The sequence below is a fragment of the Triticum aestivum genome, chromosome 4A (genome assembly GCF_018294505.1).
Source record: "Triticum aestivum cultivar Chinese Spring chromosome 4A, IWGSC CS RefSeq v2.1, whole genome shotgun sequence".
NCBI lineage: Eukaryota > Viridiplantae > Streptophyta > Magnoliopsida > Poales > Poaceae > Triticum > Triticum aestivum.
This window is the reverse complement of record NC_057803.1, coordinates 531,225,165-531,297,253: the sequence shown is the minus strand read 5'-3', so window position 1 is coordinate 531,297,253 and position 72,089 is coordinate 531,225,165. Positions and strand designations below refer to the sequence as shown.

The 72,089-nt window shown below is 44.8% G+C and overlaps 1 protein-coding gene, 1 long non-coding RNA gene and 1 pseudogene across 3 annotated transcripts; 1 reads left to right on the top strand and 2 right to left on the bottom strand.

Moving 5' to 3' along the window:
* Positions 1 to 28,704: 28,704 nt before the first annotated feature.
* On the top strand, positions 28,705 to 33,451 carry LOC123086735 (uncharacterized). Of its 2 annotated transcripts, none has more exons than XR_006441114.1 (5): positions 28,705 to 29,010; positions 29,105 to 29,308; positions 30,487 to 30,646; positions 30,742 to 31,918; positions 32,067 to 33,451. It is a non-coding gene; the product is annotated as an uncharacterized lncRNA (long non-coding RNA). The 2 variants fall into 2 exon arrangements; XR_006441113.1 differs by having other exon boundaries at positions 28,706 to 29,010; positions 32,132 to 33,448.
* A 1,631-nt stretch (positions 33,452 to 35,082) lies between these two features.
* On the bottom strand, positions 35,083 to 37,732 carry LOC123082211 (disease resistance protein RPM1-like; annotated as a pseudogene).
* A 297-nt stretch (positions 37,733 to 38,029) lies between these two features.
* On the bottom strand, positions 38,030 to 46,865 carry LOC123083878 (putative receptor-like protein kinase At4g00960). Its single transcript, XM_044505760.1, has 10 exons — positions 46,686 to 46,865; positions 46,446 to 46,602; positions 44,415 to 44,599; positions 44,074 to 44,329; positions 43,727 to 43,949; positions 43,497 to 43,617; positions 40,019 to 40,366; positions 39,833 to 39,898; positions 38,168 to 38,219; positions 38,030 to 38,064 (listed from the first exon to the last, which is right to left on the bottom strand). Exons 3-10 carry the CDS (start codon positions 44,574 to 44,576, stop codon positions 38,030 to 38,032), a joined length of 1,263 nt encoding a protein of 420 aa, XP_044361695.1. The 5' UTR covers positions 44,577 to 44,599; positions 46,446 to 46,602; positions 46,686 to 46,865.
* Positions 46,866 to 72,089: the final 25,224 nt, after the last annotated feature.

Below are 72,089 nucleotides of genomic sequence, written 5' to 3'. Positions count from 1 at the left end.
AGTATCGGAGTTGGACCAGAAGAGTCCGGGGCTGCCCACGAGGGTGGGGGGCGCGCCCACCCCCTGGGCACGCCCCCCTGCCCCGTGGACAGACCGGAGGTCCACCGACGTACTTCTTCCTCCTATATATACCCATATACCCTAAAAACTTCGGGGAGCAGAATAGATCGGGAGTTCCGCCGCCAGAAGCCTCCGCAGCCACCGAAAACCAATCTAGACCCGTTCCGGCACCCTGTAGGAGGGGGAATCCCTCTCCGGTGGCCATCTTCATCATCCTGACGCTCTCCATGACGAGGAGGGAGTAGTTCTCCCTCGGGGCTGAGGGTATGTACCACTAGCTATGTGTTTGATCTCTCTCTCTCTCTCTCTCTCTCTCTCTCTCTCGTGTTCTTGAGGTGATACGATCTTGATGTATCGCGAAATTTGCTATTATAGTTGGATCTTATGATGTTTCTCCCCCTCTACTCTCTTGTGATGAATTGAGTTTTCCCTTTGAAGTTATCTTATAGGATTGAGTCTTTAAGGATTTGAGAACACTTGATGTATGTGTTGCACGTGCTTATCTGTGGTGACAATGGGATATCATGTGATCCACTTGATGTATGTTTTGGTGATCAACTTGCGGGTTCCGCCCATGAACCTATGCATAGGGGTTGGCACACGTTTTCGTCTTGACTCTCCGGTAGAAACTTTGGGGCACTCTTTGAAGCAATTTGTGTTGGTTTGAATAGATGAATCTGAGATTGTGTGATGCATAACGTATAATCATACCCATGGATACTTGAGGTGATGTTGGAGTATCTAGGTGACATTAGGGTTTTGGTTGATTTGTGTCCTAAGGTGTTATTCTAGTACGAACTCTTGAATAGCTCGATCCGAAAGAATAACTTTGAGGTGGTTATGTACCCTACCATAATCTCTTTGTTTGTTCTATGCTATTAGTGACTTTGGAGTGACTCTTTGTTGCATGTTGAGGGATAGTTATGTGATCCAATTATGTTATTATTGTTGAGAGAACTTGCACTAGTGAAAGTATGAACCCTAGGCCTTGTTTCCTAGCATTGCAATACCGTTTGTGCTCACTTTTATCATTAGTTACCTTGATGTTTTTATATTTTCAGATTACAAAAACCTTTATCTACCATCCAGAAACTACTTGTATCACCATCTCTTCGCTGAACTAGTGCACCTATACAATTTACCATTGTATTGGGTGTGTTGGGGACACAAGAGACTCTTTGTTATTTGATTGCAGGGTTGCTTGAGAGACACCATCTTCATCCTACACCTCCTATGGATTGATAAACCTTAGGTCATCCACTTGAGGGAAATTTGCTACTGTCCTACAAACCTCTGCACTTGGAGGCCCAACAACGTATATAAGAAGAAGGTTGTGTAGTAGACATTAAGCTCTTTTCTGGCGCCGTTGCCGGGGAGGTTAGCGCTTGAAGGTATATCTTTAGATCTTGCAATCAAATCTTTTTGTTTCTTGTTTTAGCACTAGTTTAGTTTACAAAAGAAAACTACAAAAAAATGGAGCTGAGTTTGCCTCATACGCTTCATCTTTTTAATATCTTTTGTAAGTATGATGGAAAGGAAAATTGTGCCAAAGTATTAGAAGAAGAATGCATTAAAATGTTTGGAACTAAATATTTGAATGATGAGCATGATTGCAATGTTGTTAGTATGAATTCCTTGAATATCCATGATGCTAATGATATGCAAAGCCACAAGCTTGGGGAAGCTATGTTTGATGAAGATCATATTATTTTGTCCCCCAAGTTTTGACGAGCAAATTTATTATGATGAAAGCATGCCTCCTATTTATGATGATTATATTGATGAAAGTGGATTTGGAGAGGTCATGACTTTATTTTGTGATGAATCTACTATTCCGAAAGAGGTTCCAATTGATTATGAGAACAAAGTTGCTATCTATGATGGTTATTGTGATGACTTGTAAGCTATAAAGAATAATGATATCCATGAAACTTGTCATCATGATTTTAGTTTTAAATTGGATTATGCCTCACATGATAATTATTTTGTTGAGTTTGCTCCCACTATTATTCATGAGAAGAATTTTTCTTGTGTGGAGAGTAATAAAATTTCTATGCTTGTAGATCATGAAAATAATGCTTTAGGTGCTGGTTATATTGTTGAATTCATTCATGATGCTACTGAAAATTATTATGAGGGAGGAATATATACTTGTAGGAATTGGAATAATATCAAGTTTCCTCTCTATGTGCTTAAAGTTTTGAAGTTATGCTTGTTTTGTTGGAAATATGCCCTAGAGGCAATAATAAATTAGTTATTATTATATTTCCTTGTTCATGATAATCATTTATTATCCATGCTAGAATTGTATTGATAGGAAACTCAGATACATGTGTGGATACATAGACAACACCATGTCCCTAGTAAGCCTCTAGTTGACTAGCTCGTTGATCAATAGATGGTTACGGTTTCCTGACCATGGACATTGGATGTCATTGATAACGGGATCACATCATTAGGAGAATGATGTGATGGACAAAGACCCAATCCTAAGCCTAGCACAAGATCATGTAGTTCGTATGCTAAAGCTTTTCTAATGTCAAGTATCATTTCCTTAGACCATGAGATTGTGCAACTCCCGGATACCGTAGGAATACTTTGGGTGTGCCAAACATCACAACGTAACTGGGTGGCTATAAAGGTACACTACAGGTATCTCCGAAAGTGTCTGTTGGGTTGGCACGAATCGAGACTGGGATTTGTCACTTCGTGTAAACGGAGAGGTATCTCTGGGCCCACTCGGTAGGACATCATCATAATGTGCACAATGTGATCAAGGAGTTTATCACGGGATGATGTGTTACGGAACGAGTAAAGAGACTCGCCGGTAACGAGATTGAACAAGGTATCGAATACCGACAATCGAATCTCGGGCAAGTACAATACCGCTAGACAAAGGGAATTGTATACGGGATTGATTGAATCCTCAACATCGTGGTTCATCCGATGAGATCATCGTGGAACATGTGGGAGCCAATATGGGTATCCAGATCCCGCTGTTGGTTATTGACCGGAGAACGTCTCGGTCATGTCTGCATGTCTCCCGAACCCGTAGGGTCTACACACTTAAGGTTCGGTGATGCTAGGGTTATAGAGATATTAGTATGCGGTAACCTGAAAGTTGTTCGGAGTCCCGGATGAGATCCCGGACATCACGAGGAGTTCCGGAATGATCCAGAGATAAAGAATTATATATAGGAAGTGCTATTTCGGCCATCGGGACAAGTTTCGGGGTCACCTGTATTGTACCGGGACCACCGGAAGGGTCCCGGGGGTCCACCTGCCCCGGGGGGGCACATGGGCTGTAGGGATGTGCGCCTTGGCCTGTATGGGCCAAGGGCACCAGCCCCAAGAGGCCCATGCGCCAAGAGATGAGGAAAGGAAGAGTCCTAAAAGGGGAAGGCACCTCCTAGGTGCCTTGGGGAGGATGGACTCCTCCCTGGCCGCACCCTTCCTTGGAGGAAGGGCCAAGGCTGCGCCCCCCCCCTCTCCCTTGGCCCTATATATAGTGAGGGAAGGGAGGGCAGCCGCACCTAAGCCCTGGCGCCTCCCTCTCCCTCCCATGACACATCTCCCTCCTCCCGCAGCGCTTGGCGAAGCCCTGTTGGAATCCCGCTACTTCCACCACCACGCCGTCGTGGTGCTGGATCTCCATCAACCTCTCCTCCCCCCTTGCTGGATCAAGAAGGAGAAGACGTCGCTGCTCTGTACGTGTGTTGAACACGGAGGTGCCGTCCGTTCGGCGCTAGGATCATCGGTGATTTGGATCACGACGAGTACGACTCCATCAACCCCGTTCTCTTGAACGTTTCCGTGCGCGATCTACAAGGGTATGTAGATCCACTCCTCCCTCGTTGCTAGATGACTCCATAGATAGATCTTGGTGACACGTAGGAAAATTTTGAATTTATGCTACGTTCCCCAACAGTGGCATCATGAGCTAGGTCTATGCGTAGTTTCTATGCACGAGTAGAACACAAAGTAGTTGTGGGCATTGATTTTGTTCAATATGCTTACCGTTACTAGTCCAATCTTGATTCGGTGGCATTGTGGGATGAAGCGGCCCGGACCGACCTTACACGTACTCTTACGTGAGACTGGTTCCACCGACTGACATGCACTAGTTGCATAAGGTGGCTAGCGGGTGTCTGTCTCTCCCACTTTAGTCGGATCGGATTCGATGAAAAGGGTCCTTATGAAGGGTAAATAGCAATTGGCATATCACGTTGTGGTTTTTGCGTAGGTAAGAAACGTTCTTGCTAGAAACCCATAGCAGCCACGTAAAACATGCAAACAACAATTAGAGGACGTCTAACTTGTTTTTGCAGGGTATGCTATGTGATGTGATATGGCCAAAAGGATGTGATGAATGATATATGTGATGTATGAGATTGATCATGTTCTTGTAATAGGAATCACGACTTGCATGTCGATGAGTATGACAACCGGCAGGAGCCATAGGAGTTGTCTTAATTTATTTATGACCTGCGTGTCAACATAAACGTCATGTAATTACTTTACTTTATTGCTAACCGTTAGCTGTAGTAGTAGAAGTAATAGTTGACGAGACAACTTCATCAAGACACGATGATAGAGATCATGATGATGGAGATCATGGTGTCATGCCGGTGACGATGATGATCATGGAGCCCCGAAGATGGAGATCAAGAGGAGCAAAGTGATGATGGCCATATCATGTCACTATTTGATTGCATGTGATGTTTATCATGTTTATGCATCTTGTTTACTTAGAACGACGATAGTAAATAAGATGATCCCTCATAATAATTTCAAGAAAGTGTTCCCCCTAACTGTGCACCATTGCGACAGTTCGTTGTTTCGAAGCACCACGTGATGATCGGGTGTTAGATTCTAACGTTCACATACAACGGGTGTAAGACAGATTTACACACGCGAAACACTTAGGTTGACTTGACGAGCCTAGCATGTATAGACATGGCCTCGGAACACAAGAGACCAAAAGGTCGAGCATGAGTCGTATGGTAGATACGATCAACATGAAGATGTTCACCGATGATGACTAGTCCGTCTCACGTGATGATCGGACACGGCCTAGTTGACTCGGATCATATAATCACTTAGATGACTAGAGGGATGTCTATCTGAGTGGGAGTTCACAAGATGAACTTAATTATCCTGAACATAGTCAAAAGGTCTTCGCAAATTATGTCGTAGCTCGCGCTTCAGTTCTACTGTTTAGATATGTTCCTAGAGAAAATTTAGTTGAAAGTTGATAGTAGTAATTATGCGGACTAGGTCCGTAAACTGAGGTTTGTCCTCATTGCTTCATAGAAGGCTTATGTCCTTAATGCACCGCTCAGTGTGCTGAACCTCGAACGTCGTCTGTGGATGTTGCGAACATCTGACATACACGTTTTGATGACTACATGATAGTTCAGTGCGTAATGCTAAATGGTTTAGAATTGAGGCACCAAAGACATTTTTGAAACATCGTAGAACATATGAGATGTTCCAAGGACTGAAATTGGGATTTCAGGCTCGTGCCCACGTCAAGAGGTATAAGACCTCCGACGACTTTCTTAGCCTGCAAAGTAAGGAAGAAAAGCTCAGTTGTTGAGCTTGTGCTCAGATTGTCTGAGTACAACAATCATTTGAATCGAGTGGGAGTTGATCTTCCAGATGAGATAGTGATGTTTCTCCGAAGTCATTACCACCAAGCTGCTAGAGCTTCGTGATGAACTATAATATATCAGGGACATATATGATGATCCTTGAGATATTCGCGATGTTTGACACCACAAAAGTAGAAATCAAGAAGGAGCATCAATTGTTGATGGTTGGTGAAACCACTAGTTTCAAGAAGGGCAAGGGCAAGAAGGGATACTTCATGAAACGACAAATCAGCTGCTGCTCTAGTGAAGAAACCCAAGGTTGAACCCAAACCCGAGACTAAGTTCTTCTGTAATAAGGGGAACAGCCACTGGAGCAGAATTACCCTAGATACTTGGTAGATGAGAAGGCTGGCAAGGTCGATAGAAGTATATTGGATATACATTGTGTTAATGTGTACTTTACTAGTACTCCTAGTAGCACCAGGGTATTAGATACCGGTTCGGTTGCTAAGTGTTAGTAACTCAAAATAAAAGCTACGGAATAAACAGAGACTAGATAAAGGTGAGATGACGATATGTGTTGGAAGTATTTCCAAGGTTGATCCCCTATACTTGTGCGTTATCAAGACTATTTTCTGGCGCCGTTGCCGGGGAGCATAGCTCTATTATTTGAGTCACTAGGGATTTATATCTGCTGGTCACTATGAGGAACTTGAAAGATGAGAAAACCAAGATTTATCCCTCAACTACGAGGGGAGGTAAGGAACTGCCATCTAGCTCTGCACTTGATTCTCCTTCTATTTTGATAAGCTTGTGACACCTAAACCTGCTTCTGCTATTAATTCTGAAATGTCGCATGTTGTTGATGATGCCACTTCTGCTATGCATGATATTTATGATGAAACTACTTCTATGCTCGATAATACTATGCCACTAGGTGAATTTCTTGATGAACAACTTTCTAGGGCTAGAGAGAAAGAAATTATTGAAACTGATAATATTGATGAAAGTGATGATGAAGATTCTCCCCCTAGATATGAACTGCCTGTTGTGCCTGAGGGTTATGTTATGGATGAAGAAACTGCTAGAGATTTTCTTGCTTGCAATGGTAGATATGATCTTAAGAAATTATTAGCTAAGCTGAAAGAAAAGTCTTTGAATGCTAGAATGAAATATGACCCTGCATTTGCTACTTCACCTATCTGTATTACTGATAAGGATTATGATTTCTCTGTCGATCATGAGATAATTACTTTGGTTGAATCTGATCCTTTTTATGGCTATGAATCTGAAACTGTTGTGGCACATCTTACTAAATTAAATGATATAACCACCCTATCACTAATGATGAGAAAACTCGCTACTACTATATCCTTAAGCTATTTCCATTCTCATTAAAGGGTGATGCTAAAACATGGTTTAATTCTCTTGATCCTGGTTGTGTGCGTAGTCCCCAGGATATGATTTATTACTTCTTTGCTAAATATTTCCCCGCTCATAACAAAACAAGCTGCTTTAAGGGAAATATATAATTTTGTGCAAATTGAAGAAGAGAGTCTCCCACAAGCTTGGGGGAGGCTTCTCCAATTACTTAATACTTTGCCTGATCATCCTCTCAAGAATAATGAAATACTTGATATGTTTTATAATGGACTAACCGATGCTTCCAGAGACCACCTAGATAGTTGTGCTGGTTGTGTTTTCAGGGAAAGAACTGTTGATCAAGCTGAATTGCTATTGAATAATATGTTGACTGATGAAAATAATTGGACACTTCCTGAACCAACTCCTAAGCCAACTCCGAAGAAAAGGGGTATTCTCTTTCCCAGTCCTGAAGATATACAAGAGGCAAATAAATCTATGAAAGAAAAAGGTATTAAATCTGAAGATATTAAGAATTACCACCTATTGAAGAAATACATGGTCTTGATAACCCGACACAAATAGTAAAGGTAAATTCTCTCTATAGATATGAGACATCTGAAATACCGTCTACTAAGTTTGCTAGCCAATGCTTGGATGAGTTTGATAATTTTATTGTTAAACAAGAAAACTTTAATGCTTATGTTGGTAGACAATTGAAACGCAATGCTTATATGATTGAACACTTGAGTGATTATATGTCTAGAGTTAAGGGTGAACTTAAACTTATTAGTAAACATGCTTCTATGGTTACCACTCAAGTAGAACAAGTGCTTAAGGCTCAAAATGATTTGCTTAATGAATTGAATAATCAGAAAAATGATAATGTTGTTAGAGTTATGACTAGAGGGGGTAAAATGACTCAGGAACCTTTGTATACTGAGGGCCACCCCAAGAGAATTGAGCAACATTCTCAGAGAACTAATGTTGATGCACCTAGTCCTTCTAAGAAGAAGAAAACGAAAAATGATAGGACTTTGCATGCTTCTAGTGAACCTGTTGTTGACACACCTGAGAATCTCAATGATATTTCTATTTCTGATGCTAAAACACAATCTGGTGATGAACATGAACCTAGTGATAATGTTAATGATGATGTTCATGTTGATGCTCAACCTAGCAATGACAATGATGTAGAGATTGAACCTGTTGTTGATCTTGATAACCCACAATCAAAGAATCAACGTTATGATAAGAGAGACTTTGTTGTTAGAAAGCACGATAAAGAAAGAGAACCATGGGTTCATAAGCCCATGCCTTTTCCTCCGAAACCATTTAAGAAAAAGGATGATGAGGATTTTGAGCGCTTTGCTGAAATGATTAGACCTATCTTTTTGCGTATGCGTTTGACTGATATGCTTAAAATGAATCCTTATGCTAAGTACATGAAAAAAATTGTTGCAAATAAAATAAAGATACAAAAAGCTGAAATTTCCACCATGCTTGCTAATTATACTTTTAAAAGTGGAATACCTAAGAAACTAGGAGATCCAGGAGTACCAACTATACCGTGCTCCATTAGAAGAAACTATGTTAAAACTGCTTTATGTGATCTTGGAGCCAGTGTTAGTGTTATGCCTCTCTCATTATATCGTAGACTTGATTTGAATAAGTTGACACCTACTAAAATATCTTTGCAAATGGCCGATAAATCAACTGAAATACCTGTCGGTATTTGCGAGGATGTGCCTGTTGTGGTTGCAAATGTTACTATCTTAACGGACTTTGTTATTCTTGATATTCCCGAGGACGATAGTATGTCGATTATCCTTGGTAGACCCTTTTTGAATACTGAGGGGCTGTTATTGATTGCAACAAAGGCAATGTCACTTTTCATGTTAATGGTAATGAGCATACGGTACACTTTCCGAGGAAACAACCTCAAGTCCACAGTATCGATTCTATTGGAAAAACTCCAACGATTACTATTGGAGGTTTTGAATTTCCTCTTCCTACTGTCAAGAAGAAATATGACATTCTTATTGTTGGGGACATGCATATCCCTATTGAGGTAACCTAGTGCTATTCGAAAATTCTCCGGTTTCATGCGATTTGGAATGAGTTTGTTAACAAGACTTGATCAACCTTGTTAGTGGATTCCTTTTGATGAGCATGAGATGGATGAAGTTAGAAAGCAAAACTCTCTGTACCTCCTTTTACTTTCTGTTATTTAGATTAAATAAAGAAAAAATAATATTTTTCTATTTGTTTTCCGAATTATCCATGCAATAAAAAAATACCCCGAAAATAAAAGTTATCCAAATGCCCTGAAATTGAAATATCATTTTCTCTAGAATATTTAAGAATATCTGGCACTAAGAACACATCAGGGAGAGCCACTTATACGTCTTTGTCATATCTATAATTTTTGATTGTTCCATGCCAATATTCTACATCTTTCATATACTTTTGGCAACTTTTTATACAATTTTTGGGACTAACATATTGATCCAGTGCCCAGTGCAAGTTCCTGTTTGTTGCATGTTTTTTGTTTCATAGAAAATCCATATCAAACGGAGTCCAAATGGGATAAAAACTGATGGAGATTGTTTTGGAATATATGTGATTTTTGAGAAGAAGAATCAACGTGAGACGATGCCCGAGGGGGCCACGAGGCAGGGGGGCGCCCTGGGCCCTCGTGGCCACCCCGTAAGGCGGTTGGTGCCCTTCTTTCGCCGCAATAAAGCCAATGTCCGGATAAAAATTGTTTCCAAAATTCAGCCCAATCGGAGTTACGGATCTCCGGGAATTTAAGAAATGGTGAAAGGGCAGAATCAGGAACGCAGAAACAGAGAGGGATAGAGAGACAGATCCAATCTCGGAGGGGCTCTTGCCCCTCTGCCGCCATGGAGGCCATGGACCAGAGGGGAAACCATTCTCCCATCTAGGGAGAAGGTCAAGGAAGAGGAAGAAGAAGGGGGGCTCTTTCCCCCTCTCTCCCAGTGGCGCCGAAACACCGCCGGGGCCATCATCGTGTGACGGCGATCTACACCAACACCTTCGTCATCTTCACCAACGTCTTCATCACCTTCCCCCATCTATCTACAACAGTCCACTCTCCCGCAACCCGCTATACCCTCTACTTGAACATGGCGCTTTATGCTTCATATTATTATCCAATGATGTGTTGCCATCCTATGATGTCTGAGTAGATTTTCGTTGTCCTATCGGTGATTGGTAAATTGCTATGATTGGTTTAATTTGCTTGTGGTTATGTTGTTGTCTTTTGGTGCCCATCATATGAGCACGCGCGTGGATCACACCATAGGGTTAGTTGTATGTTGATAGGACTATGTATTAGAGGGCAAGAGTGACAGAAGCTTCATCCTAGCATAGAAATTGATGCATACGGGATTGAAGGGGGACCAATATATCTTAATTCTATGGTTGGGTTTTACCTTAATGAATGTTAGTAGTTGCGGATGCTTGCTAATAATTCCAATCATAAGTGCATAGAATTCCAAGTCAGGAATGACATGCTAGCAGTGGCCTGTCCCACATAAAACTTGCTATCGGTTTAGTAAAGTAGTCAATTGCTTAGGGACAATTTCGCAACTCCTACCACCACTTTTCCACACTCGCTATACTAACTTTATTGCTTCTTTACCTAAGACAGCCCCTAGTTTTTATTTGCATGCTCTGTATATTCTTGCAAACCTATGCCGTTAGACCTACATAGTACTTCTAGTTTTATACTTGTTCTAGGTAAAGCGAACGTTAAGCGTGCGTAGAGTTGTATTGGTGGTCGATAGAACTTGAGGGAATATTTGTTCTACCTTTAGCTCCTCGTTGGGTTCGACACTCTTACTTATCGAAAGAGGCTACAATTGACCCCCTACACTTGTGGGTTATCAAGACCTTTTTCTGGCGCCGTTGCCGGGGAGTTATAGCATAGGGTGAATATTCTCGTGTGTGCTTGTTTGCTTTATCACTAAGTAATTTTTATTTGTTGTTCTAATTTGTTCTCTATCTTTAGTTATGGATATGGAACACGAAATACCAAAAAATTAGGTTTCTTGCTACTCATGGAGATGGGGAACCTCCTAAAACCCTCGATGCTTGTTATGTGAAAGATATTATGTACTACTTTGATAATCATGATAAAACCCCATTCAACTTTGTAATGGGAGACACATTGGATCAACGTGAATACTTTAGGGATTATCGCTTGACTCAAAAAGGGAAACTATTATGGGATCAAATTTATATGTTGTATTGGTATGCTAGGCAACTATGCTTGAGATATGATTATACTTGTTGCTCTAGGAATAAGGCTCCACACCTTCCCTTTTCATGCAAATTTAATGATGATAAAACCTTGGCTTCTTATGCTAATGGTATATATGATTACTATGATGTGGAACAAATAGAAGAATTCGTTGCTTTTATGGGTGCTTATGAAATTGAATCTTTGTTTAAAGAGTTTGAAGATCTTGATGATTCAATTTATAGACATGAAAATTTATCTATCCTTAAATATTGCTATGAGAAATAAAAATACAATTATGATATTGATGAATTTATTGAGAATATCTCCGCTGTCCGAGAAGAGACTAATATTATGCAGGAGTCTATGAAAGAAGAAATTGATGAAACTGTGAGCTCATTGGATGAAAAAGATGATGAGGAGAGCGAAGAACAAAAGCAGGAAGAGCGGATTAGCTACCCATGCCCACCTTCTAATGAGAGTAACTCTTCAACTCATACATTGTTTAATTTCCCTTCGTGCTTACCGAAGGATGATTGCTATGATGATTGTTATGATCCCGTTGATTCTTTTGAAATATCCCTTTTTGATGATGCTTGCTATGCTTGTGGCCAAGATGCCAATATGAATTATGCTTATGGATATGAACTTGCTATAGTTCCTTATGTTAAACATGAAATTGTTGCTATTGCACCCACACATGATAGTCCTATTATCTTTTTGAATTCTCCCGACTACACTATATCGGAGAAGTTTGCCCTTATTAAGGATTATATTGATGGGTTGCATTTTACCGTTGCACATGATGATTTTAATAGATATAATATGCATTTCCTTGCTGCTCCTACTTGCAATTATTATGAGAGAGGAACTACATCTCCGCCTCTCCATGTTTCCAATATGATAAAATTGCAAGAAACTGCTTATACTATGCATTGGCCTTTACTATGTGTGCATGAATTGTTCTTTTATGACATGCCAATGCATAGGAAGAGAGTTAGACTTTGTTTTTGCATGATATATGTTACTTTGTGCTCACTACTAAATCACAAATCATTGTTAATTAAAATTGGCTTTGATATACTTTGGGATCCGGGCGGATCCATTACTTGAGCACTATATGCCTAGCTTAATGGCTTTAAAGAAAGCGCTGCCAGGGAGACAACCCAGAAGTTTTAGAGAGTCATTTATTTCTGTTGAGTGCTTTTGTAAAGTTTAAAAACAAAAAATAAATAAAAAGGGAAACCCAAAACTTTTCAAAAAGGAAAGTGAAAGTGAGAGAGACAAGCATTGTTGAAGTGGGGGAGCTCCTTGAACTTTGTTCATGCTCACGGAAACTTTGTGAATCTTGATTACAGAAACTTTTCAACAAAAATAATTATCCCCTTGTAAAATTCCATTGTATTATAAAAATAATGTGCCAAGATTTGCCTTAGGATGTTTACATTGCTTGTTGGTTTGTGCGGTATAGAACAGAATCTTTGGCTGTAGTGCGCGATTTTACATTTTTTACTAGAACATCAAACAGTTCTGAAACTTTTTGAACTGTAGTTCTACACAAATATTTTATTTTTCCTAATTGTTTCAGAATTTTTGGAGTGCCAGAGGTATGGTGAATGTTCAGATTATTACAGACTGTCCTGCTTAAGAAAGATTCTATTTTTGATGCATAGTTTGCTTGTTTTGATGAAACTATCGATTTCTATCAGTGGATTAAGCCATGGAAAAGTTATATTACAGTATCTACAATGCAAAAATAAAATATGAATTGGTTTGCAACAGTACTTAGAGTAGTGATTTGCTTTATTATACTAGCGGATCTTACCGAGCTTTCTGTTGAGTTTTGTGTGGATGAAGTGTTCGAAGATCGAGGAGGTCTCGATGTGAGGACAATGAGGAGAGGAAAGAGCTCAAGCTTGGGGATGACCAAGTCACCCCAAGTAAATATTCAAGGAGACACAAGCGTCTAAGCTTGGGGATGCCCAGGAAGGCATCCTATCTTTCTTCAACAAGTATCGGTATGTTTTTGGATTCGTTTCGTTCATGCGATATGTGCAAATCTTGGAGCGTCTTTTGCATTTAGTTTTCATTTTTCTTTTATGCACCATGATGGTATGAGATAGTCCATGGTTGATTTATAGAATGCTCATTGCACTTCACTTATATCTTTTGAGTATGGCTTTATAGAATGCTTCATGTGCTTCACTTATATCATTTGAAGTTTGGATTGCCTGTTTCTCTTCGCATAGAAAACCGCCATTTGTAGAATGCTCTTTTGCTTCACTTATATTTGTTAGAGCATGGGAATATCTTTTGTAGAAAGAATTAAACTCTCTTGCTTCACTTATATCTATTTAGAGAGATGACAGGAATTGGTTGTTCACATGGTTAGTCATAAAATCCTACATAAAACTTGTAGACCACTGAATATGATATGTTTGATTCCTTGCAATAGTTTTGCGATATAAAGATGGTGATATTAGAGTCATGCTAGTGGGTAGTTGTGGATTATAGAAATACTTGTGTTGAAGTTTGTGATTCCCGTAGCATGCACGTATGGTGAACCGTTATGGAAACGAAGTTGGAGCATGAGGTATTTATTGATTGTCTTCCTTATGAGTGGCGGTCGGGGACGAGCGATGGTCTTTCCCTACCAATCTATCCCCCTAGGAGCATGCGCGTAGTAGTTTTTTCGATGACTAATAGATTTTTGCAATAAGTATGTGAGTTCTTTATGACTAATGTTGAGTCCATGGATTATACGCACTCTCACCCTTCCATCATTGCTAGCCTCGTCGGTACCGTGCATTGCCCTTTCTCACCTCGAGAGTTAGTGCAAACTTCGCTGGTGCATCCAAACCCCGTGATATGATACGCTCTATCACACATAAGCCTCCTTATATCTTCCTCAAAACAGCCACCATACCTGCCTATCATGGCATTTCCATAGCCATTCTGTAACATCCCAAATTTTCAATTTGGAATGTTATACATAGATCATCCATGCATATCATATTTTATTGCATTTCGTTTTGCGATCCTCGAAATCCTAAGCAACTCAAGGACCCTCGGAGAGAGTTGGGGATTTCCTAGTTTTCATATTTGAGTTTTATCAAATATTAAAACGAGGATTTTTGGTTTTTATTATTTTTCTCTCCGAAAATATTTCATATTAAAATACATGAGAGGAGATAATATGACTTCTCCAAAATAAATGAAATATTCGAGGAAAAATATTAAGATCAAATATTTGATTTTTATCCGGAGTTTATTGCTATTTTATTCGAATTAGAAAAAAATGCACGTTTTACAAAGTTGCATTTCAGGGCCAAGAAAATGTTCATCTTGTTCTAAATATTTTATTTAGACGGTGAAAATTTGTTTTGGCATTTTTAGAATTTTATTTTATTTTTTAGGAATTTTTAGTTTCGGTTGAATTATTTTAAAAAGAAAGTTTTAGCGCCCGACTGGGCCGAAGCCCAGCCGAGCCGGCCCGCTTCTCCGCGCCGCCGTCTCCCTCTAGGAGACTGCCGCCACCTCGAACCAGGAGTCCGGCTGGGACTCCTCCCCGCCGCCTTGCCCCTCCTCCAAGCCGCAACCCCCCTCCTTAAATACCCCCCAACCCCGCCGCCGCAGCCCACCCAACCGCAGCGCCGCCGCCGCTTTTGCCGCGCCTCGCCGCCCCGCAGCAGCCCGCCTCCCCGCCGCTGCAGCCCCGCCTCGCCGGAGGTAACACCGTCGTTGCCGCTGCCGGTTTTTTTAAAACCGATCCGGCTTTTTAGAAACCCTAGTTTTTTTGGATAGATCGGTTCACCGGTTTTTCGCGGTTTAGTTACTTTGCGGATGTTCGCTCGTATGTTCGTTTTAACGAATGGAGTTTACTCATTAGTCGTAGACAACGAACGTTCATTCGTTAGCCTATTCGTCAGTTTTCTTTTTCTCGGATTTTCTGCGATTATTTTCAATCGCGATTCCTGATCCGATTTTCGTTTTAGTTTATCATTTCGCTCGTTTGTCGGAATCAGGCGATTCAAGCGCCTAGATCTTCGTCTCGAAACCCTCTTTCCGTTTAACCAACATGAACAATCTTTTGCTACTGTAAAATTTGACGTTAGTCCAGATTAGTAAACGGATCTTGTTTCTTTCGCAGTTTGAGTTTCGTTGCTTCGTTTGATTTGATTCTTTTTTAAACCAGAGTTCTTAAGTTGAGCTTTCTGGTTAGATCTTCTTGTTTGAGTTTTACTTGTGTTTCTTTGCTTGATTGCTTATGTATGCTATTGTTTGTTTGCGATAGAACACCCGGAGTGCGAAGCGTGCTACTACGAATCCCTAGGTTTTGTGGATCATCAGCAAGGCAAGTAACACTTTGATCATACCCCTTTATCACCCAGTTTTTATGCATTAGTCCCAATCCTCAAACATTGCATGGTTAGGATGTGATTAACATGTGGGTTGGGAAGTAGTTGATGAGGTAGAACCTATTGCCCTGTTACCTTCAAACCCTTGGGAGTTACTTCTACGTATTTCTTATATTGCTATGCTATGCTCGTAGACGTGGTGGGTGAGGGAAATCCATGACAGATGTGAGATTGTTAATTAATGGTTCAACTTAAGGTGGCAACTTGAATACACATATGGCTGGATTGTTTGTTGGGCACCTGGGGAATCCCGTGTTGTCCTAGGATATCCCGGAGTACCCGTGTGATAATCCTATGGTCCGCCACCTAGGCTCAAAGGGAACTAAGATATTTTCATGCTAGAAACTTCCATGTGCAGCCACAAGTTATTATGGGCTCTAGCATAGTTGAGTAAGTTGCGTGAAGCTTCCGAAGAGGTGGATCAGCAGGTAGTGGGATGTAGGTTTGGTATGGTCTATCCGGAGTAAGGAGTTAATGCTTCTAAAAGACTATGTCTCGGTCATCCGTTTCTCAAACACCCTGTAGTGCGAGAAATCCAATGGAGGAGATCGAGTCTTGTGGGGAAAAGTGCGCAAACCTCTGCAGAGTGTATAAACTAATCATGGTTAGTCGTGTCCCCGGTTATGGACATCTTGAGTATCTAGTACTTGGAGTATCATAAGTATCTCATCACTCTAAACTAATATTGTTGGGTTATTAATTACTTTAATTGGGATTGAGTTGGAGGAACCTTCTCAATGATGTTTCAACTACCATGATAGTTAAATAAAATTTATTCCTTTGTTGTAGGAAAAAATTGGCTTTTCGCAAAAACTATAACCATAGAGCTTTCTACCAGCCAAATATGCATGTAGTGATGGCATTATTCTGTTCTTGCTCTACTGTGTTATCTTGCCAGCATATTCCATGTGCTGACCCATTTTCGGGCTGCAACGTATTATGTTGCAGACTTTTCAGACGAGGAGTAAGGTTCGTTAGGTCGTTGTCGTGCAGCTCAGCTATGCCATTGGAGTTGATGGACTCACTTTATCTTCCAAGCCTTCCGTTGTTATCGTATTAGATGGCCTTAAGCCATATTAATTGTAATAAGTTCTCTTTTGAGACATTCGATATAATAAGTGTATGATTGCTACTCTATTATAAATCCTCAAGTACTGTGTGTGTTAGCATTACCGATCCAGGGATGACACTGAAGCACAGAGACTTGACCGTTTGAGGTCGGGTCGCTACACATTCTGAGATATATTGCCATGCAACTTCCAACATCATCATATACATGACTTGAGCATTCATTGTCATATTGCTTTGCATGATCGTAAGAGAGCTAGCATGATATTTTCATGGCTTGTCCGTTTTTTGATATATTTGCTATGCTAGATCATTGCACATCCCGGTACATCGCCGGAGGCATTCATATAGAGTCATATCTTTGTTCTAGTATTGAGTTGTAAGTAAATAAAAGTGTGATGATCATCATTATTAGAACATTGTCCTAGGTGAGGTTATCAAAATAAAAGAGGCCAAAGAAGCCCAAATGAAAAAAAGAGGCGAAAGAAGCCCACCAAAAAAGAGAAAAAATAAATAAAAAGAGAGAAAAGAGAGAAGGGACAATGTTACTATCCTTTTACCACACTTGTGCTTCAGAATAGCACCATGTTATGCATATAGAGAGTCTATTGAGTTATCACTTTCATATACTAGTGGGAATTTTCATTATAGAACTTGGCTTGTATATTCCAACGATGGGCTTCCTCAAATGCCCTAGGTCTTCATGAGCAAGCAAGTTGGATGCACACCCACTTAGTTTTCAGTTTGAGCTTTCATACACTTATAGCTCTTAGTGCATCCATTGCATGGCAATCCCTACTCCTCGCATTGACATCAATTGATGGGCATCTCCATAGCCCGTTGATTAGCCGCATCGATGTGAGACTTTCTTCCTTTTTGTCTTCTCCACACAACCTCCACCATCACATTCTATTCCACCTATAGTGCTATGTCCATGGCTCACGCTCATGTATTGCGTGAAAGTTGAAAAGGTTTGAGAATATCAAAAGTGTGAAACAATTGCTTGGCTTGTCATCGAGGTTGTGCATGATTTGAATTCTTTGTGTGCTGAAGATGGAGCATAGCCAGACCATATGATTTTGTAGGGATAACTTTATTTGGCCATGTTATTTTGAAAAGACATGATTGCTTTATTAGTATGCTTGAAGTATTATTGTCTTAATGTCAAATGATAGACTATTGCTTTGAATCACTCGTGTCTTAATATTCATGCCATGATTAGATTACATGATCAAGATTATGCTAGATAGCATTCCACATCAAAAATTATCTTTTTTATCATTTACCTACTCAAGGACGAGCAAGAATTAAGCTTGGGGATGCTGATACGTCTCTGTCGTATCTATAATTTTTGATTGTCCCATGCCAATATTCTACATCTTTCATATACTTTTGGCAACTTTTTATACTATTTTTGGGACTAACATATTGATCCAGTGCCTAGTGTCAGTTCCTATTTATTGCATGTTTTTTTGTTTCGCAGAAAATCCATATCAAACAGAGTCCAAACGAGGTAAAAACTGATGGATATTTTTTTGGAATATATGTGATTTTTGGGAAGAAGAATCAACACAAGACGATGCCCGAGGGGGCACGAGGCAGGGGGCGCGCCCTGGGCCCTCATGGCCACCCCGTAAGGCGGTAGGTGCCCTTCTCTCGCCGCAAGAAAGCCAATATCCGGATTAAAATTGTGTCCAAAATTCAGCCCAATCGGAGTTACGAATCTCCGGGAATTTAAGAAACGGTGAAAGGGAAGAATTAGGAACGCAGAAACAGAGAGAGACAGAGAGACGAATCCAATCTCGGAGGGGCTCTTGCCCCTCTGCCACCATGGAGGCCATGGACCAGAGGGGAAACCATTCTCCCATCTAGGGAGAATATCAAGGAAGAAGAAGAATAAGAAGGGGGGCTCTCTCCCCCTCTCTCCCGATGGCGTCGGAACGCCGCCGGGGCCATCATCATGTGACGACGATCTACACCAACACCTCTATCATCTTCACCAACGTCTTCATCACCTTCCCCCATCTATCTACATCGGTCCACTCTCCCGCAACCCGTTGTACCCTCTACTTGAACATGGTGCTTTATGCTTCATATTATTATCCAATGATGTGTTGCCATCCTATGATGTCTGAGTAGATTTTTGTTGTCCTATCGGTGATTGGTTAATTTCTATGATTGGTTTAATTTGCTTGTGGTTATGTTGTTGTCTTTTGGTGCCCATCATATGAGCGCACGCGTGGATCACACCATAGGGTTAGTTGTATGTTGATAGGACTATGTATTGGAGGGCAAGAGTGACAGAAGCTTCAACCTAGCATAGAAATTGATGCATACGGGATTGAAGGGGGACCAATATATCTTAATGCTATGGTTGGGTTTTACCTTAATGAATGTTAGTAGTTGTGTATGCTTGCTAATAGTTCCAATCATAAGTGCATATAATTCCAAGTCAGGAATGACATGCTAGAAGTGGCCTCTCCCACATAAAACTTGCTATCGGTCTAGTAAAGTAGTCAATTGCTTAGGGACAATTTCGCAACTCCTACCACCACTTTTCCACACTCGCTATACTAACTTTATTGCTTCTTTACCTAAGACAGCCCCTAGTTTTTATTTGCTTGCTCTTTATATTCTTGCAAACCTATCCCGTTACACCTACAAAGTACTTCTAGTTTCATACTTGTTCTAGGTAAAGCGAATGTTAAGTGTGCGTAGAGTTGTATCGGTGGTCGATAGAACTTGAGGGAATATTTGTTCTACCTTTAGGTCCTCATTGGGTTCGACACTCTTACTTATCGAAAGAGGCTACAATTGATCCCCTATACTTGTGGGTTATCAGTCACCACCTGGCCACGAGGGTCCAGGGCGCGCCCTCTGCCTCATGGGCCCCACGTGGCCCTCCTCCACTTATTCCTGCACCCACACACTTTGTCTTCCTCTAGAAAAAATCACCACATAGCTCAAACTCGTGTTATAGCTTGTTTTGCTGCGATTTTCAATCTCCTTGCTCAAAGCTCCACTCACAAAACTGCTTTGGGGGATTGTTCTTCGGTATGTGACTCCTCCAATGGTCTAATTAGTTTTTGTTCTAGTGCTTTATTCATTGCAAATTTTTGCTGCTTAGGTGACCCTGTTCTTGAGCTTGCATGTCAAATTTATTTGGTCAAAAGTAGTTATAATGCATGATATAGTCTCTAGGCACTTGTGGGAGTAGTTACTATCAATTTTGTTGAGTTTGGTTCACTTTTATTTTGAGTTACTAAAAATTTCAGAAATTTTCAGAAAAAGAAAATGATGAAGAGATTGTTGAGAGGCTCTTCGAGCCGAAGCTCGAAGGATAAGCAAAGTGAGGAGGATAAGAAAACCAAATATAATCTCCCTCGCACTGCGGAGGTTCTGCCGTGTGAATGGCCTTGTGATGAGTTCTTGAAGGCAGCCGGGATTCACGATGATTTTTATTATTTGGCTGAGAATGCATGCCTCACCGACTTCCTCCGCGACCAGCACGAATAGTATCTCCTACTCACTAATATTTTTGTGCAAAATTTTCATTTCCATGCTAGGAGATCACCACCTTCAGTCGAGTTTCACTTATATGATGAAGTTAAGGAGATGTCCCTATATGATTTTTGTCGGGTATGCAAGATACCCTTTGAGGATAGCATAAAGGAACCACACCGTAATGATGTAGAGGGATTTATTAATAAAATTGCTGTAGGGGAAACAAGGAAAGTTTCAGGTGCAAGAATTATTAGCATACATTTTCCCATTCTACGTTACTTTGCAATATTTGCTAGTAGATGCTTGATTGGTCGCGGGAACAGTGGAAATCTTAGTGCTCCTGATATTGTTATTTTGCGCCATGCTTTCTTTCGTGATACAACTTTCAGTCTAGGCGCTATTATTGCTAAATGATTAAGTCTGAACCGTACAAAGGGCCCCATTCTCGGTGGCATCTTTGCCTCGCGCCTTGCTGCACACTTTAATATACCTATTAGGCATTATGAGAAAGAAGAAAAGTTGTTGCCCCCTGTCTTTCTAGATTATAAGAGTATGATAGCACATGACTTTATTGTTAAAGATAAGAAGAAGATGCTTAAGTATAATCAGATATTTGATAAAAAATATTGTGAGATTATTACCTTGCCTGCGCCCTCTTTGTTTAACATATTTTCAGGCACGTACCTCATCCTGCCGGAGGCCATTTATGCGTACTGGAGCCTGACACCGTTCCAGAGCCTGAGCCGGAGCCACCCCTGGACCCTTATCGACAGTCTGTTTATCAGTGGGATCCGGAGGAGCTCGCTAACCAGTGGCATCCTCCTCAGTACACTAGAGAGAACCAATTTGATCCATGGGCATAGACCAACTTAGGCCAAAAGCCTAAGCTTGGGGGAGTATGTATTTCTCACCGACATTACATTCATGTTCACACACTCATGCCAGTTGTCGATGCTCATACTTCTTCATTGTACTATCCATGCTAGTTTATTTTCCTTTTTCTTGCTTTCTTCTTGTGTGCTTGAATAACCTTAAGAAAAACTAAAAAACATTAGTTGTAGCTTTTAGCTAGTTTACTTTCCATGTCGTAGTAGTAGTAACTAAAAGAAAATCGCAAAAGGCTTCTCATTCTTCTTGTGCTTGTTGGGAGCTTTCCCATGTAAATAGTTTCTTTTCTTTTCTTTTCTTTGGGGGTCGAGAGGAGAAGACCATGATGAAAATGTTGAAGTGGCTCTTATATGCATTATTGTTGATTTAACCAAGAGCCTATATTACCTTGTCTTCTCCCTTGAATTAAATGCTTGCAGATTCTGGCTTAGTCCAATGCACGTGCACTATTAGTATTATCCACACCGTTCGGTCGTGCAAGTGAAAGGCAATAATGACGATATATGATGGACTGATTGAGATGAGAGAAGCCGGTATGAACTTGACCTCTCTAGTTTTTGTAAATATGATTAGTTCATCGTTCCTGATTCAGCCTATTATGAATGAAACATGTTTGCAATGACAATTAGAGATTATAGTTGCTTATGCCATGCTTAATTAGTTAGGAGTTTATAATGGTTTACCTTGCGTGCCAACATGCTATTAAAATGGTTGTGATGTGGTATGATAGGATGGTATCCTCCTTTGAATGATTCGAGTGGCTCGACTTGGCACATGTTCACGCATGTAGTTGAAACAAAATCAACATATCCTCCACGATATTTATGTTCATGGTGGATTATATCCTACTCATGCTTGCACTCAATGTTTATTAATTTTAATGCATGTTCATGACTGTTGTCGCTCTCTAGTTGGTCGCTTCCCAGTCTTTTTCTAGCCTTCACTTGTACTAAGCGAGAATACTGTTTGTGCATCCACTTCCATAAACCCCAAAGTTATTCCATATGAGTCCACCATACCTTCCTATATGCGGTATCTACATGTCGTTTCAAGTAAATTTGTATGTGCCAAACTCTAAACCTTCAAATAAAATTTTGTTTTGTATGCTCGAATAGCTCATGTATCAACTACGGTTGTCTGTATCTTCCATGCTAGGCGGGTTATTCTCAAGAGGAGTGGACTCCGCTCCTCACTCACGAGAAAATGGCTGGTCACCGGGATGCCCAGTCCCATGCTCAAACCAAATCAAAATAATTGCAAACAAAACTCCCCCGGGGTTTTTGTTAGTTGGAGGCACCCGTTGTTTCGGGCGAGCCATGGATTGATGCTTGTTGGTGGTGGGGGAGTATAAACTTTACCATTCTGCTTGAGAACCGCCTATAATGTGTGTAGCATGCAAGATATCGAGATCTCTCGGTTGTTATGTTGAGAATGAAAGTATGCCGCTCAAAATATTATTTATCTCTATTTCAAAAACCGAGCTCTGGCACCTCTACAGATCCCTGCTTCCATGTGCGAAGGGCCTATCTATTTACTTTTATGTTGAGTCATCATCCTCTTATTAAAAAGCACCAGTTGGAGAGCAATGATGTCATTTATATGCATTACTATTAGTTTACATTGAGTATGACTGGATCTCTTTTACCATGAATTACAATGTCTAGTCAGTCCTTGCTCTTTAAAGGTGCTCTGCATTTATATTTTGCGGTCTCAGAAAGGGCTAGAGAGATACCATCTTGTTATATCATATTATGATTGCTTTGAGAAAGTGTTGTCATCTGAGATTTATTATTATTGCTCGCTAGTTGATTATGCCATTGATATGAGTAAACATGAGACCTAAATGTTATTGTGATTATGGTTAGTTCATAATCTTTGCTGAAAAACTGCTGGCTTTACATATTTACAACAACAAGAGCAAACAGAGTTTGTAAAAGTTTTTCTTTATCACTTTCAGTTTGTCAACTGAATTGCTTGAGGACAAGCAAAGGTTTAAGCTTGGGGGAGTTGATACGTCTCCATCGTATCTACTTTTCCAAACACTTTTGCCCTTGTTTTGAACTCTAACTTGCATAATTTGAATGGAACTAACCCGGACTGACGCTGTTTTCAGCAGAATTGCCATGGTGTTATTTTTGTGCAGAAATAAAAGTTCTCGGAATGACCTGAAACTTCACGGAGAATATTTTTGGAATATAAAAAATATTGGCGAAAGAATCAAGACCAGGGGGCCCACAACCTGTCCACGAGGGTGGGGGGCACGCCCACCCCCCTAGGGCGCGCCCCTGCTTCGTGGGCCCCCTGGTGCTCCACCGGCCTCAACTCCAACTCCATATATTCACGTTCGGGGAGAAAAAAACAGAGAGAAGGATTCATCGCGTTTTACGATACGGAGCCGCCGCCAAGCCCTAAACTCTCTCGGGAGGGCTGATATGGAGTCCGTTCGGGGCTTCGGAGAGGGGAATCCGTCGTCGTCGTCATCATCAACCTTCCTCCATCACCAATTTCATGATGCTCACCACCGTGCGTGAGTAATTCCATCGTAGGCTTGCTGGACGGTGATGGGTTGGATGAGATTTGTCATGTAATCGAGTTAGTTTTGTTAGGGTTTGATCCCTAGTATCAACTATGTTCTGAGATTGATGTTGCTATGACTTTGCTATGCTTAATGCTTGTCACTAGGGCCCGAGTGCCATGAGTTCAGATATGAACCTATTATGTTTTCATGAATATATGTGAGTTCTTGATCCTATCTTGCAAATCAATAGTCACCTACTATGTGTTATGATCCGGTAACCCCGAAGTGACAATAAACGGGACCACTCCCTGTGATGACCGTAGTTTGAGGAGTTCGTGTATTCACTGAGTGTTAATGCTTTGGTCTGGTACTCTATTAAAAGGAGGCCTTAATATCACTTAGGTTCCAATAGGACCCCGCTGCCACGGGAGGGTAGGACAAAAGATGTCATGCAAGTTCTTTTCCATAAGCACGTATGACTATATTCGGAATACATGCCTACATTACATTGATGAATTGGAGCTAGTTCTGTGTCACCCTATGTTATAACTGTTGCATGAAGAATCGCATCTGACATAATTATCCATCATTGATCCATTGCCTACGAGCTTTTCACATATTGATCTTTGCTTAGTTATTTTTTTGTTGCCACTGTTACAATTACTACAAAGCTGCTACTGTTACTTTTGCCACCGTTACCGTTACTTCCATACTACTTTGCTACTAAATACTTTGCTGTAGATATTAAGTTATCCAGGTGTGGTTGAATTGACAACTCAGCTGCTAATACTTGAGAATATTCTTTGTCTCCCCTTGTGTCGAATCAATAAATTTGGGTTGAATACTCTACCCTCGAAAACTGTTGCGATCCCCTATACTTGTGGGTTATCATGATGCATAGCAACGAGAGGGGAGAGTGTTGTCCACGTACCCTTTTAGACCGAAAGCGGAAGCATTGTGACAACGCGGTTGATGTAGTCGTACGTCTTCACGATCCGACCGATCCTAGTATCGAAAGTACGACACCTCCACGATCTGCACACGTTCAGCTCAGTGATGTCCCAAGAACTCTTGATCCAGCTGAGTGTCGAGGGAGAGCTTCGTCAACACGACGGCGTGATGACGGTGATGATGAAGCTACCGGTGCAGGGCTTCGCCTAAGCACTGCAACGATATGCCCGAGGTGGATTATGGTGGAGGGGGGCACCACACACGGCTAAGACAATGATCAACTTGTGTGTCTATGGGGTGCCCCCCTCCCCCTATATAAAGGAGTGGAGGAGGGGGAGGGCCAACCCTCTCATGGCGCACCCTGGGAGGAGTCCTACTCCCACCGGGAGTAGGATTCCCCCTTTCCCTAGTTGGAGTAGGAGAGAAGGAAGGAGGAGAGAGGGAGAAGGAAAGGGGGGCGCCCCCCTTCCCTAGTCCAATTCGGACCCAAGGGGGAGGGGGCTCGCGGCCTGCCCTGGCCACCCCTCTCTCTCTCTCCACTAAAGCCCATTAGGGCCCATATACTCCGCGGGAGGTTCCGGTAACCCCTCGGTACTCCGGTAATTGCCCAAACTTACCCGGAACCATTCCGGAGTCCAAACATAGTCGTCCAATATATCGATCTTTATGTCTCGACCATTTCAAGACTCCTCGTCATGTCCGTGATCATATCCGGGACTCCGAACTACCTTCGGTACATCAAAACATATAAACTCATAATATCGATCATCACAGAACTTTAAGCGTGCGGACCCTACGGGTTCGAGAACTATGTAGACATGACCGAGACACGTCTCCGGTCAATAATCAATAGCGGAACCTAGATGTTCATATTGGCTCCCACATATTATACGAAGATCTTTATCGGTCAAACCGCATAACAACATACGTTGTTCCCTTTGTCATCGGTATGTTACTTGCCTGAGATTCGATCGTCGGTATCTCAATACCTAGTTCAATCTCGTTACTGGCAAGTCTCTTTACTCGTTCTGTAATGCATCATCCCGCAACTAATTTATTAGTTACATTGCTTGCAAGGCTTATAGTGATGTGCATTACCGAGAGGGCCCAGAGATACCTCTCCGACAATCGGAGTGAGAAATCCTAATCTCGATCTATGCCAACTCAACAAACACCATCGGAGACACCTGTAGAGCATCTTTATAATCACCCAGTTACATTGTGACGTTTGGTAGCACACAAAGTGTTCCTCCGGTATTTGGGAGTTGCATAATCTCATAGTCATAGGAACATGTATAAGTCATGAAGAAAGCAATAGCAATATACTAAACGATCAAGTGCTAAGCTAATGGAATGGGTCAAGTCAATCACATCATTCTCTAATGATGTGATCCCGTTAATCAAATGACAACTCATGTCTATGGCCAGGAAACTTAACTATCTTTGATTCAACGAGCTAGTCAAGTAGAGGCATACTAGTGACACTCTATTTGTCTATGTATTCACACATGTACTAAGTTTCCGGTTAATACAATTCTAGCATTAATAACAAACATTTATCATGATATAAGGAAATATAAATAACAACTTTATTATTGCCTCTAGGGCATATTTCCTTCACCTATAATATCTAAAGCTACTTGACCCACGCGCGGGATCCGACGACCCCCCTCACAACCGATGACCTCTAGGTCGTCGGTGGAAGGGAGCCGCCGGTAGATTGGCCTCTCCTGGCGACGGCTAGAGTTCCAGTTTTTGGCACATGAGTGATTTTTTCTAACTTAACTTTTTTTTAGAAATGGAGGAGGACCCCCGGCCTCTGCATCTGGACGATGCATGTAGTCACTTTATTAAAAATTCACATAAGACCTTACAAAGTCATACAACAGTAAGCCTAAAGCCACTGTCTAGGCAACATCTGTCGCTACTCCTATCCAGTTGATGTAGGGATGCTGATAGTCTGGGCCTAATACCAAACAGACCTCGTAGCCAAACCTACCATCTAAGACCTGAGGTCCCAACCAGGACGCCTGTCGGGTATGGGGCACCCATCAGTCCGGTGCACTTCTCAACCAGGACGCCTGCCGGGTATGAGGCCGCCGCAGCCACCTGCCACCAATCCATCTTCAGAGCTGTACTGTTGCATCTACCGTGCCAGGTCTCTCTGCCATCGACGCCACCATGATGCCAGAAAGTGTCGTCCTCCTATGCGAGTCCATCCTCGTACATCGGGCACCGAGTCTCCACTACGCCACACTGCCGAGATCCGCCGTCATCAATGTGTAGGATGAAGCACCGCTCCACCAAGAAAGCCGCCCACTGGTCCCTCGATCCCGTGCACGCCTCCAAGAATGACGCCCCCAAGGAGGAAACGACACCAACCCGCCGCCGTCATCCGATCTACTGATCTATGGTTTCCCTCGGAGGTAGCAGATAGTCGTCTTGAACTTCTCCTTGGCGATGCCTTCAAGAAGGAAACACCACATACCAACACCGTCACTGCCGGCCTTGGCCAGGTTTTCACCCGGTTCTGAACAGAGGACCTCCATCAAGCAACTTGTACACGAACCGCCACCATCGCTGCCGGGGACTAGACGGAGAATCTAGGCCGCCGCCGCCTGACCGGCCACGGCACCACCATGGTGCCTAGGCCGGCGTCGTCAGGCCCACCATGCCCGCCTATAGACGCTCACCAGATCCGCCGGCCCGCCGAAGCCCATCTCGGTACGGCGAGATTTGCGATCTGGGCCTCCGCCATAGGGGCTCCTCTGCCGCGGTATCGCGCCTGCGCTGACACCGCTGTCACACTCGCCGCCGGACCACCGCGCCGGGAACCAGCCGCACCACGCCGCCGGTATCTTGTAGTTCTGTGCGCCACCGCCGCCAGGGGAGGACGCAACCACCACGTGAGGGGGAAAGCCCTGCCGCCGCCATCACCGGCCAGGCTACGGGTGTGGCTTCCGGCGGCGACATGGGAGAGAGGACGTGGGAGAAGGCCTTTGGGCCGGCGGCGGATCTCGCCCCCCATGTCACCTAGGTTAGGCGACGCGGGGGCAGGGGAGGAGACGCTCTAACTTACCTAGTATAGCACTACTTTTTTTGCATGGTAATACATGTCTCATTCATATCATAACGAACAAAGTACAAGTCACGTAAAGACCGACATGACAAAACTGGAAAGATAGTAGAACATCTCTGAGCTTGACATAAACGCCTGTCACCTGCCTCCGGCACCACCAAAGCAACCACCAAAGAAAAAAATGACGACTCACCTCCTCACTAGAGCTCGACGCGGCTCCATCGCTGATATGCAGTTTTGCGGACCTCCAAGGTGGCTCACCAAACATGAAGCCCTTGCCATTGAACGAATCAGACCGGGGCAACACCCCGGACACACCATCGAACTCCAGATATGGCACCCGAGCACGACTAAAACGCCGAAGGAGGAAACCATACCTGCCATCCACGAACCACGAGCCCAACACATGCTCCGTCTTCCAGATATCGTCGATGTAGACCATAATCTGCATCCGCTCCTTGACTACCTCCCAAGCTCCGTGTCGACGCTGGAGCAAACGCCGTCGCAACGGCGGAGCATGAGGACACAGGTCCACCACAAGGATGTCGCCGCCGCCACGCCATCCTTACTTGAACAGACTGGTTTCCAAATCCATCCCCAACCATAGGACCGATGGTCTCGTCAGGAAAACGCTGTTATCCCCAATCACAAGAATCTTTATTCAACGCTGTCATCGTTGCCGCCAAAGTAAAAACAATAAACAACCTAAAAACTTAGACTACGAGAGAGTAAAAAAACAATCCACATGCGTGGATCCGGCGACCCCCCTCATCACCAACGACCGAGGTCACTGGCAGAGAGGAGCCGCCGGAGAACGGCGTTGGAAAATCGGCCTCCCTGACGGCGGCTAGGATTCCAGCCGCACGGAGGAGAGGAAAACAACGAGACCCTTGCCAATCGCTCACCCCCCTCAACGGTTTGTAGCATCGCACACATTTATCGTCGCGCAAAGGGCGAGCTCTCGTGATGGCCACGTCGATTTACAGTGCCGCGGGAATGAAGAGAAAAAAAAGAGATACTATGGTCGAGCGCACGAATTGCGGGATTGACTAGCGACTCTTTCGCCCCTCAGGCCCTCACACCCACCGTCTTCCTCCTAGCTAGGGTTAGGAAAAACGTGGCCGCCGCCGCCCTCCCCCACTTCGCTCGAGGTCGCCCCTCTCCATGTCCCCTCCTGAGCTCCACCTCCTCCAGCCCCCGCCTGGGCTCTGCTCCTTCTTCCTTGTTGGCGCTCAACCGGACGAGGCTGAACTGCCACAAACTGCGGCAGAGGGACACGTCGATGAGGATGGCAAGTCGAGGTAAGCCGCCGCGGATTTGCTCACCGCTAGCTCCGGGTCTTTTCTTCTACTTAGTGCTCTCTTATCTCCTCTTCCCTAACCTCATCTATGCTAGCTGGAGGGGATCGGGAGGCGTGAGGCGTGGATACGGGTGGAGCGCTGAAGAAGGGTTGTGTGGGGCAACCGGCCCGTCTTATTTTGTGGAGTGGCCATTATCATCGCCAAGCTACTCAACTCGTCGAACCCGATGTCGCCATGTTCGGGAAGAAGGATTGTCAGCAGTGGCGTCTCCTCTGCCGAATGATAACTAACAGATTTGGTAATACTAATTATCAGCACTCTCTTCTCATGTTTTGAGGGTATCTTAGCTTTGAGAATGAACTAAATGTTTATTTGGGGAGAGATTTTGCTCCATTTTTGTAATCATTTTGAATTGATGGTCTGATGGATATCATGTCTGTGTCTATTTTGATGCTTCAGGCCTTCAGTTACATTTTTTGTCTTTGCCATCCAAGAAGAAAGTTACATACTGTCCCCACCTCCTCCTTATATTATTATTATAGCTGACGCAGACAGTTGATTCCTTGCATCAATGGGAAGGATACATTAGGTACCGTGTAGACTCTATGTTCAAGGATTTCAGTAAGGAAAGCTACCATGATCTGGAAGGATGGAACAATGTTGATATGTGTGTATGATTCCAAATGGCCTTTGCATGTTTTCAGAAATTGGGATCATAAATTTTCATCACCTTCTAATCACCCTCCCCCCTCTCTCTCTATGTGGCCTCGTCTCCTACCCCTTTCTCTTCTCAATCCGGATCCATGGATCCTGTGGGGCTCGGGCTCAAAGTGGTCGTCGTGCCCTCGCGCCCGGTGGGGCGTCAATGCTGCCAAGAGCTGCCTGCTCAGCCCGCGCCTGAACCTCAGGACGCATGGCTGCACCCCTCCACGACCAAAGGCTGCGGCGGGGACGGCCAATCGCAGCCAAAGCTTGGGGGCAAGATAATCTCCTGTACGGCCTGGCCACCGCTGGCATGTCGGTGCCCTCAACAAGTTCTTGCACGGGGATGTGAAGTCTGGTCCGAGGCCGCTCGGTCAGATGGCGCTCACTCTAGTGCCAAGCAGACTTCTTGAGCTCCTGCTTCACTTGCAAGAAGCTGTAAGGAAACTGCATTTACATCTATCACTACGCCCAGTCTTTCAGAGTTTCAGTTTGAAGATACTCCGATGATTACACCTGAATGAAAACAGTTTATCCAACCAATAATTGCGGCGTTGTTCGCCTGGGAACATCCCATATACATTTGAGGAAGAAACCTTGTGAAAACTTGAAAAATTCATCCAATTGTTTCTTTGTACAGCAACTGAACATATTGCTTCGGTGTAATCATTCATCCAATTGCATTATTTGACACAACAACTGTTTCTTTCTATGCATCTTCAGACAGAAAGGCATACTGATTTAATTGTTGTGTGCCATTGCATCGGTGAGAAGGCAGTCTGCAGTGCCGAGTGCCGGGACCAAGAGATCATGATCGAAGAGGAAGCGAAGAACAAGATCGTCATCAGATGCTCGTCCTGCTCAACCCTGCATGGGTGGATGGAACGGACAATAGCGGAGGACATGGACATTGCTCGTCCTGAAGAACGTCGAGGTATTGATATGACCAAATTTTTTGAATAAATATTTAGTTTGATAATTCTGCTGACCAGTTCAATTGATCTGATGTGGTTGCCTTACTATGGGCAGTGCCAATGCGAACTACCAGAGTCATATGAGGCTTACCGAAAGTGGCAACATCGGTGGCATTCCGGTCCAATGCAGATGTTCAAGCTTTGCATATCCAACATCATCAAGCCCAAGGCATTGCTATGCTCTTTTTGTTGTAATATCTAAACAGAATGTACTACAAAATAGATAATCTGACGAAGATGTGGCACGTGAGATGTTCTCCAATAATGTTAACTTGTCAAAAACTCTAAAATGGTACTGCTTTTTGAACCGAGTGTCAAACCCAATTGAGTCAAGTCTCCCTTGCAGTACGGTATTTTGTGGCGCTTGCTTAGGTTACACTTTAACACCGCCTATGTCTTCTAGGCATAGCCGGTCCCAAGCCCGGGTAAAGGAGGAGGGTTGTGATAGGCTTGGCGAGCCAACGTAAAAACTAGCCAGTCCCATAGGTATGAAACCGATTTGAGCGAGAGTAGTACTAGGATGGGTGACCTCCTGGGAAGTCCTTGTGAAAGAGTTTCATATCTAAGGGTTGTGATAGGCTTGGCGAGCCAACGTAAAAACTAGCCAGTCTTTTGGGTATGAAACCCATTTGGGCGAGAGTAGTACTAGGATGGGTGACCTCCTGGGAAGTCCTCGTGAAAGGGTTTCATATCTAGCCTACCCCAACTTGTTTGGGATCAAAGGCTTCGTAAGTAAGTAGCTTAGGTTACACTTTGAAAATCATTTGCCTTCTGTATGCATCATGTGTGATCTCTTTTTGTTCCAGTAGGGACCATTCAGTGGGATTTCTATTGAATAAGCTTTGAACCTGAATTGATATTTTATGGTTAACAGAGTTAAGTCGCAGGAAATATGTGCTTTTGGTAATTGAGGTAGATATATGTGTGTTTCTTTTTTGCTGTAATGTGGTTGTTATTTTAATTTAGAAATTTAACAGATGTTGTTTGCATGACAAGATGTGTACTGTACCTACTTACTAATAGCAGAATCTTAATCCTTCGCAAGCAGTCGATGGAGACTTGGCATTCCCGGGTTTACTTTGCGAACAATATCATTTAGGAACTGACTGCCATTTGCTGAATTGTTGAAAAGTGGATATGATGGAAGAAGGTACCGGAAATGTTCTTGTTGTTGTAAGCTATTTGCATGAAGCGCTAAAATGCAAAAGAAATTTCTTGGAGCAGACATAGAGGTAAATTAAATTAATCTTTACTTCTCAGCTTAAATTCTTTTATTGTTTCCCTTGATTAGCTGCAGTTTGGATGTGTTTCAGCAACAGTCTTATTTGGGAATACATGTGAAACATTTTGTGATCTTTCATGCTTCTGTCCTCTCCTCAGGTCATATGAATATGCACTGTTGTAGTGTTCACACTCGTCTGAAGCTGGTTCCTTTCATTTTCCAGGATTTGACGCTGCTGCTTCTTACCTCTGTAGAGATCCTGGTATGGTGCCTCGTAACAATGATACTGTAAATGGAACCGATGCAAAGGTCAAGTACTATGACACCTGCCTGCAGCATCCGCCGCCTCGTTCTTCTCACTGTTCTATCTGTAACAACTGTGTGGAGCGTTTTGATCATCACTGTCCTTGGGTTGGTCAATGCATAGGACTGGTAACTATATTAATGCCTAATAGTCTAATATATTTCATTGTCATCCGAATCTGCATGGTGAATCTCTATTGCAACTATTAATCAATGTTTGGTGCTAACTACCAACTTTTCTCGTGCAGCGTAATTATCGTTTATTATATATGTTTGTATTCTTGACCACATTACTCTGCCTCTATGTGTCTGGGTTCTGTTGGGTGTACATAATTAAGATCAAAGATGCAGAGGATTCATCGATTTAGAGGGCAATGTTGAAGACACCTGCCTGAGTGATTCGGATCATCTACTGTTTTATTTGTGTGTGGTTTTTTGGCAGTCTTTTTGTCTTTCATCTCTACCTGAAGAGCACCAATCAGGTCGCTTCCCTTCCCACCTTTCCTCTGTTTTAAAACTCTTGGTATTTAAATCATTTTTTCGCAACTTCGTAATTATTCAATCCTTCATCTTTGCAAACAACCTACAAGAACTTTAGGTATCGGTGCGACCTACGGTCTAACCCATATACCAAGATTGCTTAGAGCTAACATAGAGGTTAATTAAATTAATCTTTAGTTCTCCTCTGATCCTCGTGGCGGCGGCACGGGTCAGCTGTTCGGGGACAAGGGGCGCCTCGTCCGGCTGGTCTCCCGGAGGCAGGGACGGCTAGATCCGGTGGTGGCTGGGCTAGGAGGAGGTGCAGCGGAGCTGGTGGCGGGGTTTCGGTCGGGGTCGTCTTCGATCTCGATCGGGATCTCCATCGGGGGCGTCGCACAGCGATGGCGTGACCGGATCGGTGGCGGGCACCGCTCGGTTCCAGCCAACCGCGAGATCGGGACGACGTGGCTTCTGATGAAAATCGTGCCTAACCGCGGTCATGGCAGACGATGGCGGCGTCTCGGACGTCGTTCCCTTCTCGAGGCATCGTTGCTGCAGGTCACGTCAACCTGATCGGAAGGTTCCGGGGGAAACCCTAGATCTGGATCTACTGGATCGGACGATGGCGACGTTTCGATGTCGTTATCCCTCCTGGGGGCATCGTATTGGAGCAAGTGTTGGCTGGAGGGGACAAGAGGAGGAGCGGCGTGGTATCTGACACGTCGACAACGGCGGGTCTCAGCGGCATGGAGCAGCGGGATCTCGCCGGTGGGTGTGTGATGATGGACGAGCGCAGGATGGTGGTGTTGTCTGGCATCGTGGTGGCGTCGACGGCAGCTAGACCGGGCAAGGTACATGCAGCAGTACAACACTAAAGATGGATTGGTGGCAGATGGCTGCAGCGGCCTCATACTCGACAGGCGTCCAGGCTGAAGAGTGCGCCGGACTGGTGGGTGCCCCATACCTGGCAGGCGTCCTGATTGGGACCTCAGGTCTTAGATGTTAGGTTTGGCTGCGAGGTCTGTTTGGTATTAGGCACAGACTATCAGCATCCCTTCATCAACTGGATAGGAATAGCGACAGATGTTGTCTAGATGATGGCTTTAGTCTTACTTTTGTATGACTTTGTAAGGTCTTGTGTAAGTAATTAATAAAGTGGCTGCATGCATCGTCCAGATGCAGAGGCCGGGGATCCTCCTCCATGTCTGAAAAAAAATCTCCATTTTTTCGAAAAGGAGGTTGAAACCGCCAGCCTCTTCGTCACTTTACCATCTACAACTCTTTTTTTGCGGGGTGAATCTTATCTCCTACTCTATTGATCCACATCCCTGTACGTCTTCTCCATATTTGTGCTAGTGCAAGTTGATGCTCTTCAAACGAGGATCTGTTTTATGAAGCTGAACTCGAGGTCTCCCTTCAGTGCCTGCAGTTGCATGTGGACATCTGAAGATGTTCTGAGTTCTGAATTCTGGTGATATCCAGCTAAATATTGCCTTTTGTAATCGATTTCTTTTTCATAAAGGAAAAAATATATTGCTGCCAAAGAAAGCTTTTAGTGTCAAAACTAAGAGGAAAAGATGATCGATAATTGTATCATCTAGCAAAGTGCGCCCTTGTTGAACTACTGCCAAGCTTTGGCTCCTGGCCTCTGAAGCAGGGACTTTAACTGGAGCAAGAAAAAATATCGCCTGATATATCAATCTTAGAAGACGATGTATTAAGGTCGACAGAAAGTGTCTTCTACTCCATATTCTGAACGGAAAACACATATTCATAAAAGGTACATGTAATTTGCGTTCCTTTTTCCTAGTGTAGCACACAACATATCAGACGAACCAAGATGATACTACTACTAGTTTAGCCCCGTTAATTGGCAGACCTAAACACCTGCGAAATTCACAGACAGAAGTGCTATTGAAAATCCCCACAAAAAAAGTGCTGCTGAAAAGAAAAAGAAAATGAAAAACAAGATAGAGATCTTATTGATCTGAAATTTGGGGATCAGAAGACAGTGTAGCCATGTATGAATGATAACTCTTGGCGAATCAGATCATGGGGTGATATATTGACATAGATCAAAAGGTATCAAGATATAAAGTGAAATGTTCGATACAAACAATACATACCGCTACATGAAATGAGTGCCAAAGCATGTAACTTAAACAACACAAACGGTACAGAGCACGGTCAACCAAAAACACATACGGCACAGAGGCCTCTGGAAGGCAACGGACACCAACCAATCTTTGAGGAATAAATTTGCTACAGTATAGAAGCACCGACCAAATGTGCCGGGATTTCACAAACTTATTGGAATGATTAAAAGTGCGATGCAGTTGGACTGGATGCACTCCAAGAATGGCACTGCAGAAAGAACCCGACTTGCCGCATCTAAACACGAACCTCTGGAACATGTAGCATCTTCGGATCCATTCCTTCAGTGTCCCATTGAGTTCTGAAATCCTTGTGCAAATACAACAGCCAGAGCTTCTTAAGGGAGCGAAGGGATTCAATGCCTTGAGGGACCTTATCGAGCTTCGACATTGACACAATATACAAACCTTCAATGCAGGGAAGAGCGCCATCAATGATTTTTAGCTCACTGACATCAGGCATGTCCTTCAAGACAAGCGTCTTCAGGTTGGGAAAGGAATCTGCAGAAAGAACCAAAGTTTTTGCACTGCTCATGTTGTTGAGTCTCAGATATGTGAGGTTCAGCATGTGCGGTGCCAGCATCCCCAGTGGATCTTCTCCAAGGTGACACCAGCTTAGAGATAGATACTTGAGGTATTTCGCATGGCTGAGAAAGATCGGGCAATTTAATGTCCCCATGGCCCATTGTCCTCTGATAATCAACCTGTGCAGATATGTAGAACTTGGTTTGAGAGCCTCGAAACAGAGTGCCTCATTCTCATCCCTTGCAGAAAGAAGCAAGGTCGAAAGAAGCGGCATAGTTGACAGCGTAGAAAACAGATTTGCACAATGAGCAGCACTAATGTTATCAATCCACACACTTCTTAGTTGCATCAGTTTCTTGAGTTGCTCAGCCAAGTCAAAGCTGGACTCCATAGTCTCCAGAGTTTGCAGTTCTTCCAAGTTGGACAGCTCTTTAGGCGCTTGCACTCCAATAAAGTACCGGAACTCCATCTGCTTCTCATCAGCATATCTATCGGCTAAAAGGTGCCGCAGCTTCTTTATCTTAACAATTCCCCGTGGTAGCTTCCGTATTCTGGTTTGCTTGATATCTAGAGTGTGGAGGTTAGACAGATTCTCGATAGAGTCGGGAAGTGACCTGACCATGGTGCGTTGTAACCCGATGTAACGTAGATTGAACAGAGACCCTATTGATGTTGGCACTTCAGTGACTTCAGAGCCTTGCAGCTCAAGAACAGTAAGGTAGTTAGATTCAGACCAAAATGAAGATAACATGTTCCAAGGGATAATACTGTTCGAAGATGTGGAAGTTCAACTTTCAGTGCAGTCTCGTCAATCCATCCAAGTAATGACAGACGACGGGTATCCTCATCTGGCTGTTCCAATGTAATTGTGCTGTAACCACCCACTGAAGCAAATCTCTCTTCTTTAGCGACAGAAATAGCTAGTTTACGCACAAAATCTTGCATCCTACAGGTGCTGACCCTACCGAGCTCATCATTCTCCACAACTTCAAGCATATTGCGGTGGATCAGTTCGATGAGATTTCCCTCAGCTATCACCTCTGGTGTGTTCTTTTCTTTACTTAGCACAAAGCCTTCAGCAACCCACATCCGTACGAGGCTCTCTCGTGACATGGGGTAGCCTTCAGGGACTAGACTGCAGTACACCAAGCAGTTTCTGAGGTCTCCTGATAGGTCATGGTAGCTCAAATTTACAATGTCCATGACATGATCATTGGTTGATACCTCGCAAAGCTGATTGTATTTTTGCGTCCAAGTGTCTAACCGTTGTCTTAAAGACAACATGCCGCCAATGTTAACAATTGCTAGCGGGACGCCATGACACCTGTCAACAATAGAAGTAGCAATCTGCTCAAGATCCTTAGGGCACATGTGGCCCTTCTGGTTGTATAAAGCCCTTCTGCAGAAGAGGCGATCTGCATCAAGCTTACTCAATGGCTGGAGCTCAAGGTGACGGGTGGGAGAAGAAATTCCGGTGGCATGTTCCTTCCGTGCCGTAATGATGATCCAACTTCCTTGGAGATTCTGCAAAGCATCATGTATTTGGAAGTATACAACTTCATCCGCAACGTCATCCAGTACAATTAAATATTTTATATTTTCAAGTCTCTGTTGTATATCCTTTTTCAAGCCATGGACATCTGTTGTGTCAATGCCTTCTGACAATGGTGTTTCGGCGTATCGAATTTCCTCAATAGCGCATCAACGGTGTAAACCTGTGATACATTGATCCATGCATGTGCAGGGAATTTGAACTTTTCACATTCATAAACATTTGAAACCAGGGCAGATTTTCCTAACCCACCCATGCCTGATACGGTTATCACAGTGTTCTCTGGCTCTTCAGAGTACAACCATCCGGTCAGCAATATCCTATTGTCTTCAGTTCCTATTAGATCTTCATCTTTGATAAAATCTGGGATGCTGTCTTCGCAGGGTTTCAACCACTGATCTTTCATTTGCATAACTCGCTTGATCTCCTTGTTTACCTCAGTCACCTCATCCACGATTTCAGTGAAAACTTTGACATAATGAGTTGCTTTGGTGGCGAATTTCTTCAGGAACCCTCCTTTGAGCTCAGCAACATGGTATGAGCATTTATCCATTACATCCTCCACACGATAAGCCAATTTACGGACCTGCCCAATCCAAGTCTTGACAATTCCATCAGTGAGTTGTATTGTGCCTATTTGTCTTACTACAATGCCCATCTCTGACAGTTGCTTCCCTATTTCCTCAACTTGTCGTGGCAGTTTCTTGATACTGGTAGCCTTTTTAGAGAGATTAGCTATGATAACCATGTTGTCTTCATCGCCTAAAATGGAGTTAATCTTTGCCAAAGAAGGGAGTACCACCTCGGACATTTGTGCTGGAAAACAACGACACAAATCATATTAAGTGGTAGAAGAACAAATTCCATACAACTTAGCTCATGCAGACATATATGAACAGGAATATTCTCTCATAACCACCTTCTATCATACTGTATCAATCTATTTATCAAAGAGATCATTCCAACCATTTGGCACGATTTAAGTGTTAACACTAACTCTAGAAGTTGTTTATAAACAGTTGATAGGAATATGTTTGATGTAACCATGAATGTGTGACCATTTATTGAAAGTTTAGTCGAAGATGACTTCTCCAAAACTTTAACCAAATCAGACAATGTTTCCCAACGCCAGCCGGTCAGCCGCTGAACCACCAACAACACTTTGATCCTTCACAGTGTCACACAAAACCAGCGTCGTACTTTTCAAGAAAATGTTTGGTTTGAACTAGATATGTAGTATGAATACCTGGCTGCCTTTGATCCCAGAATGAATTTGATGACCATGAATATAAGAAATTCTGGTAGCAACAAAAAGAATTAGTAATGTGCAGAAAAAGCAATACAAGATGACTCAAAATGAATGTTGCAATGCGCAGGAATGTGGCAAAAACTAGAGAAGTATACTTTTCGTCCTTCAACTTTCGGTGAAGTCTAGATTTGGTCCCTCAACTTCAAAACCGGACAACTTGCACCCCCAACTACCGAAACCGGACAAGGTTCGCCCCTGGACTCGGTTTTGACCGGTTTTTGGTGTTGACTCACCCCGGTTTTGACCGGTGCTCATTCATATTCCTGTAATTTTTTATATCCGTGAACTTTTTGAAATTCACGTACACTTTTCAACTCCGCGTAGTTTTTTCAAGGTCGCGTATTTTAAAAAAATAAACATGCCTTTTTTCAAATCAGCGAACTATTCTGAAATTCGCGTACTTTTTTCAAATCCATGATTTTTTAACATTTACGTACTTTTTCCAAATCCCCGTATTTTCCCAAGTTTGTGTAATTTTATCAAATCCAAGTATTTTTCAAAGCCATGAATTGTTTCTGAAATTCGCATACTTATTTCAAATCCACATGCTTTCCAAAGTCTGCATTTTTTTTCAAATCCGTGTTGCTTTTATAATCCATGAACTTTGTATGAAATTCACGTACTTGTTTCAAGTTGAAATAATTTTTGAAATCCACATATTTTTGCGCAAAAGAAGTCCATATCCGCGTACTTTTTTCAAGTTCGCATAAAATTTTCAAATTCATGAACTCTTTCAGAAAAAATGTACTCGAATATGAAAGGTGCATCAATTTTAAAAAATTAGATGAACTTAAAAAATAAATGAACTTTAAAAAATATGCATATTTGAAAAAGTACATGAACTTGGAAAAAATTACACCGATTTTAAAAAAGTACACACATTTTAAAAAGGTTCATGTATTTAAAAAAAATAACCGAATTTGAAAACAGTACGTGGACTTGGAAAAGGTAGGCAAATTTGAGTCGGAACGGTCAAAACCGGGGTGGGACAGCACCAAAACCGGTCAAAACCGTGACCAGGGATGAATCTTGTCCGGTTTGAGAAGTTAAGGGTGCAAGTTGTCCGGTTTTGGAGTTGAGAGACCAAATCTAGACTCCGCCAAGAATTGAGGGATGAAAAATATACTTTTCTCAAAAACTATTGTACTACTACATCTACGGTGTTGGAGAAAACGTCATACAGAAAGATCTTTATTTTCTTGAAAATAAATACTACCCTCTGTTACACAAATAAAGTGAAGCTACATTCACGCACTCTTTAGAATATAATCTAGACCACCAGTTTCTATTATAGTATATGTATAACCAAGAAAGTTATAATATTATGAAAAATTGACATAAATCTACGATTTTTTTTAAGTTTCCAACCTGATTATTTTCAGCTAATTATATTGGTATTAAATTGTAAATTGGTTATATTATGAATAGCAGTCATGATCAATTTAACAACACTATTTTCTTTTGACCAATCTTTTTCTTTTGCCTGAGAAGATATTTATTGGAAATATCTTACCATGTGTTAGCAAAGGGTGGAGGAACATAAATACCTATGCATATCTTAAATTTATAAATAGTTACAAGTAGGATCACACGAAAATTTACCTCAGAGCTTGTCTCGCTTTGCGCCTTAGACGTATCATGATTCAGTTCACTCGGAGCATTTTGTGCCTGTTCAAACAACCAATTATGGATACTTCAGCTCATCTTACAAAATGCATTGGAGACATACACCAGTTCTCAAGATTAAGTTTGTAGACGGTGTCATGGATGGCACGAGAGTGAACTTACCTGTGGTGATGTACTCATGCCAATTTCAGTATAAACCCCCATACTATCAGTTTCATTCAGTCCATTGATTATATGCTGTGTACTAGATCTCTTCATCGGGTTGCAGCCAGAGCATTCTATTCCTATCTCAGCACATACTTGTACCTGTTCTGATGTAATCATGCCAGTTTTGGTACAACCCCCCGTACTTTCTGTTTCAGCGAGTCTATTGATTATATGTTGTGTAGTAGGTCTCTTCATCGGGTTGGAGTTGGTGCATTCAATTCCTATCTCGGCACATATTCGCACTTGTTCCAACTGTATGCTGCTCTGTGATTTCTCCAACCTGTCACTCCATTTTTGAACTACCTACAAATTGAAATTGTGAGTTATCTAAAGAAGCACACTCTTTTTAGATATGAAATTCAAGTATGTAGTACTGTAGGCCCATACACAAAGTTAACAAGCTTTCACAAAATCGCATCAATTAAGACTTCAAAATAACAACAAAATTCATCAAGAACTTAGGGTCAGTTTGGATGGAGTCCTGGGCTCCATGCTAGGCAAACATTGGTGTCGCTTGAAAATGCAATAATTTCTGCCTGGCCAGGCACGGTGGGGATGCGGTGTGCTTGCTGTCCTGGACTGAGAAAATATGTACTATGCTTTTGGTTGCAATGGCAAAGGCATTGTGGATCATGTGATCAAAATAAGAAAGGACAAGATCAGAAAGAGGAAAGCAACTGTCTGGTGCCTAGGCATCTGGGCGTGCTGCCACGTACTGTACCAGAGAGAAAACCAGGGTACCTACCAAACAGACTCCAGGTGCACTTCAGGCAGACGTTCAAGCCATGCAATCCAAACTGACCCTTAGTTTGTGCGCGCCCCTAATTTCTTCTCACATATCAGAATAAACTAGGTCCAAATTCAATAAACAAAGAAATATATTTTTTGCGGGCATAAATAAAGAAATATGCATCGAAATAATGGTTCAACACTACAAGTAGATGGATGATGACAATGTTCAACCACTTCCCACAAAAAAGAAATAGCTGGACCTTCTTTTCGTTATCACACACATGGCATGTAAATTTGCATTTTTGGGTTTATCAAAAGGAATATTTATGCATGGAAGATACCTTTCTGGAAATTACTCATCCGACAAGTAGTTTGATGCCTCTTGTTTCCATTTTCAATATCTTTAATACTACGGACATAGAGTATGTGATCCGGATGAACAGTAAAATCCAAAAAAAAGTGCTTTTGGAATCACTTTGGAACATCAATTTTGTTTTTTTTGGCCCACACCTCCACAAATGTAAGTTCATCATGAAAATTTGCATGCATGTAGACAAAACATAAATGTTTCTTGCCAAAAAAAGCATTTTTTTAAATTACTATTTTTTGGATTTTACTATTCATCCAGGATCACTAGAGCTCGGGATCACATGAGTACTTTCATAATACTACTAGCTAGTGGTGTCTGTTAGATGCTCATTTTTTTTTTCATTTCTCAATGTCGGTGTTATCGTGATGGTCGGGAAGTCGGGAAGAAATGTTGTTTTATCCTTGAGCGCCTAGTTTTCGCTAGCTAGCCGTTGTTTGATGTGTTGAATGAATGTATTTAGCAACGAGAAAAGAAAGGGCTGAATCATCAATAGAAAATTTATTTGTTACTAATAACATGTTAAACCATGCTCTTAAAAATACACCATTTGCACTAAGTTGTACATATAAAATCATGATTTCAATCTGCCTGTTAATGTGTGTGATTTTGAAGTGCTAAATATTGGTGCAGCATGGTAAGGCTTACATATTTACTTCAACGTGTCTTTCTCTTCCAAATATAGGGCGAAGTTCAGTAGAGTTCTGGGTGTCCACCACCCACCAGAGGTACAAATCCTTTTTTTTCGATAAAGGATGGATTTTATTAGCTCATAATGAAGCATCAAGAGGATACAAACACAATAAGCACACACCCGGCCTCTGCATAATTAGAATGCACACAACCAACACCAGCACACACAACACGCCAGCAAATAGCAAAGTCACACGCGACCAAAGCTATGCGTAGGCGATGAAAAATAAAAAACCCAAGCGATCATATCCATGATCAGCAAATTACGACAATGACCATATCCGCACCAACTATCTCATGACACCACACGGACAACGAATTTCTTCAACAGCAACGCCTTCAGGAAGGGAGTGACGCTCATGCACCATCGTCACGGGATCCAACAACAAATGCTAGAATCTAGATTTTCATCCTGAAGAATCAGTCCGAGCATAACCGAACAATGCCTTCAACAAGGTAACGACGTAAGAAAAATATCGCCATTGCCAGGTATAACAATTGGCCAGACCTAGGCTTTCACCCCGGAGCTCGAGACCGGGTGCACAAGTAGCACCACCATCGAAGTCACTCATGTGTTGCCGCCACTTCTCCACGATCCCAACAACTACATGCGATGTGATTGATGTCGTTGCATAACCATTCCTTTGCGTCAAGTCGCTGCCTATAGTTTGCATTTCACCGTCGAAGTCAACAATTAGCCTGGAAAATAGACGTTTTGATGACCGTCGACATCGTGGAGCCGTAGGAGTCGCTGCAGCACACAACCAATTGGATATGGATCACCGCAACCAAGCTATCCAGATCTGAATCAAGGTAGTCACAACGGATCGATCACGAAGGACGCCGAAGCTGCGGCTGCCTAACAACAGACCTGGCCGCCGCGCCATCCGCATGGACGAGGATTCCTGGACTCCCGCGTGGCCGCGGCAGCAGTGAGGGCAGTGATGACCTGGGCAGACCGAGCTTCCCCGCACCAGCCATTAGCCGGATTACCACTAGCCGTCGGTCATGCCCGTCCGAGGGCCCCACCCGCACAACACAAATCAGGGGCCAGCACATCCAGATCCTTGGGCGGGACCGCGGGAGGACGACGCCCAGGCCACACGGCCCAACGACGCCGCGCGCCGGCGACGGGCTACGATCCAAGCCACAGCACAGAGCCCACAGCGGCGAGCGCCTCCGCCTCCGCCAAACAGCTCCATTTGATGCCGTTGTCCTTTGCGCTCGCAGAGAAGGTAGGCTGGAGCCACCACACACCCTCCACCTTCGGTGAAAGGGCAGCGCCGCCGCCGCCGCCACCTGCGGCCGGCAACGACGGCAACGAGTACAGATCTTGGAAGGATGTGCTGCTGGCTAGGTTCGTGGGGGCCTCCGGAGTCGCCCGAACGTGCGACCCGGGAGGCAGTTTTCCTTCTATCCCACCAGAGGTACAAATCCTACTTTTCAAGTTTTCATACATTTATAATTCCGTAGGCTCTCTTAAGTCTTTCGGTCAAATATATGGTCCATAATGTATATTTTACAAAAAATAAATGAGTGATATTATGTCGCGTCTAAAAATAGAAAAACTACAATGTAGAAAGTAATGCATTAGTTTTGAAGTCGAGCTCTTTTCTGAAAGAGGACTCAAACTGTTCTTACATCATCAACATCGTGGTACCCCTTCTTTCCGGTGAGTATCTCTATAATTATCACACCAAGACTGTACAGATCAAACCGGTACGTGATTACACCATTAACGAATTCTGGTGCCAAATATCCACTGCATAAATAAATATCCATATGATTGATTAAAATGAGCAAGGGAATACAATGCTTGTATAATTCATTGGAAAATGAAGCTTGACTCTCAGAAGTCTTAGCAAACTTACAATGTTCCACACATATTCGCAGTAATAGCCCGGCTTTGCTTTTCATCAAAGCGTCTTGATAAACCAAAATCAGCAATTTTTGGTAGCATATTATGATCCAACAAAATGTTTGGAGGTTTAAGATCCAGGTGAAGAATTCGATTTTCATGGAGGTAGTGTAATCCCTTGCAAATCCCATTGATTATCCTGTAACGTTTTCTCCAGTCAAGTCCACAAGATACATCTATGTGGAGGAGAAGAGAAAGGTGGTTCAATATCATTTCACATTCATTCAAACCTTAAATATTTTGAATGGCCGGTAGTAGAAATAATATGTAAATTAAATTTTATTCGCCATATGATCCTACCAGTGATATACTTATCGAGAGTTCCGTGGGGTAGATATTCAAAGCAGAGTAATCTTTGTTGTACATCTGCCATCACAAATTTTCCATCATAGCTTTCAGCTTTCCCTTGTGAGTCAGCACAATATCCAATAAATCGTATCACATTTTGGTGACTTGCCTTTATCAGACATTCAACCTCTCGGTGGAATTCTTTCTCAAACATAAATGGTATGGATATCCTCTTCACCGCAACGGCCGCCCCATTCTCAAGCATTCCCTACATTTGCAATAATTTGCATGCTATCAACTAAAGTCTCGAGATCAACTGTGGTTAAAACTATGACATTCGAGAGTTGACGTACCTTATAGACCACTGCAAATCCACCACTGCCAATTTCCCGCTCCTCAGAAAATCCATTAGTGATATCTTCCAGGAGTGATAATGGCAGGGCCTTCGGTTCTGCCTTTTCATCACGTAGCATGCACTCCAGGTCGCTTCGTGTAGGAGTTGAATGACGATCCATTTGGAATTATATGCCACAATATCCTGGAAAGTGAAAATAAGAGCAAGCTTATTAAATCACTGATTTAAATAAAATGGCCGTATGCATCACTCTAATGCAGAGGCCGGGAGATGTCCTCCTTTTCCAAAATAAAAATAAAAAAAATAAATCACTACTAGTGTGCATATGAAATGTATAATCAACATAAAAAACATTTTAAGTGGCCAGAAAATTGTTGAAAGGTAGAACCCCCCTCCCTCGCGTCGCCCTCTTGAGGATGACTCGGGGGCGACCAACCCCCCCCCCCCCCCCCCCCCCCCCCGTCCGCCTCCTCCCCTTCTTGATTCCTGTCCTCGCCGCCGCCGGAGACGGGCGCCGGGTCCCCTGCGCGGCCGCCGATGAGGGTGGCGGCGAGGCCCTCGGCCGCGACGCCGCTCGGGCTCGGGCCTAGGGTTTGAGGCGGTGGCCTCTGCTAGTGAGGGCGGCATCGTCCTGGCGGCAGGCGGCGCTAGCCGGAGTTGAGGGCCGCGTCTACTCGACCGCGCGGGCGGCGAGTTGGCGGTGGACGCGGGCGCCGCGTGGAGGGATCCCCTAGTGCTCTCCTTCGCCAGATCTGAAGACGGTGCCCCCGTGCTGCTACTTCCTCCTCGTCAGTCCGGCCGGATCCGGTGGCGGACTGCGCGGATGTGGGGTTGGGAGCTTTGGATCGGAGTAATTTCTTGGCCGGTTGCGGCGGCCACGACGCCGGCGGCGCTCCATGCGCTGTTTCCTTCTTGAAGGCGGCTTCGAGATCCAGCTCCCTCTTCCTCGTCCCCCCTGCACCCGGGTGAAAACCCACAACTTTGGTTGGGCAGCGGCGGTGCCCGGCTCTGTCACCTTCTTGAAGGCGCCGCTTTGGGTCCGCGGGGAGGTGGGACAGCTGCAGCGCGTTCTTGGCATTCCTGATGGCGGCGGTTCTCTTTATTGGCGTCGCTTCGCCATGGCGGTCGGCTGGTCCGGCTCTCGTGGTGATTGTGGTGCTCAACTCTTCGCCGTGTCTTCTCTGGGGTGCTCCCGTCCCGTTCAGAGAGGCTGGAGGTGGAGCGGCTTCATCTTGCACGGAGCTTCGGTGGAGATGTAAAGTCATGCCTGTCCGACAGATGCTACGCTTTGTCATGCCTGGTCGGCAGGTGCTACGCACGACAGATCTTTCAAAGACTTCAAGTTGTGTCGGTTGGTGGTACTTGGCAGCATGGTGCTGAGGTGTATCAGTGGCGACCGTGACGTGCTCAGTTGTTTGCGCGCAGGGAGGAGGTGTCGTTGGGCGCCGTGGTGGCATCGACGATAGCTGGACCGAGCAAGGTTGATGCATTAGTACAGTTCTGGAGATGGAGCGGTGGCAGTTGGCGGCGACGGCCTCTGAGTGCACGCCGGACCGGTGAGACCCATACCCGGCAGGCGTCCTGGATGGGACCTCGGGTCTTAGATGTTAGGTTTGGCTGCGATGTCTGTTTAGTATTAGGTCCAGGCTATCTGTGCCCCTTCATTAACTGGATAGAATTGCTTAGACGGCGGCTTTAGGCTCTCTGTTGTATTACTTTGTAAGGTCTTATGAGAATAATTAATAAAATGGTCGTATACATCGCCCAGATACAGAGGCAGAGGGTCATCCTCCTTTTTTTAAAAAGGAAAAGTTTGAAGAAAACAACCTACTGACGAGGCCTAGTTTTCCTCTTGTGTCCAACCCCGCAAAATCAACCTAAAAACAACATAAACGCACAGTCCTCCCTCAAAAATAGTATGCATAGAGAAGACTGCCGGATCAACTTTAAGGTGTTAAAAGTGATCTGCAAAGTACCGAATACAGCCAATAAGTGAATGAAAACAATCTACCCTCGTCGTGAATTAAACCTTCAGAATCGTCGCCGGATGAAGTCAACTGGTGCGAAGAACCAAGTCGGCGGATGTTTGCTGATTCGGAAAGGCCCGATATTCCTTCGGTGCAAATGGATAAAACACCCGGGCTTAAACCACGATTTGGCGAGCAGATGCAGAAAACTTGACAAAACTGCAATCGCTTGCGAAATAGTTCATCAGAGGAGCCATAAGATGTCCATAGATCTGCTAGAATTCATGGCAGAATATGCAAACCTCGTTGTGTGGCTGACGGCAGTGGTTGACGGCAGTGAAGCGAAGCCTGGTTAGTGAGGACCTGGATGCCAAGGTCAGGAGTGCCCCGAGGGATATGATTGATCCGCTGTATGACCACTTGCTTCATTCTGCGGTCTGAGAATTTTAGCCACTTGTCTCTTCGTTTATTCTTGTATTAATTGCAACTAGAAGTCGACTCCGATTCTTTCAAAGTTCAAACACATGGGCATATGGCATCCAGTCTCTAGTCACTATCCTCACCAGACACGGCAAGCCATAGCGAGGGCATGTATGTGCCCACCGGGGCGAAGCCTTTTTCCGTATGTGTCCACCGGTAAAATGACATGGAGAAGTTTAGGCACAGCTTGATAGGTACCAGTTGATTAGAGTTCGGGTTACATGAATGAGGTACTAGCTACGAAGGAACGCCAAAGAAGAAGCAGAGAGAGCAGATGTAAAAGAAGCCGCAAGCCCGAACATCGGGAGACCAGTGCTCGTGCTCGTGCTCGCTGTGTCACAGCCGCAAGCCGGGAGAACAACGGCGTCTTCCCATGTCGGCTCGTGCTCGGTGTCTCACAGTTGGCCTTCTTGTACCAGCGCACGAAACAGGGGAAGTTGGGGTTGGCAAAGGAGAGTGCCGGGACGGACATGGGCTGGGGAAGCTCGCCGGCTATTCCAAAACCCATAGGCAACTTGCCCACGGTCACACACCAAGCGATTAAATTGGTAGAAGTACAAGTTTTGCACATAGCGTTAATTTACTCAATGAAACTTTCTGTACATTGGGTTTTGAAATAGATGGTGTGATATGGAGTGTTGTCCTAAATCGTCCGTGAAACGTCCTCTGTACAGCAGTCCTGTTTTTTTAGAAAAGGGGATATCCCCGGCCTCTGCATCAAAGTGATGCATACGATCATCTTTATTAAGCAAGCAAAAAGGTTCAACAAAAGTCTTCAGGTCTTAAACAAAAACTGCTCACACAGAGCAAAGGAACAAAATAAAAAAGGCCACAACCAGCTGGCATAAAAAAAGATAGAAAAACTAATTGCTTATCCTATTACATGACCCTCATCCAAACCGGCTGAAAATATCCCGTGCTATCATCTCCCATCGGATAGATCCAGTAACCAAACGCTCTCTGGCCTCCGTCGTAGTGAGTAATGACCACATACGGATCAGCGCAGTAGCTCGGAAGATAACCTACAAAAAATGAGTATTTGTTGTTCTGTTAAAGACCAAATCATTTCTGCAATTCCAGATAGCCCATAATAAAGCACAAACTCCTACACGAATGTGTCTCGTTATTTGGGGCTCAATCCCATCCAATCACGTCCCAAATAACGTGTTAATATTATTCGGAGGAGTAATATTGAAGACTATGTTCACTGATTGCCAAAGAATCTTTGCCAAAGGACAATCGAGAAAGGGGTGTTTGATTGTTTCATCCCTGCCATAAAAACTACATCTCGAGGAACCGATCCAGTTGCGTTTAATCAAGTTATTCTTAGTTAAAATGATTTGTTTGTGAACAAATTACATAAACACTTTAACTCTCAAGGGAACTTTGACTTGCCACACATGTTTCGAAGTAGGAATAGAGCTAGAATTAATAACATCCATATACATGGATTTAACCGCGAATTCTCCATTTCTAGTAAGCTTCCAACACAACTGATCCGGAAGTTGAGAGAGTTGAACATCTATCAATCTTCTCACAAGATGGAGCCAAACTTTCCAACGGTTGCCGGCTAACGCTCTCTTGAAGCTGATATTTAGAGGCGTGGACTGACATACTGACTCAACGGTTGCATCTCGCCGTTGAACAATACTATAGAGGGAAGGATACTGAAGCGCGAGAGGCACATCCCCTAGCCAAGTATCTTCCTAGAATATCGTAGAAGTACCATTACCAACTACAACCTTGGTCCTATTAAAAAAGATTGATTTAACTCTCATCAGTCCTTTTCAGAAAGGCGAATCCATTGGCCTCACTGTCACCTGGGATAAAGTTTTGCAATGAAGGTACTTATTACGCAGAATCTGTGCCCAAGTGGCCTCGGTTTCTCGAGAAAGCTTATACAACCATTTGCTAAGAAGACATTTGTTCTTTACCTCAAGATTTTTGATACCTAGACCCCCTTGGTCCTTCGGCCGACAAATAATGTCCCATTTAGCTAATCTAATTCCTCTTCAGCTCATCACTTTGTCAGAAAAAACGGGATCGATAGAAATCTAGTCTTTTCCGAACGCCCACTGGTACCTTGAAAAAAGACAACAGAAACATGGGCATACTTGTGAGAACCGAATTAATCAAAATTAAACGGCCTTCATACGACATCAGTTTGCCCTTCCAGCAGCCCAATTTCTTCTCAAAACGATCCTCAATGCACTTCCATTCGCTATTTGTTAGCTTACGATGATGAATGGGTACACCTAAATACGTGAAAGGTAAAGCCCCCAATTCACAACCGAACAATCCCTTATACGCCTCTTGTTCCTCATTGGCTCTTCCAAAGCAGAACAATTCGCTCTTGTGGAAATTGATTTTTAGTCCGGTCAATTGTTCAAATAAGCATAACACCAGCTTCATGTTTCTCGCTTTTGCCAAGTCATGCTCCATAAAGATGATTGTATCATCTGCGTACTGTAGGACAGAGACACCTCCATCAACTAGATGAGGTACCAAACTACCTACTTGGCCAACATCCTTAGCTCTCCCTATTAGAATCGTCAACATGTCAACTACAATGTTGAATAGAATAGGTGACATCGGATCTCCTTGTCTCAAGCCCTTATGTGTTTACAAATAGTGACCTATATCATCATTCACTTTAATTCCAACACTTCCTTTTTGCGTGAAAGATTCTACCTGTTGTCTCCAGGCTTGATCAAAACCTTTCATCCTCAACGCTTGTTGGAGGAATGGCCATTTGACTTTGTCGTACGCTTTTTCGAAATCCACTTCGAAAACTACCCCATCTAGTTTTTTCGTATGAATTTCATGGAGCGTTTCATGCAGGACCACCACCCCTTTAAGGATGTTTCTATCCGGCATGAAAGCAGTTTGGGACGGCTACACCACAGGATGCGCAATCTGCGTAAGTCTATTTGTCCCAACCTTGGTGAAAATTTTGAAACTTACATTCAAAACATAGATGGGCCTGAATTGCTCAATTCGTACCGCCTCTATTTTCCTAGGAAGCAAAGTGATGGTTCCAAAATTCAGATGAAACAATTGAAGCTGTCCAGCAATAAATCCTGGAACATTGGAAGCAAATCCCCTTTGATAATATGCCAACACCTCTTATAAAACTCTGTTGGAAATCCATCCGGCCCCGGAGCTTTATTATTCTTCATCTGAGAAATAGCTTCAAACACCTCTTTCTCCGAAAACGGGGCAGTTAAAATAGTTCTCGTCTGAAGCAAGCTGAGGGACATCCTCATTCCGCGACTCATCTAGAGTTACGAAATTATCCTCGGGAGGCCCAAAAAGTTGCTTATAATAATTAGTGATGTATAATTTTAAGTTCTCCTGCCCTACAATCGTCCCTTCGTCTTGCTCAAGCTGAAAGATCCTTTTCTTTCTATGCTTGCCATTGGCGATCATATGAAAGAGTTGAGTGCTGGCGTCCCTCTGGACCACTTTGCGAACCTTCGCCCGCAATTCCCACTTCAATTCTTCTTCTCGCAGGAGTTCTTTCAATCTCATCTCCGCATCTAATTTAACATGAAGTTCCGTTGAATCCAGTATCGTGGGCTCGGCTGTTACATCTAAGGCCTGAATAAGGGAAAGGAGCCTTTCCTTTTCAACCTTATAAATCCCATTGAGATGCTTAGCCCACCCATTCAAGAAACTTCGCAAGTGTCATATCTTATTCTGCCATCTCTCAATTGACGCTGTTCCTCCTGCATCTTTAGCCCATTCCCTGGCTATAAGATCAAAAAAACCTTCTCTCTCAAACCACGCTAATTCGAATGAGAAAGTATTCTTATTCCCCACATGTGCTGCCTCACCAGAGTCAACTAGTAAAGGTGTGTGGTCCGAGATTCCGCGCGATAATGCCTGGACGGTAACTAGAGGAAACTTCTGTTCCCAGTCAACGCTCGCGAGGACACGGTCTAACTTCTCAAACGTAGGAGTGGGCAAAGTATTAGCCCATGTGAATTTTCTACCCAAAAGCTCTATCTCTCTCAGATCCAACCTCTCAATAATGGTGTTCAACATAAACGACCATCTGCCATCAAAATTATCGTTGTTCTTTTCGTCTCTCCTTCTAATGATATTGAAATCACCCCTACTAAGATTGGAAGCTGCTCAGATCTGTAAATACGGACTAGGTCTGCCAAAAAGTCCAGTTTGAGTTCTGGCTGTGCGGCCCCATACATCGCCACCAGGGCCCAACTAAACCCGTCGACCTTCGACCTCACCCAAAATTTGACTGCAAAATCTCCCATGACCACACTCCAAACTTCCAATGTTTCGCATCTAACCCCAAGTAAGATTCCACTGATCTTCCTCTCAGGGGGAGACAATGCCAATCAAAATCGACACCTCCTGATAACGTATTTAGGAATTGAGGAGAGAAATTGCCTCTTCCTGTTTCAGAAAGAGCAATAAAATCCAACCTATGCTCGATAGAAGACTCTGCTAGAAACCTTCTTTTAGCCAAGTCCCTCAGACCTCTGCTATTCCAAAAAATTCCTCTCATAACTCATCATGAAATTTTTTGGTCACCCGGTTCCTAGCACTTCTACGAACTGCCGATGCTGGATAAATTTTGCGTTTAGGCTTGGGTAAGTCCTCCACCCGGACCTCACAACCGGGGTCAGTGGGTCTATCGCAAGGATCCCCTATAGGTTCACTATCCCCAAGAGGTAAAGAATATTCCTCCTCCTCGGTCTTAGGGAGGGGAGGGGCAATATCTGCACAAAGCGTATCTAAGACCCTGACTCCCAACTGAGCAATGTCGAAATCATTCATAGGTTTAATAGATGCTAAATTGCGAATCATATCTAAAGCACGATCCGCTTCAAGATCCAATAGGTCATTAACTGAATGCGAGATTTCATTATCATTACCACCTAGAGAAACTCCTAGCTGATTAGCATTATGAATAATCTCAACATCATAAAAGTGCAAAATAGAATTGGAGGTATTGACCGACATACCAGTTGTGACCTCAATATCACAAAGCTTGGCCGCCCGCCTGGCGCACCTCAGCTGCATGTCATCAACATCCGGCTGGTCCTGGATGCGACAGCTCATCTGTCGCCCCTCAGACAAAGGATCCGGGATGCCTCCAAAAGCTATGACCTCCTCCCTTGTAGCCTCAATAGGGGTAACGCCTCCCGCCCCACCCCCACCGCGCGAATGCAGAGTATCCCCAGGACCCGGCGCCGGCACCGGCCCCGACGAGCGCATGGGTGAAGAGCGCTGTGCCTCCTGCCCACGCTCCCTACCTGACGTGGGCAACTCAGGCGACGACCTGCCCAAAATTTGGCAAGGGGAGGTGAGAACAGGGGCCGCCTGCTCCTGCTCCTCTCCAAGACCAGTAGTCAAACTGGCGGGTGATGCACCCACGAAAGCCGGTGATGGTAGGACCACCCCCTACGGCAAAGCAGGTGACTGCCGGCCCTCAGAGCCAACATATGTCGCATGTGAGGTTGGCCTGACCACCGCTGTAGAAGAAAGAGCCGAGGCCTCCTTCCCGGGCTCCCTGTCAACCTCGGCACATCTCCGAACGGCACTGGAGACACCTCCACCTCGGTCCTCAATCGTGGCGAAGTATCAAAAAGAGAAGGGGAAGAAGGAGCTACCTGCCCACGATCCTCCCCCCTCTCAGCAGAGCCGTCAATCCCTGCATAGTCTAATGGGGGAAGCGTGCCCTCTAGCACGTCGTCAGACTCCACCCGATCGCTCCAAAGCCTGGGAGGTGTAGAAGCAGGCTCAAAAGAACCGAATCTCAGTGTGCTCATAGGTACCGTACCAGGCGAAGCAGCTCCAGATCTAGGCGCCTACAAGGTGGAGCTCGACCCGTTGGCTGACTGATGCTCAACATCATCCTCTCGGGCTTCCGTATTACCCGAACCATCATCCTTATCATGCATATCCACATACGTCCCTGCCAAAGCCTCGGCAAAAAGCTCTGTATCCTCAAACTCAATCTCAAGGTCAAAAACCTCGCCCCTGTAGGTCCACTTGACCACGTTAGGCACAAACTCAATGTCGAGGACAGTCACCAGCAAGCGGACCACTCCATTAGCTCTGGTGAACGCCATGTCTACCTTCTTGGTTTTCCCGACCAAAAAACCCCAAGCTAGCAGCAACTCGAGCATCGTGAAGTGGCTTGGAAGGAGCTCCTGAGAATCGCAACCAAATCTGGGTGAGGGGCTTGCCCTGTGGCTCAACTCGCTTCCACTCATGGAACTCGAGGATGCACTCAGTACCAGGTACTCAGCATAACCCAAAACTCAACATACGTTCCAAGTCCTCTGAGGTAGGAAAGTCAACCTTATAAGTGTTATCCTCGAGGCGAGTGAGCTCCCACACAAAGTTACCTAGAACTAACTCAGTGAGTGTGTGTATGATCTGCGCCTCAGACACCTCACTCTTAGTGACTTTGACAATCCCTATAGTTGTGCTCTAGGGTTCGTCAGGTATCTCCCTCGCACCGGGAGACTCAAAAAACATCAGTTCAGCACAATACACTCCATAGATGGTGATACTCGACATCTAATCTCGTAGAATGGGGCACTTTCCCAATTCATGCGCGGGCTTGAGACATGTATCACAAAGGTCGGTCTCACACTCAGCAATAAAGTGACCTCTCTCGCCACAACGGTACCACAACATCTTCTCCTTTTTACACGCCCACTTGGCGGCTCTATCCGCGTTAGTCTTGTCAACAACCCCCGTCACTAAGGGTTCCGTCAGCGACACGTCCGCAGAAGCCAGAGCAGTCACCACATCCATAGCCTACCCGGATAGCTAAGTCGTCTGACCGAGAGCATCGACCTCCAAGGATGCCGTCGGTTCCACCACAGCAGGCGGTGGAGGCTGGCGGTATCGGTGCCTACCACCACGACCACTGCGACCCCCACGATGACCTCGGTAGCCGCCTTGATGCCTGTAGTCAGGGCCAGACGCCCCCTCGACAAAACCTCCCGGAGGGCCGTAGAAAGGTCGCTCAGCTGACCCATCACCCTGCCATGCATGGCCACGCCCACCTCCTGTAGACGAGGACCCACGATGCTGCCCGTACCCATAAGCATTGTATCCATCATCTGTTGGGGAACGTAGCATAAATTCAAAATGTTCCTACGTGTCACCAAGATCTATCTATGGAGTCATCTAGCAACGAGGGAGGAGTGGATCTACATACCCTTGTAGATCGCGCGCGAAAGCGTTCAAGAGAACGGGGTTGATGGAGTCGTACTCGTCGTGATCCAAATCACCGATGATCCTAGCGCCGAACGGACGGCACCTCCGCGTTCAACACACGTATGGAGCAGCGACGTCTCCTCCTTCTTGATCCAACAAGGGGGGAGGAGAGGTTGATGGAGATCCAACAGCACGACGGCATGGTGGTGGAAGTAGCGGGATTCCAACAGGGCTTCGCCAAGCGCCGCGGGAGGAGGAAGGTGTGTCATGGGAGGGAGAGGGAGGCGCCAGGGCTTGGGTATTGTTGCCCTCCCTTCCCCCCACTATATATAGGGCCAAGGGAGAGGGGGAGGGCGCAGCCTTGCCCCTTCCTCCAAGGAAGGGTGCGGCCAAGGGGGGGGGGAGGAGTCCATCCTCCCCAAGGCACCTCGGAGGTGCCTTCCCCCTTTAGGACTCTCCCCTCCTCTTGTCCCTTTGGCACACGGGCCTCTAGGGGCTGGTGCCCTTGGCCCATGTAGGCCAAGGCGCACCCCCCTACAGCCCATGTGGCCCCCGGGGCAGGTGGCCCCACCCGGTGGACCCCCGGGACCCTTCCGGTGGTCCTGGTACAATACCGGTGACCCCGAAACTTGTCCCGATGGCCGAAATAGCACTTCCTATATATAATTCTTTACCTCCGGACCATTCCGGAACTCCTCGTGACGTCCGGGATCTCATCCGGGACTCCGAACAACTTTCGGGTTACCGCATACTAATATCTCTATAACCCTAGCGTCACCGAACCTTAAGTGTGTAGACCCTCCGGGTTCGGGAGACATGCAGCCATGACCGAGATGACTCTCCGGTCAATAACCAACAGCGGGATCTGGATACCCATGTTGGCTCCCACATGTTCCGCGATGATCTTATCGAATGAACCACGATGTCAAGGACTTAATCAATCCCGTATACAATTCCCTTTGCCTAGCGGTACGATACTTGCCCGAGATTCGATCGTCGGTATCCCGATACCTTGTTCAATCTCGTTACCGGCAAGTCTCTTTACTCGTTTCGTAACACATCATCCCGTGATCAACTCCTTGATCACATTGTGCACATTATGATGATGTCCTACCGAGTGGGCCCAGAGATACCTCTCCGTTTACACGGAGTGACAAATCCCAGTCTCGATTCGTGCCAACCCAACAGACACTTTCGGAGATACCTATAGTGTACCTTTATAGCCACCCAGTTACGTTGTGACGTTTGGCACACCCAAAGCACTCCTACGGTATCCGGGAGTTGCACAATCTCATGGTCTAAGGAAATGATACTTGACATTAGAAAAGCTTTAGCATACGAACTACATGATCTTGTGCTAGGCTTAGGATTGGGTCTTTGTCCATCACATCATTCTCCTAATGATGTGATCCCGTTATCAATGACATCCAATGTCCATGGTCAGGAAACCGTAACCATCTATTGATCAACGAGCTAGTCAACTAGAGGCTTACTAGGGACATGGTGTTGTCTATGTATCCACACATGTATCTGAGTTTCCTATCAATACAATTCTAGCATGGATAATAAACGATTATCATGAACAAGGAAATATAATAATAACTAATTTATTATTGCCTCTAGGGCATATTTCCAACAGTCTCCCACTTGCACTAGAGTCAATAATCTAGTTCACATCGCCATGTGATTAACACTGACAGGTCACATCACCATGTGACCAACATCCAAAGAGTTTACTAGTGTCACTAAACTAGTTCACATCATCATGTGATTAAGACTCAATGAGTTCTGGGTTTGATCATGTTTTGCTTGTGAGAGAGGTTTTAGTCAACGGGTCTGCAACATTCAGATCCGTATGTACTTCACAAATTTCTATGTCATCTTGTAGATGCAACTACTACGCTACATTTGGAGCTATTCCAAATAACTGTTCTACTATACGAATCCAGTTTACTACTCAGAATAATCTGGATTAGTGTCAAAGTTTGCATCGGCGTAACCCTTTATGACGAACTCTTTTACCACCTCCATAATCGAGAAAATTCCTTAGTCCACTAGTTACTAAGGATAACTTTGACCACTGTCTTGTGATCCATTCTTGGATCACTCTTGTACCCCTTGACTGACTCATGGCAAGGCACATTTCAGGTGCGGTACACAGCATAGCATACTATAGGGCCTATGTCTTAAGCATAGGGGACGACCTTCGTCCTTTCTCTCTATTCTGCCGTGGTCCAGCTTTAAGTCTTAACTTCATACCTTACATCTCAGGCAAGAACTCCTTCTTTGACTTATCCATCTTGAACACCTTCAAGATCATGTCAAGGTATGTGCTCATTTGAAAGTACTATTAAGCGTTTTGATCTATCCTTATAGATCTTAATGCTCAACACTCAAGTAGCCTAATCCAGGTTTTCCATTGAAAAACACTTTTCAAATAACCCTATATGCTTTCCAGAAATTCTACATCATTTTTGATCCATAATATGTCAACAACATATACTCATCAGAAATTCTATAGTGCTCCCACTCACTTCTTTGAAAATACAAGTTTCTCATAAACTTTGTATACACCCAAAATCTTTGATCATCTCATCAAAGCATACATTCCAACTCCGAGATGCTTACTCCAGTCCCTAGAAGGATTGCTGGAGCTTTGCATACTTATTAGCATCTTTCAGGATTGACAAAACCTTCTGGTTGTATCACATACAACCTTTCCTTAAAAAAACGTCGAGGAAACAATGTTTTGACATCCTATCTGCAAGATTTCATAAATAATGCAGTAATCACTAATATAATTCCAACAGACTCTTAGCATCGCTACGAGTGAGAAAGTCTCATCGTAGTCAACTCTTTGAACTTGTCGGAAAACATCTTAATGACAAGTCGAGCTTTCTTAATGGTGACATTTACCATCATTGTCCGTCTTCCTTTTAAAATCCATCTGTACTCAATAGCCTTACGACCATCGAGCCGTTCTGCCAAAGTCTACACTTTGTTTTCATACATGGATCCTCTCTCGGATTTTATGGCCTCGAGCCATTTAGCGGAATCCGGGCCCACCATCGCTTCTCCATGGCTCGTAGGTTCATTGTTGTCTAGCAACATGACTTCCAAGACAGGATTACGTACCACTCTGAAGTATTACGCATCCTTGTCATCCCACGAGGTTTGGTAGTGACTTGATCCGAAGTTTCATGATCACTATCATAAGCTTCCACTTCAATTGGTGTAGGTGCCACAGGAACAACTTCCTGTGCCCTGCCACACACTAGTTGAAGAGACGGTTCAATAACCTCATCAAGTCTCCACCATCCTCCCACTCAATTCTTTCGAGAGAAACTTTTCCTCGAGAAAGGACCCGATTCTAGAAACAATCCTTTATTGCTTTCGAATCTGAGACAGGAGGTATACCCAACTGTTTTGGGTGTCCTATGAAGATGCATTTATCCGCTTTGGGTTCGAGCTTATCAGCCTGAAACTTTTTCACATAAGCGTCGCAGCCCCAAACTTTTAAGAAATGACAGCTTAGGTTTCTCTAAACCATAGTTCATACGGTGTCATCTCATCGGAATTACGTGGTGCCCTATTTAAAGTGAATGTGGTTGTCTTTAATGCCTAACCCATAAACTATCGTGGTAATTCGATAAGAGACATCATGGTATGCATCATATCCAATAGGGTGCAGTTATGATGTTCGGACACACCATCACACTATGGTGTTCCAGGCTGTATTAGTTGTGAAACAATTTCCACAATGTCTTAATTCTGTGCCAAACTCGTAATTCAGATATTCATCTCTATGATCATATCATAGATATTTTATCCTCTTGTCACGACGATCTTTCAACTTCACCCTGAAATTACTTGAACCTTTCAATAATTCAGACTCGTGATTCATCAAGTAAATATACTCAACATCTACTCAAATCATCTGTGAAGTAAGAACATAACGATATCCACTACATGCCTCAACACTCATTGGACTGTGCACATCAAGATGTATTACTTCCAACAAGTTGCTTTCTTGTTCCATTTTACTGAAAACGAGGCTTTCAGTCATCTTGCCCATGCGGTATGATTTGCATATCTCAAGTGATTCAAAATCAAGTGAGTCCAAACGATCCATTTGTATAGAGTTTCTTCATTCATATCTACCAACAAACATGGTTCGCATGTCTCAATCCTTTCAAAAATGAGTGAGTCCAAAGATCCATCAACATGGAGCTTCTTCATGCGTTTTATACCAATATGACTCAAATTGCAGTGCCACAAGTATGTGGTACTATCATTACTATCTTATATCTTTTGGCATGAACATGTGTATCACTACAATCGAGATTCAATAAACCATTCATTTTAGGTGCAAGACCATTGAAGGTATTATTCAAATAAACATAGTAACCATTATTCTCCTTAAATGAATAACCGTATTGCGATAGACATAATCCAATCACGTCTATGCTCAACGCAAACACCAAATAACAATTATTTAGGTTTAACACCAATCTCGATGGTAGAGGGAGCGTGCGATGCTTGATCATATCAACCCTGGAAACACTTCCAACACATATCGTCAGCTCACCTTTAGCTAGTCTCCGTTTACTCCGTAGCCTTTTGTTTCGAGTTACTAACACTTAGCAACCGAACCGGTATCTAATACTCTGGTGCTACTAGGAGTACTAGTAAAGTACACATCAACACAGTGTATATCCAATATACTTCTATCGACCTTGCCAGCCTTCTCATCTACCAAGTATCTAGGGTAATTCTGCTCCAGTGGTTGTTCCCTTTATTACAGAAGCACTTAGTCTCGGGTTTGGGTTCAACCTTGGGTTTCTTCACTAGAGCAGCAGCTGAATTGCCGTTTCATGAAGTATCCCTTCTTGCCCTTGCCCTTCTTGAAACTAGTGGTTTCACCAACCATCAACAATTGATGCTCCTTCTTGATTTCTACTTTGGTGTCAAACATCGCGAATATCTCAAGGATCATCATATATGTCCCTGATATATTATAGTTCATCACGAAGCTCTAGCGGCTTGGTGGTAATGACTTCGGAGAAACATCACTATCTTATCTGGAAGATCAACTCCCACTCGATTCAAATGATTGTTGTACTCAGACAATCTGAGCACAAGCTCAACAATTGAGCTTTTCTCCCTTAGTTTGCAGGCTAAGAAAATCGTCGGAGGTCTTATACCTCTTGACGTGAGCACGAGCCTGAAATCCCAATTTCAGCCCTCTAAACATCTCATATGTTTCGCGACGTTTTAACACGTCTTCGGTGCCTCAACTCTAAACCGTTTAACTGAACTATCACGTAGTTATCAAAATGTGTATGTCAGATGTTCGCAACATCCACAGACAACGTTCGAGGTTCAGCACACTGAGCGGTGCATTAAGGACATAAGCCTTCTATGAAGCAATGAGGGCAATCCTCAGTTTACGGACCTAGTCCGCATAATTGCTACTATCAACTTTCAACTAAACTTTCTCTAGGAACATAACTAAACAGTAGAACTGAAGCGCGAGCTACGACATAATTTGCAAAACCCTTTTTTGACTATGTTCAGGATAATTAAGTTCATCTTATGAACTCCCACTCAGATAGACATCCCTCTAGTCATCTAAGTGATTACATGATCCGAGTCAACTAGGCCGTGTCCGATCATCACGTGAGACGGACTAGTCATCATCGGTGAACATCTTCATGTTGATCGTATCTACCATACGACTCATGCTCGACCTTTCGGTCTCTTGTGTTCCGAGGCCATGTCTGTACATGCTAGGCTCGTCAAGTTAACCCTAAGTGTTTTGCATGTGTAAAACTGTCTTACACCCGTTGTATGTGAACGTAAGGATCTATCACACCCGATCATCACGTGGTGCTTCGAAACGACGAACTTTAGCAACGGTGCACAGTTAGGGGAGAACACATTCTTGAAATTGTAATGAGGGATCATCTTATTTACTACCGTCGTTCTAAGCAAATAAGATGTATAAACATGATAAACATCACATGCAATCAAATAATAGTGACATGATATGGCCAATATCATATAGCTCCTTTGATCTCCATCTTGGGGCTCCATGATCATCTTGTCACCGGCATGACACCATGATCTCCATCATCGTGTCTTCTTGAAGTTGTCTCGTCATCTATTACTTCTACTACTATGGCTAACGCTTTAGCAATAAAGTAAAGTAATTACATGACGTTTAAGTTGACACGCAGGTCATAAATAAATAAAGACAACTCCTATGGCCATATCACATCACATAGCATACCCTGCAAAAACAAGTTAGACGTCCTCTAATTGTTGTTTGCATGTTTTACGTGGCTGCTATGGGTTTCTAGCAAGAACGTTTCTTACCTACGCAAAACCACAACGTGATATGCCAATTGCTATTTACCCTTCATAAGGACCCTTTTCATCGAATCCGACCCGACTAAAGTGGGAGAGACAGACACCCGCTAGCCACCTTTATGCAACTAGTGCATGTCAGTCGGTGGAACCAGTCTCACGTAAGAGTACGTTTAAGGTCGGTCCAGGCCGCTTCATCCCACGATGCCGCCGAATCAAGATAAGACTAGTAATGGCAAGCATATTGAACAAAATTAACGCCCACAACTACTTTGTGCTCTACTCGTGCATAGAAACTACGCATAGACCTAGCTCATGATGCCACTGTTGGGGAACGTAGCATAAATTCAAAATTTTCCTACGTGTCACCAAGATCTATCTATGGAGTCATCTAGCAACGAGGGAGGAGTGTATCTACATACCCTTGTAGATCGCGCGCGGAAGCGTTCAAGAGAACGGGGTTGATGGAGTCGTACTCGTCGTGATCCAAATCACCGATGATCCTAGCGCCGAACGGACGGCACCTCCGTGTTCAACACACGTACGGAGCAGCAACGTCTCCTCCTTCTTGATCCAACAAGGGGGGAGGAGAGGTTGATGGAGATCCAACAGCACGACGGCATGGTGGTGGAAGTAGCGGGATTCCAACAGGGCTTCGCCAAGCGCTGCGGGAGGAGGAAGGTGTGTCATGGGAGGGAGAGGGAGGCGCCAGGGCTTGGGTATTATTGCCCTCCCTTCCCCCCACTATATATAGGGCCAGGGGAGAGGGGGAGGGCGCAGCCTTGCCCCTTCCTCCAAGGAAGGGTGCGGCCAAGGGGGGGAGGAGTCCATCCTCCCCAAGGCACCTCGGAGGTGCCTTCCCCCTTTAGGACTCTCCCCTCCTCTTGTCCCTTTGGCACACGGGCCTCTAGGGGCTGGTGCCCTTGGCCCATGTAGGCCAAGGCGCACCCCCTACAGCCCATGTGGCCCCCGGGGCAGGTGGCCCCACCCGGTGGACCCCCGGGACCCTTCCGGTGGTCCCGGTACAATACCGGTGACCCCAAAACTTGTCCCGATGGCCGAAATAGCACTTCCTATATATAATTCTTTACCTCCGGACCATTCCGGAACTCCTTGTGACGTCCGAGATCTCATCCGGGACTCCGAACAACTTTCGGGTTACCGCATACTAATATCTCTATAACCCTAGCGTCACCGAACCTTAAGTGTGTAGACCCTACGGGTTCGGGAGACATGCAGACATGACCGAGATGACTCTCCAGTCAATAACCAACAACGGGATCTGGATACCCATGTTGGCTCCCACATGTTCCATGATGATCTTATCGGATGAACCACGATGTCAAGGACTTAATCAATCCCGTATACAATTCCCTTTGTCTAGCGGTACGATACTTGCCCGAGATTCGTTCGTCGGTATCCCGATACCTTGTTCAATCTCGTTACCGGCAACTCTCTTTACTCGTTTCGTAACACATCATCCCGTGATCAACTCCTTGATCACATTGTGCACATTATGATGATGTCCTACCGAGTGGGCCCAGAGATACCTCTCCGTTTACACGGAGTGACAAATCCCAGTCTCGATTCGTGCCAACCCAACAGACACTTTCGGAGATACCTGTAGTGTACCTTTATAGCCACCCAGTTACGTTGTGACGTTTGGCACACCCAAAGCACTCCTACGGTATCCGGGAGTTGCACAATCTCATGGTCTAAGGAAATGATACTTGACATTAGAAAAGCTTTAGCATACGAACTACATGATCTTGTGCTAGGCTTAGGATTGGGTCTTTGTCCATCACATCATTCTCCTAATGATGTGATCCCGTTATCAATGACATCCAATGTCCATGGTCAGGAAACCGTAACCATCTATTGATCAACGAGCTAGTCAACTAAAGGCTTACTAGGGACATGGTGTTGTCTATGTATCCACACATGTATCTGAGTTTCCTATCAATACAATTCTAGCATGGATAATAAACGATTATCATGAACAAGGAAATATAATAATAACTAATTTATTATTGCCTCTAGGGCATATTTCCAACATCATCGCCCCACTTTCCTTGGGGTGGACCATTACCGCCGCAAGTAGCCGGCGCCCGAGCTGCATCTGCACCACCCTCGCCCGCCGCAGGTAGCGCTGGCGAAATCTATGCTATCACGCCGCGCTTCTGAGGCGGCCTAGCAACGTAATGTGGCGGAGGCGTGGCATGCGGCGGCTGAATCGGCACTGAAGCCTGCTTGCGAGGTGCAGCCACAGCCGCCCCGGGCGTCGGCGGTCTCGACGGATTAGCACCGCGGCCCAAAGCAGCAGAAGAAGCAGTCGGCGCTAGTGGCCTGAGGCCGTGCCCGCCATGCCCAGCGGCCGGCACTGCCCCCACAGCCGGCGCAGGTCGCGGCCCTGGCGGGGCACCGCGCCCAGCAACCATCGCAGGCCGTGGCCCCGGCGATGCGCCCCAACCTGCCGGCAATGCAGGCCGCTGCCCTTGAGGCACCCCGGCACCACGGCCAGCCGGCGCCGCCCTGACAATGACCGGGAACTTCGGACCGGGTGCTGCAGCATCACCCCGACCCGCCATCAGGGGAGGGATTCGAGTGGCCCGCCCCGGACCGCAGCTGGCAGAACCTGACGGCCCCCCGCGACGAAAAGCCCTAGGGCACAACGACAACAGCAGCACGGGGCACAACGAGGAACGATTTGTCGATCGCATGCACAGGCCGTCAGGTCCAGCAGACATAGGATCCGGGTTAGCCTGGGCCTCATACCCGGCTAACCCCAGCCCACACTGCATTGCCTGGTGATGGGCCTCATACCCATCCTCAGGCCGGCCCAGAGCCATACCGCACTGTTCGAGCCCACCCAGGCCAAAAAGTGAATTGAAATGAAGAGCCCTGGCGGCTCGGATCTCGACTGATCTGCCGGACGCCGGCGCCGGCGCGGCCATTGCCATTGCCGACCTCGATTTCTTCTTTCTTTGAACTACTTTCCACACCCCGGCCTCGAAGAGATCTCACGACATAGGTTTAGGGAGACATACCTTTGGAAGAGGCCCTCGCCATGGCCGGATCACCGCCACCGACGTGCGCCGATGAATAACCCGACGGACAACCTCAACGGCATCGTCTTCAACTCCCTGCCATGCCGGATCATCAAGGGGAATCGCCAAGTCTATGAGCTTCGCCACATCCTTCTTAGAGTAACCCACTCGGAATGCCTCGCAGATCGCATCGGATGGCGTCGGCGAACTCGTCGGAGACTCTTCGCCGCCGGAGTCCCCATTCTCATCTTCCGCATCGCCGGCGTCGTCGCATAATGCCCAGAAATGGCCTCCAACCCGCCGATCCCTTGTGGGAGAGATCACCCCCATCGTCGCCTGCGGCGTCGCCCCGTCCCTCATTCTTGCCCCGTCCCTCATTCTCATGATGGGTTGTCTGCTCTTGCACGGTCAAAGAGCAGACAAAGATAGCAATGGTACATCAAAACAAAAGATGATCAGTTGTTTCAGTTTCCCCACACAGGGGGTAATTGCAATCTGTATGTTTACTCAATTATTCCTTTGATGTCTTAGAGTATCTATAATCGGACCTCTCAAACCCGTCTCAAATGCACGGATAGGCTGCCCGGTCACTGACCGGTCACGAAATTTTGACCCAATCGAGCCTCTCAAACCGCCCTCAAACGCCCGGACTGACCGGCACCCCGCATATCCAGCCCAAATATAGGGCGGCTATGGGGCGGTCGGGGCGCGTCCGGGTGCGCCCGCCACATCAACTTGGCCCAGCCTGGCCCATGCATGCCCCACAAATATCGTTGTCCGAAAAACCCTAGACCACGGTCAATCCGAACTCCACTTCACTCCCCTCTCCGTCCACTCCACTTCCGATCCCCTCCAAAGGCATCCGATGGCCGGCGACCGAAGCAGCGCTGCCTTCGGTGGGGACTCCAGCTCCGACGATGACTGGTCTAGCCTGCTGCGCAAAGCGGACCCCGGCGATGTGGAGGAGGTCTCCCTCCGCATTGCATTGAGGCATTCGGTCATCGACCAAGGCAGTTCCGACAGCTGCGGATCCACTTTATCAGCACCCGGCACCCATCAACGCAGCACCGGCAACGTCGCCGGCCCTTCCCGCTCGGCGCGCAGCTCAGCCCACTCCGCTCTACTCCTCCAAGTACGCCGCTGAAGGATATATGCCCTAGCTAGAGGCAATAATAAAGTTGTTATTTATATTTCCTTATATCGTGATAAATGTTTATTATTCATGCTAGAATTGTATTAACCGGAAACTTAGTACATGTGTGAATACATAGACAAACAGAGTGTCACTAGTTTGCCTCTACTTGACTAGCTCGTTGAATCAATGATGGTTATGTTTCCTAACCATAGACATGAGTTGTCATTTGATTAACGGGATCACATCATTAGAGAATGATGTGATTGACTTGACCCTTCCGTTAGCTTAGCACGATGATCGTTTAGTTTGTTGCTATTGCTTTCTCCATAACTATACATGTTCCTATGACTATGAGATCATGCAACTCCCGAATACCGGAGGAACACTTTGTGTGCTACCAAACATCACAACATAACTGGGTGATTATAAAGGTGCTCTATAGGTGTCTCCGATGGTGTTTGTTGAGTTGGCATGGAACAAGATTAGGATTTGTCACTCCGATTGTCGGAGAGGTATCTCTCAGCCCTCTCGGTAATGTACATCACAATAAGCCTTGCAAGCAATGTAGCTAATGAGTTAGTTATAGGATGTAGCATTACGGAACGTGTAAAAAGACTTGCCAGTAACGAGATTGAACTAGGTATTGAGATACCGACGATCGAATCTCGGGCAAGTAACATACCGATGACAAAGGGAACAACGCATGTTGTTATGCGGTTTGACCGATAAAGATCTTTGTAGAATATGTAGGAGCCAATATGGGCATCAAGGTTCTGCTATTCGTTATTGACCAGAGAGGTATCTTCGTCATTTCTACATAGTTCTCGAACCCGTAGGGTCCACACACTTAACGTTCGTTGATGATATAGTACTATATGAGTTATGTATGTTGATGACCGAATGTTGTTCAGAGTCCGGGATGAGATCACGGACATGACGAGGAACTCCAGAATGATCTGGAGATAAAGATTGATATATGGGATAATAGTGTTTGGTCTCTGGAAGGTTTACGGAATTCACCGGAAGGGGTTTCGGATGTTTCCCAAAATGTTTGGGTACGAGAACACTTTATTTGGGCCAAAGGGGAAAACCCACAAGGTTTTTGGAAAGCGCAAAAGGAAGTTTTACGGAGTCCAGGGGCCAGACGCCAGGGTCCCTGGCGTCTGGGTGCAGGCGCCGGGAACCCTGGTGTCTGGCCCTGGAGTCCGAGAAGGACCCTTGCCTTTCGGGTGAAACCGACTTTGTGGAGGCTTTTACTCCAAGTTTTGACCCCAAGGCTCAACATATAAATAGAGGGGCATGGCTAGCACCCAAGACACATCAAGAAACACCAAGCCGTGTGCCGGCAACCCCGTCCCCTCTAGTTTATCCTCTGTCATAGTTTTCGTAGTGCTTAGGTGAAGCCCTGCGAAGATTGTTCTTCACCAACACCGTCACCATGCCGTCGTGCTACCGGAACTCATCTACTACTTCGACCGTCCTTCTGGATCAAGAAGGAGAGGACGTCATCGAGCTGAACGTGTGCTGAACGCGGAGGTGCCATACGTTCGGTACTTGATCGGGACGGATCGTGAAGGTGTACGACTACATCAACCGTGTTGATAAAACACTTCTGCTTACGGTCTACGAAGGTACGTCGACGATACTCTTCCCTCTCGTTGCTATGCATCACCATGATCTTGCGTGTGCATAGGAAAAATTTGAAATTGCTGCGTTACCCAACAGTGGCATCCGAGCCAGGTTTATGCGTAGATGTTATATGCACGAGTAGAACACAAAGGAGTTATGGGCGTGGGTATATACATATTGCTTGTCGTCACTAGTTGATTCATGATTCAGCAACATTGTTGGATGAAGCCGCTCAGACCGACATTACGCGTACGCTTACGCGAGACTGGTTCTACCGACGTGCTTCGCACACAGGTGGCTGGTGGGTGTCAGTTTCTCCAACTTTAGTTGAATCGGATTCAATGAACAGGGTTCTTTCTGAAGATCAAAAGCAATCACTATACCACATTGTGGTTTTTGATGCGTAGGTAAGAACGGTTCTTGCTCAGCCCGTAGCAGCCACATAAAACTTGCAACAACAAAGTAGTGGACGTCTAACTTGTTTTTGCAGGGCATGTTGTGATGTGATATGGTCAAGACATGATGCTAAATTTTATTGTATGAAATGATCATGTTTTGTAACACAGTTATCGGCAACTGGCAGGAGCCATATGGTTGTCGGTTTATTGTATGAAATACAATTGCCATGTAATTGCTTTACTTTATCACTAAACGTTAGTGATAGTCATAGAAGCAATAGTTGGCGAGACGATGATGATGCTTCGATGGAGATCAAGGTGTCAAGCCGGTGATGATTGTGATCATGACGGTGCTTTGGAGATGGAGATCAAATGCACAAGATGATGATTGATAACCCACAAGTATAGGGGATCGCAACCGTTTTCGATAAGTAAGAGTGTCGAACCCAATGAGGAGCTAAAGGCAGAACAAATATTCCCTCAAGTTCTATCGACCACCGATACAACTCTACGCACGCTTGACGTTCGCTTTACCTAGAACAAGTATGAAACTAGAAGTATTTTGTAGGTGTTGTTTGGATAGGTTTGCAAGATAATAATGAGCAAGTAAATAAAAAGTAGGGGCTGTTTAGATAAAGAAACAATAAAGTAAATATAGCGAGTGTGGAAAAGTGGTGGTAGGAGTTGCGAAATTGCCCCTAAGCAATTGACTACTTTACTAGACGATAGCAAGTATTATGTGGGAGAGGCCACTGCTAGCATGTCATCCCTGACTTGGAATTCTATGCACTTATGATTGGAACTATTAGCAAGCATCCGCAACTACTAATGTTCATTAAGGTAAAACCCAACCATAGCATTAAGATATATTGGTCCCCCTTCAATCCCGTATGCATCAATTTCTATGCTAGGTTGAAGCTTCTATCACTCTTGCCCTCCAATACATAGTCATATCAACATACAACTAACCCTAGGGTGTGATCCACACGCGCAATCATATGATGGGCACCAAAGGACAGCAACTGTAACGCCCTCGATGCGGCTATATCTCCCACGTGTCGAAGCACGACTTAGAGGCATAATCGCATTGAAAGCAATGTCGCAAGTGAGGTAATCTTCACACAACCCATGTAATACATAAGGGAAAGAGATACATAGTTGGCTTACAATCACCACTTCACATAATTACATGAATAAAGCATTACAACATCCAGATACAATCAAGGTACGACTACGGAACCAAAATAAAAGAAGACTACCCCAACTGCTACATAGATCCCCGATCGTCCTTACTGGGCTCCACTACTGATCAACTGGAAACGGAACAACACAAAGAACGAGATCTTCATCAAGCTCCTCCTTGAGCTTGGGTGCGTCATCTGCACGGTTCAACGGCACCTGCAAACTGGTTTTGCAAGTATCTGTGAGTCACGGGGACTCAGCAATCTCACACCCTCGCGATCAAGACTATTTAAGCTTATAGGAAGGGTAAAAGGTATGAGGTGGAGCTGCAGCAAGCGACTAGCATATATGGTGGCTAACATACGCAAATGAGAGCGAGAAGAGAAGGCAAAGCACATTTGAGAAACTGTGATCAAGAAGTGATCCTAGAACAACCTACGTCAAGCATATCTCCAACACCGTGTTCACTTCCCGGACTCTGCCGAGAAGAGACCATCACGGTTACATACGCGGTTGATGCATTTTAATTAAGGTCAACTTCAGGTTTTCTACAACCGGACATTAATAAATTCCCATCTGCCCATAACCGTGGGCACGGCTTTCGAAAGTTCAAATCCCTGCAGGGGTGTCCCAACTTAGCCCATCACAAGCTCTCACGGTCAACGAAGGATATTCCTTCTCCCAAGACAATCCGATCAGGCTCGGCATCCAGGTTACAAGACATCCTCGACAATGGTAAAACAAGTCCAGAAAAGCCACCCAGATGTGCCGACAAATCCCGATAGGAGCTGCACATATCTCATTCTCAGGGCACACCGGATTGTCCAAGGTTCCGGTAGGCCAGCCCAGAGTTGCCCCTGGTGGCCACCGGCAGCTGATAGGTTGGACCAACACTCAGAAGAGCACTGGCCCGGGGGTTTAAATAAAGATGACCCTTGAGTCTGCAGAACCCAAGGGAAAGAAAAGGCTAGGTGGCGAATGGTAAAATCAATGTTGGGCCTTGCTGTAGGAGTTTTATTCAAGGCGAACTGTCAAGGGGTTCCCATTATAACCCAACCACGTAAGGAACGCAAAATCCGGGAACATAACACCGATATGACGGAAACTAGGGCGGCAAGAGTAGAACAAAACACCAGGCATAAGGCCGAGCCTTTCACCCTTTACCAAGTATATAGATGCATTAATTAAATAAGAGATATTATGATATCCCAACAAAATATCCATGTTCCTACATGGAACAAACTCCAATCTTCACCTGCAACTAACAACGCTATAAGAGGGGCTGAGCAAAGCGGTAACATAGCCAAACAACGGTTTGCTAGGACAAGGTGGGTTACAGGCTTGGTTCAACAATATGGGAGGCATGATAAGCAAGTGGTAGGTATCGCAGCATAGGCATAGCAAAAAAAGCGAGCAACTAGGAAGCAAAGATAGAAGTGATTTCGAGGGTATGGTCATCTTGCCTGAAATCCCGCAAGGAAGAAGAACAAGTCCATGAAGAAGACAAACGAACGTAGTTGAACGGGTCCTCACAAACGCGACTTATCGGAACCAACCCGAAGAAGCAACACCGGAAAGAAGCACACAACATAGTAAACAACCAACACACGAACATGGTATGATATGCGAGATGCGGTATGCGGTGCATATGCATGATTTGCAAAAGAATGATTGAACCTGGCCTCAACTTGGAAATCCAAGAGTGCCACTAGAAAGGTGATATGATTTTGGTTGAAATCGATATAAGTATCACCGGAATCGGATGCACGGTTTGGAAATGGCAAGCAAAACAAATATGGCACCGGTCTGCGATAAACAGCAAGTAGCCTGCTAAATGCATCAAGACAAATATGCTACAACACTCAAACATGACAACAAAATACATGGCAGGGATCCACTCATGATGCCTGACAAAAGATGAACACTGAGCTACGACTAATTCACTCATTAACAGGCTCAAACAAGCATGGCAAAAGTGCAAATGATAACAAGTTTCAGACTTAGTGAAAATAACACGTCTGGAATTTATCATCAGGAAGCAATCTTCGGAGCATGAAAACTATATGCTACAGGAACTTAACATGGCAAAGCAAGGCATGGCATGAAGCTACTCAAAGCACTTAACAAAAGTCCCTTAGTGACCTTGAGCCAAAAGGGATCAGAAAATACAATTGCAAGCATGTGAACATGGCAAAAACATAAACAGATTCAGACTTAGTGAAAAACTGGAGCATGCAAAACAGTTAACGAGTAGGCATGTTTACGAGCTCGATGCACTCACTACAGAGCATGGCATGACAAACTAAGCATACACCCATTAAGAATACATGGCATAGAAGCTAGACATGGCAAGAACAACATCATAGCTTGCACGGATCAATAGCAACATCCTCGGCAAAATCGCTAAACATGTCAACAATCTGCCAGGATTAACTTTATAGCAAAAGTAGAGCTCGATTGACTCAAGATAAGGTGCTCCATAATTGCAAAAAAGACATGGATGAGTAGAGCACCACAATGTTAACAAAACATCCTTACTGATCATCCTCAAAAGAGGCACGGATCACTAGGAAACAACATGAACATATGGCATAACGACAAAATCAGGACAAGGACTTAGTGAAATTCTAAGTCCCTGAAATCAGCATTACCGATTACACTACTTTGCAAACTTGTGCTAGTCACCACATAGATCACAAAAATACATGGAAAGCACCTCTGTAAAGATGGCATGACATTTAACAAAACACATGTAGAGCTCAAGATCATATCATGCACACATTAATCATGGTAAAAATGACAAAATACCATTTGCTGAAACAAATCTGATAAATTACTCACATTGCCCTCTTCCAACATCATTTCGGGTATTAAGATGATCTCAAATGAAAATGATGCAATGAGATGAAATGATGTACTCATCGAGGCGGTCATTTTGATATGCTACACGCACGAATCGAAGCTACGGATGCAGAGCTATAATGCGATGAAGATTGCATAAAAAACATATCAGATCTGGGGACTTAGTCATATTTCACCTCTCGAAAAGTCAACGGGACGAGGATATCCGGGACGGAGGGATCCGGGGACGAGGGCGCATGGCGTTTGGTTCAACTCCCGATGGATCTCATCCACCGGAGCAGATCCAGTCGGGACGGGCTCCGGCGAGGAAAAACCGGCGAGCTCCGGCGACGTATGTCGGCGCGGTTGCTGGAGCACGCAGCGGCGAGGGGAGGCGGCCGGGATGCGTGACGAAGGCGGCGAGCGGCACGGTGGAGCGGCGTAGCACGCCGGGTGGCGTGGCAGAGCAAGCGACGGCGGCGGCGAGTCGGCGTGGTCGCCGACGATGCGAAGGGCGTCCGGCGCGGCGGAGCGGGACGTCGGCGGCGAGGAGAGGCAGGCGGGGCGCGGCGGCTCGGAGGCTGCCGGGCGCGCGGGCGGCGGAGGAAGTCGAGCGGGGTGGCATGGCAGAGGTCGCCGGCGACGGAGACGGCGAGCGGCGCACGGGGCGACACTAGGGTTCCAGCGGCGGAGACGGGGCGCTGAGGCGCGGGCCGAAACGGGCGAACGACGGCGGCGGCGCGGGCTCGCGCGGGCCCGCGATGGGCTCCGCGGGCCGGCGCGGTGGAGACTGCGACGGAGGACAGGTGGCAGCTGCGGATAGTGCGCGGGAGGCGGCGGACATGTCCGGCCACCGGGCGGACATGTTCGGCGGCGCGGGGACGATGTATCTAGGGTTTCGTCCGCGAAAATGGACGGGGATGGCATATTTATAGGTAGAGGGAGCTAGGAGTGTCCAAATGAGGTGCGGTTTTCGGCCACGCGATCGTGATCGAAAGGCCGAGATGATGGAGAGGTCTTAGGTGGGTTTTGGGCCACTTTGGAGAGGTGTTGGGCTGCAACACACATGAGGCCTTTTCGGTTCCTCGGTTAACTGCTGGAGTATCAAACGAAGTCCAAATGGCACGAAACTTGACAGGCGGTCTACCGGTAGTAAACCAAGGCCGCATGGCAAGTCTCGGTCCAATTCGAAAATGTTTAACACCCGCACACGAAAAGAGGTAGAAAGGGGCACCGGGTGACATAGGAGCGCCGGATTACAAAACGGACAACGGGGAAAATGCTCGGATGCATGAGACAAACATGTATGCAAATGAAATGCACATGATGACATGATATGCAATGCATGATACGCAAGCAATGACTAGGAAACAACAGCGAATACTGGAGGACACCTGGCACATTGGTCTCGGGGCGTTACAA

Excerpts from the sequence above, each read along its gene's own strand:
- LOC123083878 (XM_044505760.1), bottom strand. The coding sequence starts at position 44,576 with ATGGATCGTCATTCAACTCCTACACGAAGCGACCTGGAGTGCATGCTA. Across the intron at positions 44,330-44,414 it reads GATTTGCAGTGGTCTATAAG|GGAATGCTTGAGAATGGGGC; the intron begins GTACGTCAACTC and ends TTGCAAATGTAG. Across the intron at positions 43,618-43,726 it reads GCGAATATGTGTGGAACATT|TGGATATTTGGCACCAGAAT; the intron begins GTAAGTTTGCTA and ends TTATTTATGCAG.